The sequence below is a fragment of the Chiloscyllium plagiosum genome, unplaced genomic scaffold (assembly GCF_037043375.1).
Source record: "Chiloscyllium plagiosum isolate Xiang-an unplaced genomic scaffold, Cpla_swu_hap1 HiC_scaffold_31, whole genome shotgun sequence".
Taxonomy (NCBI): Eukaryota; Metazoa; Chordata; class Chondrichthyes; order Orectolobiformes; family Hemiscylliidae; genus Chiloscyllium; species Chiloscyllium plagiosum.
In genome coordinates this window covers 14476392-14548480 of record NW_028270169.1, presented here as the reverse complement: position 1 = coordinate 14548480, position 72089 = coordinate 14476392, and the positions used below count along the sequence as shown (strand labels likewise).

Genomic DNA, 72089 nt, shown 5'->3' with positions numbered 1-72089 from the left:
TTACCTTTCTGATGAAAAATAACCAACCCTGACCTATGCAAATATTGACCACATTCTTTTGGTAGAATGAGGAAAGAAATCACGGCACAACTGGAGATGTTGACAGATGATTACCGTGTGTAATGCTACTGTTTGTATACATATCACAAAGTCTACAGCACAAAATCTCCATGGCAACTGGGTTCAAAGTCGAAAAGTCCTGTCAGAAACACAAAACTCAATGAAGTGCTTCTATCATCAATTGTAATGCTCTTTCTCACATAATAAAGGATGGATCAACAGTAAGTTATCTCAATGTGCGAAACTTGGCATTATGTTCTGGTATCACTTTTCAGTCTAAGCAAAGCTGAGAATCTTAGACAACATCACTTTACATTGCTTAAGTGCTTTTGATGTGGTCAAACTCTTCCAAAGTGTTTCATAGACAAAATTTGACACTAAATCAAATTGTTACAGGTGACCAAGAGCTTGGACTAAGAGGTTTTAAGGCCGAGTGTAAAGGAGGAGCGAGGTAGCAGGAGGTTTGCGGAAGGTATCCCTGAATCTAGGGCCTGGAAGCTGAAGGGATAGCATCACCGGTCCAGTGAAGAAAATCAGGTTGCAGAAGGCGCCAGATTTGAGGGAGTGGTGGAATTGAAAGTCCAGTGGTGGGAATATATATTTATGTTTAAAGTCCATAGACCTGGGTTCAATTCCCGCCTCGGGCAACTGTCTGTGCGGTGTTTGCACATTCTCCCCGTGTCTGCGTGGGTTTCCTCCGGGTGCTCCGGTTTCCTCCCACAGTCCAAAGAAGTGCAGGTTAGGTGAATTGGCCATGCTAAATTGTCCATATTGTTAGGTGAAGGGGTAAATGTAGGGGAACGGGTCTGGGTGGGTTGCTCTTCAGAGGGTCGGTGTGGACTTGTTGGGCCGAAGGGCCTGTTTCCACACTGTAAATAGTCTAATCTAATCTAATCTAAAAATCTGGAAGGTATGGATCTGTGTCGACGTTTTCTGGATTAAAAAGTGTTAACCATATGGCTTATTGAAAATAGAGTCAACAGTTTAATGAGTGCTGCAATTTACCTGCTATTTACACTAAGTGAAGTGACTTTGCAGAAAAAAAACAAGGAAGTTTCTCATGGGATAAGAGTTGGTGTTTCTGGGCATTGGTTGTTGGAAAACCTGGCTTTGAAAAAATCTCAGGGGCCTGTATGCTACCCTTTCTGGATTTAACTACTGTACCTGTTTTACAGACCAAAGTGATCAGCTGTGTCAGGTCTCTCCCTCTCTGTCTCAGCAGATTTCTAAAATAATGAAGTTTCTAAATATCGGTATTTATGACTACCTTGTAAACACTGAAAGGTTGAAGTGTGGCTGCTTTCCAGAGATTTGGATTCAATTTCAATCTGAAACGAAGATCTTTGGATCAGTCAATGCTGTCAATAATTTAGTTTCGCTAATAAGAACTGACGGTTTGTGAGATATCATCACATTCTATCCTTTGTTTTCAGAGCCTTTGCCTTCAAGGACATTTTCCCTTTAACCCTTTTTACAAAGTGTCATCTCTGCAGAGACTACTGTCTTTATGTATTGTGTGCTCAGATTTAAGGGACTATAGTTCTAATTCTGGACTATACTTTAGATGTTAATAAATATTTGCTTTTTTTAAAAAAACAGAATCTGTTATAATAAACAGATTATCTTGTGTTAATCAAAGAAGCCTGGGAAAAAAAATCTCTATTCCAGATAGTGGTACAAAAGAGAATATATTGATTGTTCTGGTGATTGAATCAACACAGTTATCCTATTGCTGTGACTGGTGTAGCAGTGGGACTTGCTTATCAGTGCATTCCTCCCACCATATTCTTAACGTAACGGAAGTAAATTCCTTCTCAAGAAACCATGGAGAGAGCCACTCCACATTCTCCTGCATCCATCACAGTGGCTGGAGAAGGGAGCAGTTGAGTGAAGCAAGGTCTTTCTACTTCATTCCCACTTCTCTTTAGCACCAGGTGTATCCCTTTCCTCTCCCAACAACAACTAGTTACAGAACCTTCCTGGCCAACTGGTAACACCTGTAAATGATTGAACCCAAACCTAGTGCCCCCCACTGAAAGCAAACGAGTGTGTCTCATCTGTACAGACAGTGGCACCAGGGTATATAGATGGATGGAACTCTTCCACATGGTGTTAGTGCTGTAAAATGAAACAGGACTAAAGATCCCCCAGTGAGCCAATGGCTGACCACAAATAATAATGTGTTAAAGGCAGTGACTGGTATTTGCAAACACTAGCGTCAAACCAAGAGGTAGAGCCTTCCCGATGGAGGCCGGAACCATCAGAAACCTGGACACTTTTATTTTTCCTCCACCTTTTTCTCATAGGCTGTTTGGCCCATCATGTTTGTGCCAGTTCTTTGAAAGCGTTATCAAATTAGTCCCACCCTCCTGCACTTTATTCCCTTTTGAAAGTTGCTATTGAATCTGCTGTTACCATTCTTTCCAGGCAACGCATTTCAGATCAGAATAATTCAATGTGAACAAGTCAAAAACAACCTTTCACTTCACCTTTGCCTCTTTTGTCATTTACCATCAATCTGTGTCCTCTGGTAACTGGTCTCTCACCCCAAGGATGGTTCTTCCTCTGGTTTATGATAGAGTCTCAACCATGTGCAAACAGATTAAGGTCTCGTTCAACGTGGAATAACAAAGCAATGATCCGATTTCAAAGTCCGGTGTTCGGGCTGTCGACCCTCTGAGATTGGTCTTGAATCTCCAGGAATTAAAGATCAGTCTCCACGACATTCCCATTTGTAAACTTGGAGAAAATTCACGGGGATGTTACAGAAGATTGGGATGATGTTTTCCCTGGATTTAGCAAACAGTGTTAATTTAGCTGAGCTTCATGGAAGGTTTCTCTCCGTGAGCCTTGATGACAAGAACCCAGAGATTTCTGAAACGTGCCTCTTTACAAATGCCCCAGAGCCTTGATGATTGTACTTTCTCATTCGCTGTTTCTAAACCAGGCCCCATCACTATCCCCGCACACAGCGATTAGCTTCAGTGGTGTCCAAGTACAATGGCTTGGCTGCAGTGCCAACATCATGGTTCAAGGATGTGTAACGTTTGAAGCTATCTGTCCGAAGAGAGATGTCACTTGTGAGAGATGTCCGAAGCTTGGCCATTGTAATCTCTTTCATCCTCAGGATGTTTGAAGAGGCTGCTGATCTCTCACATGGCCATTATTATCCAAGTCCAAAAGCAACAATGATATTGGATCAGGATATTTTAAGAGTGCAAGTGATGACGTAGTTACAAAAGTGCAAGATTATTTACAATTACATATCACCCATATTGACGTTCTTCTCTAGCATCGCTCCAGTGTACTGTGTGGCCCTGACAAACCTGCCTGCTATTCCAGTGTCCGTGCATTTTGACAAAGGCCTCAATGGCTCAGACAATGGTTTCACCTTTTGCCCGGGCCTGAAAAGATGCCCGGTCTCTGCTAGTCATCTAGTGCCGGACACATGGGAGCACCAACCTCCCTCTGGGCAGGGGCTCACTGACTGCTGCTGATGCCTGCATCTGAATGGAGAATGATTTTGTTGCATGAGGTTGATTAAAAACTCGTGTGCATCAAGGATGAGTTAGTGACCCATGAACCTTCTTCCTGAATTGCTGTGCATTCTGTTTAACTTGGGACTGACCTGGGAGCTCTCTGTGCTGCCCCAGCTGGCTGTGTCCAGTAATGCAGCCTCCTTTACCACTCTGCCAGAGAAAGGAGAGTGGCCTCCTATCCACCCCCCCATCCATGAACACCTCCAGGTTCCTGTCCAAAATGTGTGCAAGTAATGTACCGCACTGGGCTTTTTTTTGGCAATAACTGTGCAAAACCACTGTGTGAGGGGCAGAGACAGGCTTGCAGCATGTGCCATGGAGTGCAACCAGTCTTTAAATATGTGCTGGAGGCGCGGAAACTACAGGGAGCTCATTTTGGCAATTACCTCCTTCTCTCCTGCTGCACAATTCCATGAAAAAGGCCACAAAGAGTCAGTTTGCATAATTGGTGTCTGTGGAGTTTTATCACTGCTGTTAATATATAGGAAGCGTGACGGCCGACTTGTACACAGCAAACTCCCACAAACAACAATGTGACATTGACCAAATTATTCGTCCTAGTGTTTTGGTTGAGGACTAAATGTTGACGGGAACACCAGAGGAGAACTCAGCTATTCTTCAATATGTGAATCTAATAGCGGCCCTGCTGGGTGGCAGTGTAGTGACAAGATCCCTGGATTTGTAATCTAGGCTAAAACTCTGGGGTCAAGGACTCTGAGACAACCAAAGAATCTAGAACATAAATCTAGTCATAGAGTCAGAGAGATGTACAGCACGGAAACAGACCTTTCAGTCCAACTAGTCCACACTGACCAGATATCCTACCTAATCTCGTCCCATTTGCCAGCACTAGGCCCATATCCCTCTAACCCCTTGCTATTCATATACTCATCCAGATGCCTTTTAAATGCTGTAATTGTACCAGGCTCCACCACTTATTCTGGCAGCTCATTCCATACACGCACCATCCTCTGCGTGAAAAAGTTGCCCCTTAGGTCGATTTTATATCTTTCCCCTCTCACCCGAAACTTATGCTTTCTAGTTCTAGACTCCCCCACTCCAGGGAAAAGACCTTGTCTATTTATCCTATCCATGTCCCTCATTAGTTATTAAACCTTTATAGGTCACTCCTCCGCCTCCAATGTTCCAGGGAAAACAGCCCCATTCTCCAACCCTGACAGCATCCTTGTAAATCTTTTCTGAACACTTTCAAGTTTCACAACCTCCTTCCTGGTAATGGAGACAGTAACAATTCCCATTTTGGACTCCTGGGAAGAGCCAAGTCGGCTTCTTTTTTAGCCCCGTTCTGTCCCTGTCCCAAATGAACTTAAAGGAGATCGGTGTGAGGAGAACTTTATTTTTCATTGAAATGAGCAGGGAAACATCCTCTGGATTTTAAACCAATTTCGACCCTGTCCCAAGAGCATTCGATGAGGACGGAGCAGAGGGGATTTATTTTTGCATTTGTTTATTTGTTTGTTTTCTTTGATTTTGCTCGAGTTTATTTTTAGTTTGGCCTTTGTGCTCCCTGCCCAAAAGTGGTTGGTAGAGACAGAGTTAAGGGAGAGCCACTTTTTATTTGTTTGTTTAGTTTTGTTTTTCCCCAGAGTAATAAAGTTTTTATTTTTGTTTAACAAAGTCAAGGCAGCTTTATTTTCTGTTCTGAAAGAGTATTGTGAGCTTTACTCTAGGTTTCCATGTATTACCAGTACTAGGCCCATATCCCTCTAACCCCTTGCTATTTATATACTCATCCAGATGCCTTTTAAATGCTGTAATTGTACCAGCCTCCACCACTTCCTCTAGCAGTTCATTCCATACACACACACACACTCTCTGCGTGAAACATTTGCCCCTTAGGTCCATTTTATATCTTGCCCCTCTCACCCTAAACCTATGCCCTCTAGTTCTGGACTCCCCCACCCCAGGGAAAAGACCTTGCCTATTTATCCAGTGCTATCCCTGTCCAAGGATTGTCTAATGGGGGCAGAATTGGGGGCGGAGGGTCTTGGTTTTCTCAGTTTACACCTTTTATTTAAAAGAGTGGAGACTACAACAATTACTGCATTGTCTTAAAAACCCCATCTGCAATCACTAATGCTCTGTAGGGAATGAAATCTGCCACTCCCTACCCAGTCTCGCCTATACATAACTCGAGAGCCACAGCAGGGAGGAGAAAGTGAGGACTGCAGATTAGTGTCGAGAGTGTGGTGCTGGAAAAGCACAGCAGGTCAGGCAGCATCTGAGGAGCAGGAGAAATGCTGATGAAGGGCTTAAACCCGAAACGTTTATTCTCCTGCTTCTCGAATGCTGCCTGACCTGCTGTGCTTTTCCAGCACCACACTCGACTCCAAAGCCACAGCAATGTGATTGATTTTTAACTACCTTCTGAAATGGCCAAGCAAACCCTTCAGTTCAAGGACAATGCATGATGGGAAACAAATGCTGCACTCACCAGTGATGGCCCTATCCCATGGCTATTTTAAAATGTACCACCCTTTAACATGATTCAGGCCTTTTCCCAGCACCAAGCTTTAAGCTACATTCCATTCCTGATGAACAACCCATGATATCTTTTCTTAAAATATTGTCAGAAATATCTTGAAAATGCTCCCTTTTATCTTGTCTAATTTCTCAGGAACTTATTTTGTGTGGTTTATCTGTGAGAAACTGATACTTGCCTCGTTTTGCTGAATCTGAAGGTCTTGCAGCGACACAATGATTCTTTATTTTGACCTTGAGCATAAGGTTAAGTTGTGCAGACTCAATTAAAACTCAGCACAAAGCATTGGAGCTCATTTAACATTTTGATGACTGTGCAGCTGTCAAGAGTTTCCATCACTGACTTTATTTTTTACTTTTGTTATTCTCAAGTCGTCCCTCAGACACTCTCAATCACCACCGCACCGCCTCTGCCAACCACCAATCACTTCCTCTATTTCACTGATGGCACAGTTCCCTGGATAGCAGCATCTCTCTGCTACCTTATGCTGTTGGTCATCCATCATCGGTGACCATACACAGGACATCAAAATGGCCCTGCTGCAGTGTCCAGTCCTGTTGTATTACAGCATGCACTCACATATTCCAGGAGGGGGGCACGAGATAGCAGTCAGGTTCAGGATCTTGTACCGAATTCCCTCTTCACCCAGCCATAGTCAGAATTTTGCACATCAAACTAGCCACAAAGTGTGGTTCGACCACTCCTCTTAAATTACCTCTCAATCTTTTTCACCTAATTCTGTCAGAATAACCTGCCAATAATTTACTCTCTCTGACACTGGTCTAGTTTCCCATCAAATGAATTGACATTGTTGGCTCCAGCCACCCCCTGTGACAGTGAGTTACCTTTTCTCACCACTCCCTGAATGAAGAGGTTCCTTCCCAGTTTCCTATTGGATTTATGGTGGCAATTCTATAATGAATGCCTCTATTTTCATTCTTCACCAACAGTAGAGACATTCACTCTTTGTTTGCCCTAGCACAACTTTTCATAATTTCAAAGACCCCCATTAGGTTACCCCACAGCCACCTCTTTTTCTGAGAAAAAAAAAGTCTTTTCTCACGCTTGCCTAAAAGGTAGGCTGCACATTTCTCATATCATTTTTGTAAATCATTTTGCAACATCTTCAGTGCCTCTGGTCAATATCTTTTGTCGAAGACGCCAACCAGAACTGTACATGGCTTTCACCAGTGAAATGCACCGTGGTTAATTTATGCACTAATCAACTCCAAGAGCTTAGGTCAACATTTGAGGACCTTACTTCTTTATCGTAACAATTTGAGTCATGGTGATTTTACATTGAGTCTGCATTGATTATTGGCAATGTAACTCATCTAGGTCAAGTAACCTTATTTCTTATCATTGAGTGGGGCAAAACAAAAGTGTCATGGTAAGATTTTAAAATGTTCATTTAGTAATGTTATTTTCAGTTTAAAGTACTTCACTGATTTGGCCAGGATCACCATGGGGAGCAGTGAGGTTGCTCCGAGTGGATTGCTAGCCTCGGAGGTGGAAAGGGGATTCTGGTCCTGACTGCTAGATGATCCGAGTTCCTCCTCCCTCAGACATGTGTCTTAACAGGTTGATCAAAAATATCCATACTGCTTTCTGCTTAAAATTCAAAGTCTGTTGATTGTTTTAAATTGGCTCTTTTGGTTGTGGCACCACTGGGGGCCATTGATGACATTGGTGGAACCATATCCCACGGTGGTATGGTTGCCAGGAATAGAGGGAAGGGTGTGCGTGTCTGTGCATATGTTTTTTTTAACGTGTGTTTTTGTGTGGGAGGGATGGTGGAGTGGGCAAATGGGATGGGTGGTGCAGAAAATCTAAAAATATTTGCTTTTTTTGAGTCATGGTGATAAGGCACAGAGAATTGCACATGTTTGTCAATACATTTGCAGCCTTGCATTCCTCATGCATGGATCAGAGCCCAGGTTCATATCCCACAAGAAATAAAAGCCTCGAATCGGGGACAGTGTACACTTTCCTACACACCATACTGCTGTGAGCATCGACTGAGCGTGGGACAGTATCAAATCCCATGAACTGGATGGAGAAAAAAGAGCAAAATGATTCAAAGAGCATCTTTTGTTTCAAGTGGCTGACTCTTATTCCCAAGTTGCCAGGAGAAAATGCATCTTTTGAAAAGAACTTACTGAAAATGAGGCAGGCACTGCCATCTCTTCAATATCCTTGTCTAATGCAGGCTAGACCAGGTCATTAGTTATGAAGGAACAAGCAAACAGCAACAAATGAAAAGGGGAAATGGCTTGAGAGCTGAAATCAGATCTCAACATCCTGGACCTACAGTTGACCATAGCACTAACGAGGTAAAATGTGTGAAAAACCCGGAGGCTGTTCGAACCAGAGAAAGCTTGAAATAAAATATAATCATGACCATGCAAATAAGGAACAGAAGCAGGCCACTCTGTCCCTCAAGTTAATTCTGCCATTTCTCTCCAATTCTTTAAAACCTTACCCCACTGAATTTGAATTTATTGACCTTACCTTAAAATATTTCAGTGACTGCTTCCACTGCCTTCTGAGGAGGAAAGTACCAAAGACTCTCAATCTTATGTCAGAAAATAATTCTCCCTATCTTAAATGGTTGACCCCATATTTTTAAACTGTGACCTCCCATCCTAGATCCTCCCACTAGAGGGAACATTCTCTGCAGATCTACCCTGTCAAAACCCCTCAGGATCTTTTATGTTTTAATCAAATCAACCCCTGATGACAAATGAGTGAAGCACATTAACTATAATATTGAAAGACATTTTCTGCTGTCATGTCAATTTTGAATGGCTATGTCATGTCATGTTTAGAAATGTAATGGATCAAGTATTTCTTTGGGGGAGAAATAAAGCCTGCAGCTGTCAATATTAAGAGTGGTATGGTGGACGAGAAATCCAGAGTTCCAGACTATTGTTCTGGGGACACAGGTTCAAACCCCACGATTGCAGTTATTAAAATTTGAATTCAATTTTTTAAAAACTGGCATTAAAACCTGATGGCGACCATGTACCAATCGTTAATTGTTGTAAAAACCCATCTGGTTCACTAATGCCCTTTAGAGAAGATATCTTGTGTTTTTACCTGTCTGTGCTAAATGTGACTCCAGACCCACAGCAATGTGGTTGACTTTAACTGCTCTCTGAAATGCAAGCCACTCAGATCAAAGGCAACAAATGCTGACCCAGCCAGTGACACTGATGTCCTACAAATATTTTAAAAATAAGCAGCACAGTGTAATACAACTCAAAGCTAAGGTATTTTAAAAGAGGTTTGTTCATTGTTCAGATTTTATTTTTCTGCTGTCAATAAAATTCTCTTTGACAACAGCCAATTATATCCTTTTGGGAAATGGGGTCTGCTGAATAATTGACAAAGTTCACAATTTCCAACCTTGCGCAATATGGTTTAGCAATGTCCGAAGCGTGCAATGAAAACTAGTACAACACAAACAGCAAAAGAAACATGTTGTTCAGTTTATCAAAAAAAAGGGACAAATTTTAAAAAAAAATTGTATGATGAGGTAACATTTCATGGAAGGCAATGTTCTGTAACAATCAAAGTGGATAATCAAAGTTGTGGATAATAGGTTGACAGAGAATGAGCTTCCCTTAACCATTGTGTTACTTGCACAGATTCTGATTGCTTTTACATCCCTTCTCTCCTCCACTCTTTCAGAAAACCCTTCACTAACGTGGTGAGATTGCAGTTTTCTGCACACAGCTTTTTGGTTTCCACCATAAGGACTATTGTGTAAGTGCGGTATGAGGATGAATCAAGCTGCTGTCTCTCCCCACCAGCAAATTGACTAAGTTTAGCACTTGGAGCCTTATCCTGTCCTTACCAGAAAATGAATGAGCGACTCCATCCCTGGATTAAAAACAGGAAGTGCTGGAGAACCTCAGTAGGTCTGGCAGCATCTGTGGACAGAGGGGAAATAGTTCAGGTCCCAAACAGCTTTTCTTCAAAATCCAAGAACTCTGTCCATACCACTGGCCACTGTCTGAAGCATGTTGGATTGTGTTCTATTGTACGTTCAGTTGAGCTAACAACCTCATATCTTCTTTGTTCCTAAGACTGCCTAGTTCATCTGTTGTTGAAGTGATCCCCTATGCCTTTGCTATGTCCAGATTCAACTATTCCAAAGGTCTCCTTGCTTACCTCCCACCTTATGCCTTCCATTAAGCTGAACTCATCCAAAATACTGCTGCGCGAATCCAAACTTTGAGTGTTTGAATCTGTGCTCACTGACCTAAATCACCTCTGTCTGGCAAATCCTCAATTAAAACATTTTCATCCTTATTTTCCACATCCTCCCAACACTCATCAAAATCTGACCTTTCATACATCCCTGATTCTCATCACACCTTCACTGAAGGCTGTGTCTCCAGCTGCTCAGGTCCTTAGCTCTTTAGTTCCCTCCCTCCACCTCTCCTGTAATTAAGGCAGCCCGCCACAAATTACTTCTTCAACCAGGTTTTTGATCACCTGTTCTCTAATGCTGCCTAATAGCTCTTGGTGTCAAATTTATTCTGAGAATGCTTCTGTTATAGAGATGTACAGCATGGAAACAGACCCTTCGGTCCGACCTGTCCATGCTGACCAGATATCCCAACCCAATCTAGTCCCACCTGCTAGCACCCGACCCATATCCCTCCAAACCCTTCCTATTCACATCCAAATGCCTTTTAAATGTTGCAATTGTACCAGCCTCCACCAGTTCTTCTGGCAGCTCATTCCATGCCCATACCACTGAGAAAACGTTGCCCCTTAGGTGTCCTTTGTTTCTTTCCCCTCTAGTCCTGGACTCCCCAACTCTAGGGAAAAGACTTTGCACATTTACCCTATCTATGACCCTCAATTTTGTAAACCTCTATAAGGTCACCCCTCAGCCTCCGACGCTCCAGGGAAAACAGCCCCAGCCTGTTCAGCCTCTCAATGTAGTTCAGATCCTCCAACCCTGGCAACAGCCTTGTAAATCTTTTCTGAACCCTTTCAAGTTTCACAACATCTTTCCGATAGGAAGACCAGAATTGCATGCAATATTCCAACAGTAGCCAATGTCCTGTACAGCTGCAACATGACCTCCCAACGTCTGTACTCAATACTCTAACAAATAAAGGAAAGCATACCAAACACCACCTTCACTATCCTATCTACCTGCAATTCTACTTTCAAGGAGCTATGAACCTGCACTCCAAGGTCTCTTTGTTCAGCAACACTCCCTTCAGCAACCTTACCATTAAGTGTATAAGTCCTGCTAAGATTTGCTTTCCCAAAATGCAGCACCTTGCATTTATCTGAATTAAACTCCATTGGCCACTTCTCAGCCCATTGGCCCATCTGGTTAAGATCCTATTGTAATCTGAGGTAACCCTCTTTGCTGTCCACTACACCTCCAATGTTGGTGTCATCTGCAAACTTATTAACTGTACCTCTTTTGCTCACATACAAATCATTTAGCACAGCAAATCCACCTAAACTACACATCTTTGGACTGTGGGAGAAAACCTACAGACATGGGGAAATTGTGCAAACTCCACAGTTGCCCGAGTCTGGAATTGTACCCAGCTTTCTCATGCTGAGCCACCATGCTGCCCGTGTTGCAGTTTTCATCTTCAAAGCATTCCAAAAGTTTTCAAAAATTACAGATATTAGCACATTGAGAAACTCCTGTCAACAGTGCTTCAAGATTTGAGACGACACACTGGATAAAATTAAGAACAAGATATATTGATACATGCCAAGTGCAGAGTAATAAAATCTGAGCACAAACTCTACACCCACCAGCATTTCAAATGGTTCAGTTCAACTAATTAAAATTGATCAGGGCACTAAGATCAAGTCATGTTGGGACATGTACTAGAAACTAGTTGGACAAGTTGTGGAGATTTGTTCACAATTCTGTTTGAGGTGTGTACCTGACAAATTACTTGTTTGACATTCAAGGGAGATGGATTGGTTCCTTGATTCGACCCAGGTTACCTAGCTCTAATTTTATTTGCATAACATATTCAAATGATCATGGCACAACTTGTGAAGAAATGAATTTCCACATAATATGCAAACTTTGAGCAATGGCACAAAACGTTTAATCATAACCTATTGAAATGCCTCCCACTTTACATCTATAGCTTGACTGGGCCCATTCTCAGGGACACATCACATTTGTAATTACAGCAACAGTTTTAACGTATTTAGATAAACCTGAAGTTTAGATGGATTGATTCTTTGATAATTAAAGTGGGCTTTGACTTCAGTTTGCTCAAAAGTAGAGCCTTGATGTACATGATCACTTATCCACAGTTTGCCATGAGTATGATGTTTTTCAGCTAAAATAGGATAAAGATAGGCCATCTCACATGGAATTAACTGTAAACTTGCAGGTACATTACACAACACAGCAACAATTGACATTTAATAAAACACCAAAGATAAAACTCAACTTCTCTTTAATAGATGAAGGAAATATAAATTCACATTTAAATGAAGTGCAGCTTTTGTCTGCATTTGTAAATGATAGCTTACAAAAACAAGTCTTTGGCAGTTGACATGACTTTTTCCTTTCAGTTGCAGACAATATTGAATACCAAACCTTTCAGCCATTTCCAAAAAATACATTTACAAAATAAAATTTATTTACAAGAACAAAAAAATTGGACCATCAAAACAGAATAGAAAGGAGCTATGGTACAAGCTGACATTTATATATAACGGTACAGGTTTACAGAATGTACAGTTTTTACAGAAGAAAATCTGTTATGAACTAACCAGGCTCCAAATAAAAGTTTTGCTGACAAAGACAGCAAAATACACCCGTTTGTCTACATCTAAACAATAAAGGCAACATACGACATAGGTTTTTTTTGAAGCTACGCAGCTCCAAATGGTCAGTTTGTGCGATAAGTTAGATATTCGACTATCTTTGGTGGGATAGGCAGGTTCTCAACAGACGTGGTAATCATTACTCTTCGCAGAGCCATGCGACAGAGATGCTGAAGACAAGGGACGTGCCTGGGAGTGGCCCAGAAGTGAACACTACCATCTTGTGTCCTTTGGAGAGAAAAATAAAGCAAATGTAGCATTAATGTTTGATCCAAGGTCAGCAACTAAAACATTAAAAAAGTGTGTGGCAGTGGCAGAGATATGACAGCAATCATCTTCTCACTTGCTTAAAAGTACCATCAACAAACAAACCTTATCTCCAAAAAGAAAAACCATATTCATAGTTACTGATATCCATTCTCACTAATTTGAAAATGAGATGAGTAATACAGGGAACACAGTTTTCCCAAATCTGAATTAAAAAGAAACTGGACAACTGCAAAACAATTAGGACTCCTTTACTTTTCCTTCGGAATTCAAAGCATCTGGAATAAATACTACAGAAGGTGGAGAAAAAACAAAATGCCGGAGAAACTCCATGTCTAGTAGCATCTATAGAGGACAACAGTTAACACTTAGAATCTAATATCTCTTCAGAATGCAAACCTCATTTGAAAATTGCAAATGAATACAGCATCACATTAAACCAACTCCAAGCATCATGAAAGGTCAGGTATTAATATACCTACCCAGTAGCAAGAACACTACCATCTGGAGAAAAGGCACAACATAGGCCATTACTTAAAGGAGCAACTTCTGCTGGGCAATCTTTACCAATCCTCCAGAATCTCACCATTCTGAAATAAACAACATTAGCCAGTTCACACAACTAATCTAGTATGAAATATGGAACAGCAGAAGGCTAATAAATACAGATCCACAAATTTCTCATCATTCCTAAATGGGCTACCACATATTGAGACCTTAGCAGTTCTGCAAAGTTTGCAAATTTTAGCAGAAATCATTTCACAATTAGAATAAATCCAAACCAAGATTACTCCAGACATTTCAGAAATAACTGGATGAGAAAATTAATCAAAGAGGAATGATGAGAATTTATCCAAGGAATAAAAAGTTAGTTTAATTTCATTAAATACATAGAGTCAATTTTCCAATTGGTAACACTGATAGAATTTGCTGCTTGAGGGCTTCAAAATAAAAGTTTTTTCAATTGCAGTTGGGATAGCCAAAAATAAACTATGGGCTATTTTCATCCGCATATCAGATTGTCTGTTTTGAAGCTTTTAAATCAGGTTTATAAAATTTAATAAAATCCAAATCTTGGGTGTAACTCATGTAAATTCCCTCTGGTTTAAAACAGAAAGAATATTCTTGTTCCAGGATTACTTCCATTCCAAATTTTAAACCAAAAAAAAAGGTACACTTAGCCCAGAACAGAAAAATCTTTCAAGCAGCTTTTGAGAATTAAACTACTTATGAATCCAACTCCAATATAAATAAGTTATTCTAAATGACTGGACTTTCAACAACCAAAATAAATATAGTGAGCATTTATCTTTGACAGGTATGTGGCACTACAGAAGGAGGTACAGCTGCCTGTTGTAATATATATTCTTGCTCCAGCACACAAAATACATGGAAACAGCCAATCCGAAGAGTCAAGCTCCTCCTTCTTGTGTTCACTGCTGCTGACTTCAACACTGCCACTCTGACATTAGCATTCCTCCAGAAGAGAAATTCTACCCACTTACTTGTCATCAGCAATACTAGCAATGTGCAAACCATCATGGCAAAAGGCAACAGATTTCACCCAGCGATCATTTGCTCCACCAGCAAATATTGGAGTTGGAGGTGGAAACAGGTGCCTGCAAAGATAAAAGTGAAAAGGTCCAATTCATGAAAACATCTTAACTTTCCCCCTTTACAAATTGAAAGGCATGCACTGCATTACATTTTTAGAATGTGAAACCTCTGAATGAAGTATTTAAACTAGTAGGTTTATTGGGCAATTGTTGGGAAAAATGTGAGACACTGCGAAGCTTGAGTTTTAAAATCATAAACCCAACTACATACTCTTTCCTCTCCTCTCCCCGACCCCAAAAACCTCAGGCTCCCAGGTGATAAAGCTGAAATGTTTTGATGGCAGCAACTCTAATTAGCATGTATAAACCTTCGTTTGTACCAAGAAAATTTACATCAACAAGATCCAGAACCTGAACACAATTTACATTCTTCTGAGAAAGAAATTTAATTGGTGGTTATTGTTAACAAAAACTGGTAATTCAGATAGGTACACAAGTGCTCAACTCTTCATGAACACCTTTTGTCAAGTCAATAATTTAATTTCTCACCACCTCTATGCGAATAGTGACCTACTACTTTGTAGTTTTGTGATATCCTATAAATTCCAAACGAAGTGCATTGAAGTAACACAGCACATCAAAAGTGTAAAAGCAAGCACCATCTAATGGTTTATTCTACAGTTCTGCAGGAGTTCACAGGGGCATTCCCCACCACTTTCTTCCATACAACAAATGCTAACTGACGAGTCAGCAATACTCAAAACCCATGAACGAATTTATAAAAACAAACATGTAGTGCAGTGCTGCAACACTGCGAACCAAGTTCAGAATTAGAGAACACAGAACTGTAGAACACAGGAACAAGTCCTTCAATCACCATGTCTGCACCAACCAAGATGCCATTCTAAACTAATTCCATCTGCCCACTTGTGGTCCATATCCTTGTATTCCCTGCTTGTTCACATGTCTGTCTAAATGACTCTTAAATGCTGCTATCACATTTGCTTCCACCACTCCCCTGGCAGGATATTCCAAGCACCCAACTACCCTCCAAAACCCCTGCAGCATATGATCACTTCAAGCTCGAGCCAAAACAATCCAACTTTGTCGAACCTCTCCTTATAGCTAATACACTCCGATTCAGGCAACATCCTGGCAAACCTTTTTTGCATCCTCTCCAAAGCCTTCACATTCTTTGCTATGTGGCAACCAAAACTGCAATACTTTTCCAAATGTGGCCTAAAGTTCTATATAGCTACAACATGACTTGCCAACTTTTGTACTTAATGCCCCAATTGAAGGGAAGCATGCTGCCCACTTTATCCACTTGTTTTGCCAATTTCAGGGAGCAATGGACTCCTATCCCATTGATCCATGGGTATCAATACTCCCAAGGCCATTGACTGTAAACTTTCCTTACGCATTTGACCTCCTAAAATGTATTACTTATCACTTGCCCGGATTAAACTCCACCTGCCATTCCTCTAAATTTCCAAATGATCTACACCTTGACTTATTGACAACCTTCCTCACTACCCATAACTCCAATTTTTGTGTCACCTGCAAACTTACTAATCAGACCACTTAAATTTTCATCCATATTACAAACAGGTCCTTTGAATCACCAAACACTGATCCTTGTAGAATACGACTGACCACAAACCTTCAATCAGAAAAATACCTCCTCTCCACAACTATCATCTGTTGATAACAATGTCAATTTCATATCAACTAATGAACTCATGTGAATCTATGTAGCTTAGCCTTCTGGACCAGCCTACCATTAAGTACTTTGTCAAATATTTTTAAGTCCATGTAAACTACATCCACAGCGTAACCCTCAATCACTTCTTACAATCTCAGATCTGAGACATGACTTACCCTGCACGAAGCCATGCTGACCACCTTAATAAGGCCATTCATTTCCAAATGTGTGTAAATCCTGCCCTTAAGAATCTTTTCCTATAATTTCCCTACCACTGATATAAGTATATAAACATTGTCAAGTAGAAGCCCATAAAGACCATACACCAATACGAATCAGCACCCCAAGAGAGGATGAGAAAAAAAAATTCAGACTGGCCAGTGTTATTATATAACAATATTATTGGTTGCATTACCTATTACTGACAAAAGTTGCTGCGGTCACTTACCCCAGTTCGAACAAAATACTGCCTGTATGTGGATCCCATACAATAACTCGTGTATCATATGAGGCTGTAGCCAACAATGCTCCATCAGGAGAGAATTCACATGATACCACATCATTAAGGTGACCTTCAAGTTTACGGATCATGGTGTAGCTTTCCATGTTCCACAGAAAAACCTGCAATGAGAAAATTGAGGTTTACAGCTCCAGTTTATGGTTAGTCTTCCCAAACAAGATCTAGTTAATTTATAATGTCAGGTTTAGTATAAATTTTCAAGCAATCAAGTATTTCAAATTATACAGTACTTCCAAATTGATATGCTCAGTGTCATTATTGCAACTAAAAATTTTTAAGCGATATTTACAAACATGCCAGCTATAACTATTTATTCTAAATAACATATCCAACATTTTACTTTCCACCATCCACAAAGGATGTTTAAATAATTTAAACAATTTTAAACAGTTTTAAAAATTACATCTTCCAATTGAAATTTAACACTTCAGAAACAAAAATGTAGAAAAATACAGTACAGGTAACTTAAGCATAACATTTTGTTACTCCAACGGAACCTCCATTCAGAGTTAAAGTTCACGTGTGTTTACAAAACGTTTTCATCAGGAGCGAGAGCCTATGAAACAGCAGATACTGCAAGAGAAAAGAACATGTTTGACGGCCTAAAGGAACAATCCTTTGGCAAACAGCACAAAACTGAGGCGACAATATTACATTTTGGGATATATTACAGTTATGAGAACACATTAACCAGATGATTCAATTACAGAGAAAAACTTCGTAAAATGTATACGATAGTCATATATGCAATATTTTTGATGGACATATAAACTGAACTTTTCCACAGACCTACTGGGTCATATACCCCTCCATTGGTCGAAGAGCACAGACCTCCCCTATTTCCATTCAAGGACAGTAACCCAGTCATAACTTGGACTCCTTTCCAACAGCATGTAACCAATCTAGCCTTGGCCTGGCACCTCCTTACAGCCATATGGAAATCATTCTAACACAAAAATAAAACATGCGCTTTCTCCACTCCTGTAAAAACATGGCAGCGCACAGAGTTACAGCAGCACCATATAAATCTGCGTATTTTTGTGTGTAAAGATCAGAAGGATTTTTGTTGCAATATCATTGTGAATTAGAGTTTTAAAGATGCAAATTAGTGATAGATACATATCTTAGCCTGCTGGACACATACTCCTCATTCCTGAAGCCTGACCTCTCTGCCCCCACCCCACTCTGACCTATCACTCTCACCTTGACCTCTTTCCACCTATCGCATTTCCAACACCCCTCCCCCAAGTCCCTCCTCCCTACCTTTTATCTTAGCCTGCTGGACACACTTTCCTCATTCCTGAAGAAGAGCTTATGCCCGAAACGTCGATTCTCCTGTTCCCTGGATGCTGCCTGACCTGCTGCGCTGTTCCAGCAACACATTTTCAGCATAGATACATGTGCCCCAAGTGATTTTTAAAATTATCCAAACTTCCACCCAAACAATACATACAAGACCAATTTAGTATACTAATAATCTTAACTGCCTTTTGGTCATTCCAAATAATCTGCTGAAAGTATTTAAAAGCTGAAATTGCCAAGATAATACACTAAAATAAATAATGCAGTGTTTTCTCAACATCTATGCAAGTTAATTACGTAGTCAAGCAAATGTTACAATTTCAATTTGATTTAAATAAGCTATTGCCTGTCCTTTCCCTTCTGTTACATACAATGTAAAATAGTCAACATTTTTCATGTCTTCAAAAATAAGGAGTTACTGATGCAGCAGTCACAGACTAAATGTGATTCCTTCCATTTTACAACTTTTGTTCTTGAAATCTGACTTAAGCAAGGAGAGTTTTTAAGGTACTGGGTACCCTCCAGTTCCATGCCGAAGTAACTGCTCAAGAGCTAATCTAGACACCATGTGTCAACAAGCTGGAGTGTATCGCAGAACAATTCTGTCCTCCTCCAAACTCACCACATGCACACATACTGAGAGAGCTGCAATCAAAAGCAAGATTCTTAACCAATGCTCCCCTACTCATCTCTCAGAAGGCAAAGCCAGCATAACTGGTCTAACACTGCCCTGACCGAAAACATAACAGCATAGACCAAGTATTATAAATTGAATTCTTGGAACATAACAACTACTCAGTAGACAATTTATCAACCCACCAGTGCAGTTCAGACTCAATGTGCTCACCAAAAGGATATAATGGATAGCAGAAAGTAGAACTGCAGACTTATTTCATCTACAAACTATAGCACATTAATGATCAACTCTACAGCACTGTGCATTTCTATATTTTCTGGAAATAGAAATAAAAGATCTACCATACACACTGAATATTTAAAACAGTATTTGTAGTAGGTAGTCCAGTGGTGCAGCAGACTGGTGCTCCAATGGGAATTCAACAACATAGGTTCACATTTGTGATTGCCCACGCAGCATTCCCGATCTTACCCGGGCTGTCTGGGGGGGGAAGAACCAAGCTGAAGTCAAGTCCCTCCCAAAGAGGAGGAAGAGGGAGGAAAAAAGCAAAAACCAAGGAAGTTATCCTGGGCTGCTCTCACACACCTTCTGGTAACATTGTCAGAGGCCAGGGAGCAGGTCGCCTGCCCACCCTCTGCCAGGAATGGTACATGCTGCGGGAGATCTAAAGAGGAAAAAAATACTTAGTAAAGTGGGGGAAAAGATTAAATGTTTCCGTTAAACTGTTCAGCAGTACGTCGCTATCCATAACTATTACGAACAAAAAGAAACTGGCCAATTCACATTTCTGGCTTTGAAAGATGACTACACTCCAAGGTAAGTCACAAGAGAGAATGTTTTGAAAATGATATGCCCTGCAAAAACTTACAATAGTCACTGAAAACAGCCTGGGTTTGCTGCTCATGTTCTTGCCAGTTAACAATTTCTCCCATTCTCTGTAAATTTATAGGAAAGTTGTAGCTGCCAAGAGCAGACATCAAGATCCCAGCCACGTAAATAAGAATCAAACTTGCCACAATCTGTCAAACTAGGAGGCATAAAATTTTGCTAAAAACAAAAAAGGGCATAAACCAGAACCTGTTTATGTCTTACTTTATGAATGTACCTTGCACTCAAGAGATGCTTCCTTTCTGCACAGCTACTACTATTGCCAATGTCCTTCTTTCTGCACCTTTTGTGCAGCATGACTGGACAGGCAAGACCTAAATTTGAAGTAGATCAGCTCAACTGCCATTACTCAAGGGCAAAGAAAACAAAGAAAAATTACAAATATAATAAATTGCAATTTATTAAATGGGGCTCTTCAGATAGCTGACTGAAGGAGTGCACTACTTACTGAGAAACTCAGCCATTACACCAAAAGTCCAGATTTCACTTGTAGTTTGGAAAGGGCCAACAAAAGTGACCTGTTTTTTTTTTAAGATAAGGGCCATGGAAAAGATGATAAAAATAAAAAACAGAACCAAAACAGCACATATAACACAGAAGAAAGCCATTCAGCTTTTCAAACAACAAAATTCTTAATCCTAGCAATGATGGCTTCTGAAAACAACTTAAGATGAGGAAAGCAAAGGCTAAATTTGTGGATGGCAAAAAGATAGGGAGAAGTATGCTGTGAAGAGGACATAGAAGGTTGCAAACAGATTGGTTGAATGAGTCAAGTCTGGCAGATGGAGCATAATGTGGGAAAATGTGAAGTTGCTTGTTTTGGCAGAGTATTTTAAAAAGTGTGAGGAGAGGAAGAGAGAGATGAGAATATGCAATACATGAAAAACAGATCAGTCAGGATCTTATTCAATGGTGCAGCAGGATTATATGCCTACAAATAAATGGACCACCAGGAACTAGGCTTGGTTAAAACATCCCTTTTGGCTAAAAGTCCACTGTCTGGGCACCCAACATGAAAATATAGTTAAACAGGCTACTTGAATAAGCATGCTTGCAAAAATATATTTAAACATGAATCTTTAAATATATTTGGTGGATGGAAGGAAATGATCAGTTTAAACATTAACTGACAAATTTCAAATGTTTGAGGTCGCTATATTCTTGGGTAATGTCAATGACAAAAAGTGCTTAGTGAAGTCATTTGATGACAATGTTGTAAACAAGTCCTTTCTAACAACTTGAAAAGATAATTTAAAATTTACAATTTGAGCTACTTCTAGCTATGAACTTAGATATACAAAGATGTGGTCCATTAGAATTGATACAAAAAACTTATAAAACTACATTCAACATTCCTTTAAAAGGTGCCAATTGCCAAAGATGCAGAATCAAAGTTTACATTTCAGGAAGTTATTTAAAATAAGCAGAGATCCAATTAATACTGCAGTGAGAAAGAGTTCAGAAGAGTTTACCTTTTACTATATATGAAAACAACTGAATACAATTACAGGTTTTAAGTCAATTTAATTTGGTTGGCTTTCTGCTTTTATTAACCAACTCTGAAAAATCCTGAAATATGAACTGATTTTCCACAGCTTTAAGATAGACTAACGTGCTGCCTGTATTATTCAGGGTTCAGTTTGACTATTGGATTTTGGAATCTGTTCAAAATTGAAGCATCTTTTGTTATAGATGCGATCATGTGATACTGAATAATACCACAAAAATGTTGAGAACAAAAATTTGCACAACTGCAAATATTACACTATCAAAAATATGCATTTATATAGCAGGTGGACATTCTTTGTAAGGCAGAAATCCAACATTTGGAAACAAAGAAATAATAAGTAAAGCAATTAAAATGCAATCTAAATCTGAAAAGGAGCATCCAATCATTCTGAACTTTCAAATGCTTTTAAATTGACTGTTTAAAAAATGAAGGAGAGATTAAATTAACTTGAGTATGTGCACACAAATGGTTTCTTTGGGTCATTAATAAGTTGTGCAAGCATTAGATGAAATGCACCTGATTTGATCTTCTCCTCCCTCCATGGCCTAGTTAGTGAATTTAATTCTAGAGCCTGAAGGGTCACAGGAGTTGAAACATTATCTGTTTTTTCTCCACATCTGTTGCCAAATCTGAGTTTCCCCAGCAATGTAGTTTTGATAATTTTACAATACAGTGTGCATAATCAGTAGCAGTTACAATTGTCATTTATTACACCACAAAAATTAATACAACTTGGAAGTGATCTAAGCAATGAAGCTCTTAAGAGAATTCAACTGTAAGACCATGAGTATAGTAGAAATAGATTGCTTGGCTCATTGAATTAGCTCCACCATTTGATCACGGCTGATGTGTTTCTCAAATCCATCCCACTGCCTTCGCCCCTTAACCCTTGATATGCTTACTAATCAAGAACCTCTCTGACTTAAAGACACTCAATGACATCACCTCCATAGCCTTCTGCAGCAAGGAGATCTATGGATTTACCGTCCCCTGGCTAAAGAAATTCGTCATCTCAGTTCTAGAGTCGTGTCTTCACTGTGAAGCTGCGCCCTCAGGTCTTAGTCTCACCAACTAGGACAAATATCTTCACATCCACTCTATCTTGAATTCTGAAAGTTTTAAATGAGATCCCTCCTCATCCTTCTAAACTTCTTCACGTACAGCAAAGCCATAATTTCAACCGCTCCTTATATGACAAGTCCTTCATCCCCAGGATCAGTCTTGTAAAACTCCTCTGGAATCCCTGCAACATTAGCACATCATTTCTTACGTGTGGGGCCCAAAACTGCTCTTAATATTCCAAATGCAGTCTGACCAGAGCCTTTCAGCCTCAGCAGTACATCTCTGCTCTAGCATTCTAGCCCTCTTGAAATGAAAGCTAATACTGCATTTGCCTTCCTAACTGCCAATTCAACCTGCACGTTTGTCTCGCCTACCTCAAGAGAATCCTAAAGTGAGATTCAAGCCCCTTTGTACTTTAGAATTCCTAAGCCTTTCCTCGGTTTAGAAAGGGTCAACATTTATACGCTTCCTACCGAAGTGCAAAATCTCACTTCCCGACATTGTAGTCCATGTGTAACTTCAATGCCCATTCTCCCAACTGTTCAATCCTTCTGCAACCTCCCGGTTTCTTCAACACTTCCTGTCCTTCCATCTACCTTTGCCAAGTGCAAACTGAGCAGCAAGACTCTCCATTCCTTTTTCCACATTGTTAACATGATTAGTTGCAGTGCCAACATTCAGCCTTACACAGCTACACTAGTCACCTGCTACCATCCTTAAAAAGACCCCTTTACTCCCACACTCTGCGTTTCAACAGGCAGCCAATCCTCTTAACCTTATTTAGCAGCCTCATGGAGGCTTATGGAAACCCAAACAAATAATGTTCACTTACTCATTACCCAAAACAAGTTTAATAGATTGGACAGATGTAACATCCACTTGATGAAGCCATGCCCTGTTTTATCATGCAGTGGAATCTCATACTCTGGAATCATACTCTGGAATCTCATCCTTAATAATGGACTCTCAAATCTTACTGACTGAAGTCAGGCTAACTGACCCATAGTTTCCTGTCTTCTGCCACCCACCCTTCTTAAACAGTTACAGTCATTTTCCAGTCATCAGAGACTCTCCCTGACTTCACTGATTATTGACATATCACCAGTGCCTCAGGACTTTGGGGTGTAATCCATCTAGTCCAGTTGATTTTTCCTGCAGACCTTTCAGCTTCCCCAGCACCTTGTGCTTAGTGACAGCCAGTACACTCATCTCAGCCCCTGACTCTAAGTTCTACTGTGCTGATTAAAATGTACCTCCACCATTTTTTGTTCCCCATTACTACTTCTCCAGCCTCGTTTTCCAGCAGTCCAATGCCCATTTTTACCTTTTATATATCTAAAGAAAACACTTGCAATCTTCTTTTGCATTGCTAAGTGCCTTACTCTCATTTCAATATCCTTCCCCTTACTCGTTCTCTGGTGGATTTTCAAAGCTTCCTAATACTCTGGCTTCCCACTAATCTTCACCATATAGTATGTTTCTTTTGTTTTTAATATGTTCCTGGCTTCACTTTGTCCTCCTCTTAGTACACTTTCTTTCTTGGGCTGAATGTCTGACTGACAAGCTAACTTGCTCAAACACATCTTCAATAAGCACTGGGAGAATCAAGATGTGATGTGCAAACATGGCTTGTGTTGCGGTTAGAGATAAAGTAATTTACCAGTTTCAAAAATATGCCTCTCTTCATCTTATCTGACAGAGGCCTCAAAACAGGTTAGTCTATCCTCTTATTTAGAGAAAAAAACCAATAAGTTATGAGACATATATTGAGGAAAGGAGAAAATCCACCACAGGAGGTATTGCATTATGCCTTAGCAACAAGCAATGTAGGAAATAAAAATAAGCCTCAAGACGTCTTTCACAGCAAATTAATGGCAATTATTTCAACAGCAAGAAAAGGTAGTGTTTACAGGTACTGGAACAAAATTACAACTAATAGTTGAATACTGGTTCAGCACCAGGAAGTAGCAAATTCTTATTCAAATCAGTGCATACATGAAGTCACATCCAATAGTCAAACCGGAAAGATATTTTCAAACATATTCTGCATGCATGCTCTGTAGCAAGATGCCAGAAATTCATCTATACAAGCAACTTTCAGTAACTACTCAGTTATAGGCATTATATGCTTACAATATGATTAATTGTACAGCCAGAGGACTAGACTAGCATAACATTAATGCCACCACTAAAGCTTGAACTTAACATTCCCGAAGTTAGGAGTTTAGAATTTTTTTTCCACATTGCAACACTATTATGCAATAACTTGCACAAATATTTTGATGACACCGAGCAAATTCTACCTCAAATTGATTTATAGAGTCTAAAGCATGCTATTTCATAAGGACCACGATCAATGCATCAAACAACACTTCTTTTCCCCCCCAAAAAAAGGAACTTGCACACGTACCGCTTTCCCAGCTCCAACAGAGCAGAGAATATTTGAATTTGGAGAGAAGGCACAGCAATACACCCAGTTGTGATGTCCTCTCAGTACAGTCACCATATTGCCTGTTTAAGAGATAATTGAACCCAAAGTTTCAGATGGTCCAGGTCAAGTAAAAAGTATAAATCAAAGCAAATGTTCCATGTGGAGAAAAGTCAAACTTACTCCTTAGAAGAGCAGATCAATCTTGCAATCTAATTTGTCTATGTAACCCAAAGCAGGAAAGAAGCTTTTATGGTAAAAAATGTACCTTGCAGCTCCAAAACTCAAAATTATGCCAAATTCCATACTGAATCAAACTTTAAAGATATGAACTGAACAGCCTCCGAACCACTGGCTAGTTCATTCATTATAGCATCTCTGCAGCTCCTGCCCCTGGAAAATTTTTTTGTTAAAATTTCAAGTATGGCATCACTGGCTAGCCAACATCTATTGACTGCCTCCAGTTGCTCTTGAGATTAGATTAGATTACATTACATTACATTACAGTGTGGAAACAGGCCCTTTGGCCCAACAAGTCCACACCGACCCGCCGAAGCGCAACCCACCCATAACCCTACATTTACCCCTTACCTAACACTACGGGCAATTTAGCTTGGCCAATTCACCTAACCTGCACATTTTTGGACTGTGGGAGGAAACCGGAGCACCCGGAGGGTAACCCACGCAGACACGGGGAGAATGTGCAAACTCCACAGTCAGTCGCCTGAGGCGGGAATTGAACCCGGGTCTCCGGCGCTGACAGGCAGCAGTGCTAACCACTGTGCCACCGTGCCGCCCACAAATGGTGAGCTGCCTCTTGGACAACTGATGTCCTGTAAGCAGACACACAATGTCAATTACGCAGGGAACGCCAGGATTTTGATGCAGCAAATAAAGGAATGGTGATCTATTTCCAAGTCAGGATGGCAAGAGGTTTGAGGGAGACTTGCAGATGGTGGTACTCCCATGTATTTGCTGCCCTCATCCTTCAAGATTGAAGAATTGGTCTGTGGGTTTGGAAGGTGTTGCCGATGGATGAATTACTGCGATGCTTGGTGATAGTACAACTGCTGAAAATGTGTTGCTGGAAAAGCGCAGCAGGTCAGGCAGCATCCAAGGAACAGGAGAATCGACGTTTCGGGCATAAGCCCTTCTTCAGGAATGAGGAAAGTGTGTCCAGCAGGCTTAGATAAGAGGTAGGGAGGAGGGACTTGGGGGAGGGGCCCCTACCTTTTATCTTAGCCTGCTGGACACACTTTCCTCATTCCTGAAGAAGGGCTTATGCCCGAAACGTCGATTCTCCTGTTCCTTGGATGCTGCCTGACCTGCTGCGCTTTTCCAGCAACACATTTTCAGCTCTGATCTCCAGCATCTGCAGCCCTCACTTTCTCCTCAAAGATAGTACAACTGCTTCTACTGAGTGTCAGTGGAGGAGGGAGTGGATTTTAACAAAGACTAAGGTCAATCTGGAGTCAACAAGTCAGAGCTAGCAAGCATACACAACAACCACTTACTTCCCAAACTCTGATCACATGGCAGTTTGATACCTTGGGTTGATAACCCAGAATTTGAGAACCTTCTAAGCCAGAGGAGCAAAAGATACATGCTCTGATTGAAACATTTCACTGCTGTTAAGATATAACTTGCATAATCAATTTAAAGTTTCTTAAATATTTTGCTAGTTCAGGTTAGCCAGCAACTAATGGTAAAATGTATTACTAAAAAGTTTCAGATCAAGCCATTCAAAGGTTTGAGTCCATTCCACCAATCTAACTCTTTTTTAGTACCTCAACTCCATTTCCAATACCCTTATGATCAGAAATTCAGGACTCCACCACTGCCTCAGGCAGCACATTCCATACATGCACCAGCCACTGCATGAAAACATTGCTCCTGAGGTCCCTTTTAAATCTTTCTCCCCCCACTTTAAACCAATGCCCTCCAGTTTTGGACTCCCCTACCCTGGGCAAAGGACCTTGTCTATTTACCATAACCATTCCCATCATGATTTTACAAACCTCTATTAAGTCACCCCTTAAGCCGTTAACGCTACAAGGAAAATAGCCCCAGCCTATTCCACCTCTCACTATAGCACAAATCCTCCAACCCTGCAACATCCTTGTAAATCTTTTCTGAACCCTTTCAAGTTTCACAACATCCTTCCTATAGGAGGGTGACCAGAATTGAACTCAATATTTCAAAGATGGCTGAACCAATGCCCCAAACAGCCACAGCATGATCTCCCAACTCCAATGCTCAATGCACTAACCATTAACGGTAAAAGTACCCAGTCTACCTGTAACTCCACTTTCAAGTAATTATGAACCCAAGATCTCTTTGCTTGGCAACACTCCCTTGGACCTTACCGTTAAGTGTGAAAGTCCTTCCCTGATCTGCCTTACCAAAATGCAACACCTCACATTTATCTAAACCAAACTCCATCAGCCCATCTGATCAAGTTCCGACTGTATTCTGGAGTAAACTGCTTCACTGTCCAATACACTTTTCAATTTTTGTCATCTGTCAAACTCAGATTATAAAGATGCTCCCTTGCTGTGGAGTCCCTGCCTTAGCGGAAAATGTTGGTGCATTTTTCCTACCGAATGCCTTCCAATATTTTCAAAACCAACTAGCTTACCCATTCAAGTTACTGAAGCAGCAGATTGTATTCTAACCCCTTTGATTTAAAGGCCAACATGCCATTAGGCTTAACATTACTCAATTTGCATGACCAAAACTAGTTGCTATTAAAGAAAAGCCCTCAAAATTGATGTAGGCGCAGTGTTAAAAACATACCATCATCTTTCAAATCCCAGACTCTCAGAGTTTTATCTCTCGATGCAGACACTAAGATAAGGCTGCCATCAGGTGCAAAGGTCAAATCCCGAACAACTTCATTGTGATCCATCAAATTAAGAAGGAATCTACCTGCAAGATGAGGAGTTGCTGATGCATTAAAAAGGTCAAGTTAAAGGCAATGATTAGTTTCAGAGCTCAATGTGATTGGCAAAATAGGCCCTCAGTTTATTGGCTATCAAACTGTTGGAGTACTATGTTTTTAATAGTTCTTTTAACATTAAACTTCTAGGAGGTTCTTAAAAGGAATTCAGAAGTTATCCCAAATCATTAAAGTCATGTAAGTGAGATTGCAAACATCAGCACGTTTGCAATTAAGAAACAGAAATGCACAATTGCATGAATGGGTCTGTGACAGCCAAGTGCATTGAGAGAGTTTGGATCCAAGACAAACAGATAAAACGTGCCCTATGATAGGTCAACTTTAAACATGCAAATTGGTAAAGAATAGGATCGTTGAAAAAATTCTGCTCTTTTTAGGCAGGATTTCCATTTCAAGCTGAATTTCCAGCAGTTTCAGAATTAGGAGCGTACAATGCACAGCAGTATTCCACTACCTGGCCACCTGAAATTAACAGGTGTGTAACTGACAGTTGCATTCTCCTTAGAAATCAAAGGATTATTACCTTTGACTTTTCCTTTGCCTGTGCCGCACCATGTAATGTACAAACAGCTGTTAATAGTTCTATAGAGAGGTACGTTTTGTTTGTTAAAAATTAGTGCTTCACGTAATTGGTGCTCTCCTTCATTAGGGACACAAATGCATTACTACAACATGTTAAAAAGTTACTTATGCAGAGTTACAACTGAACCAGATAAGAGGGGGACAAAAAAAAACAAGTGTCAGACTGAAAATTTGCTGATGTTTCCTCACATGTTAAGTCAACACATGCTCTAAACTTGAAATACAATCTGTGAATTTCACCTGGTTAGGCATTTAATAATTAGCCCCAGCAGCAGACAGTCAAGGCCACATTTACAGAATGAGCCGATACTTTGCAGCTACCAAGTCTGTTTGGATTCTCCAATACAAGTAGTGAGGTCAGTATTCGAGATGGAAACGAGTAAATTACATCATCTGGAAGGAGTACTGGGTTTTGGACATTGAAGTGGTAATATGACAGGTCTTACACCTGAAAGAATTCCACATCAATCAAAAACACAAGACACCCTACACAACATGATCAAGTAACCAAATGAATCAAATCACCACTGAGATTAAAGTTTTCCCAATTGTCAGGGTATAAAAGGCATTCAAATCATCTCAGCCTAAAAGCACCAAAATTGATGCAACAGACATAATCCAAGTGGCATCATTAAGAAGGGATAAGAATCTACGAGTTAAAAACAAACAGAATCAAAGGTTAAATAGTAGATGAGTAATCACTGTTTAGGGACAAATGGACAAGGCTGCTCAATCCCAAAAAATAAAAATTACACTAAAACAGCCTTTAATAAACAGATACTTAAGATTTCAATTAAATGGGATACTCAAATGGCCTGCATTCATTATTTTTTGTTTCTAAATTGTAATCTGTGGGCATTATGAAGTGACAATGACATGTACGCTTTATTATAATTACACTATTCCAATCTGTATTGCTAACTTGATGAAGTGTCTAATCATCAGTTAAGAGAATCTTGTTACCTGTGTACACATCCCAAATTTTGATACGCCCGTTGCTCAGGCCAGTCGCCAGCAGTAACTGGTCTTGGCCAAATTTGAATCGATGCCATTCAATGTTCACACAGCGACTCTGTTTTTCAGGTACAGAAGAGCCAAAAGCAAGGGCCCACACAATATCACCACAGTCTATAGTGTGCTCTTCTGGGTGATTCTTCTGACTGTAGCCATTTTGTTTCCTGAGAATTTTATTGACTGCATTATCATGCTCATTATCATACAATCTTCTGGAAAGAATAAGGTTTAAAATTAATTACAAGAACTAATATTCCAGAAAGATAATACAATGCGACAAATTATTCAAACAGCAAAAATGTCTCTGGGTAAACAAACCAAGGTCTCACAATTACAGTACATGATCTGTATCACAGTAAGTTTGTCAACTGGGCAACAGCATACTAAGTTAAAAAATTGTGTTTACCAGATTTAAAATGTTAATCATTTTCTAAACAAAAATAAATTAGCATATTCACATCACAGGTTGTTTTTAAAAGGTTTCCGATGACAGTTACACTAATGGTTTACTAAATAAATTTGCCTGTATGAACAGATTGTGGGCCTTCTAGCTTCTTAATGAATACAAACAGCTGCATCAGCACCAATATAAATCAAACATATTACTGTTGTCACGTCAGTTGTCAACTTATTGACAAGCACATTACGACAAAAACTGATAATCTAACTGCCATCAATGTCTGACCAGAAAACAAAACAGCACTTTGTGAAACCAACAAAGATCTTTGTTGCACAAGATCTGGTGCAGTAACACTGAGTCCAAGACAATAGAGTAAAACAGTAAATACAATGAGAACTAAGTTCAATAAGAAACAAACAAATTGCTAGAAAAACTCCGCAGGTCTCACAGCTTATGTGCAGGCTTCTGAAGAAGGGTCACCAGACCCAAAACGTTAACATGGCTTTCTTTCCACGGATGCCGCCGGACCTGCAGTGTTTCTCCAGCAACTTCAATTTTCAGTATTCACCGATGACCAAGGAATGAACTGACTCAGTGCCATAATTTTATCACTAGCTGACTACCTTGAATTAGAATGACATCAATTCAAATCTGCAGTGCTCTTTCCTTCCAACTAATACTTATTTGTAAGGGTGCCTGATCATGCTTGGTAATACAATTTAGCAAGGTAGGTATTATTTATTAAAATAATAACATTGTTCCTAATTAGGTTTAGGTAACAAGATTGACATTTGACTCTGCATGTTCAAATTGAAAGGCAAACCTGTCCTTAAAGTAATGGAAGGAATCACAAAGGAAGACTTCCTCTTGATGGAGGAGTTCATGTCCTAAAACCTCATGCAGTTTACAATGAATGACAATGTCGAGTGTGTGGTGCTGGAAAAGCACAGCAGGTCAGGCAGCATCTGAGGAGCAGGAAAATCAACATTTCGGGCAAAAGCCCTTCATCAAGAATTAATAACAATGTCTCAACTCTAAATTATAGAACTTGTTTTGAAACTGAACTTTAAGGTATTGTCTAGTGAAAGAGTACTTACTTATTTTCACACAGAGACCAAGGAACCAACTTTACTACACGATGTCCTTTCGACCAAGCAAAATATGAGCCATCAGGTGCAAAAGCCACAGTCCAGGTTTCACGGCCAGACTTTTGCTCAAACGGGGCAACTGGTGCCCAAAGGTCAGCAATAAGCCGGGCCTGTGCTGTAAATAAAAACAAGGCAACATTCAACTTCGAGAAGACAACACCAGTTAAGAAGTACAGTTTTATTTAGCACAACTTCGAAACTACCAAGGAGAAGCCACAGGTAGGACTTTAATCAGGGCAAGGCAGATCAGAAAAAGAACAAAGATGTGTTCAGATTAATCAGTGAATCATCAATGACATGCTGCAAGGTACACCTGCTGGACATGCAAAACTGCCCCCGCACTGCCTAGACTAACATGAACAATGACGACTTGGAAGAAGTGTGGAAATGCAGCAGAAAGGGAGGATACTAAACAAGTATTATGCATAAGCATTTACTGTGAATAAGCATATGGAAGTTAGAGAGAATGGGGAAGAACAGAGGAACCATGATTAGCTGAAGGACACGGGCGGGCAGTATTAAATCCAGATAATGTGGATTAGCTAAGTAGTGGGACCTTGTGATCTTGCCAGATAATCCAATATTTGGACAATCGACTGCTGGATAAACGAGGTTCATTGGTAAATAGCAACACCTTCAAAATGTCCATATTACAGAGGTGGTAATGCCAGATGTCTTAAAATGCATAAAGGTCAATAAATCCCTAGGACTTGATTAGGTGTCCTAGAACTCTGTGGGAAGTTAGTGAAATGGTTGCTTGGCCCTTTGCGGAGATATTTGTATCATCGCTCACCACAGGTAAAGTGCCGGTAGACTGGAGGTTGGCTGACGTGGTGCCACTATTTAAGAAAGGAGATCAGGAAAAGCCAGGGAACTATAAACCGGTAAGCTTGATGTCAGTGGTGGGCAAGTTGCTGGAGGCAATCCTGAGGAAAGGCAAGACTGATTAGGAATAGTCAACATGGCTTTGTACATGGGAAAATGTGTCACTAATTTGATTGAGATTTTTTAAATAACAAAGAGGATTGAAGAAGGCAGAGTAGCGGAGGGGAGGTGGAACTCAGTAAGGCATTTGACAAGGTTCTTTATGGTAAACTGGTTAACAGTTAGATCATATGGAATACAGAAAGAACTAACCAAATGGATACAGAACGACTCAAACGTAAAAGACAGAGTGGTGGTGCAGGGTTGCTTTTCAGACTTCGACTAGGGGTATGCACAAAGGATTAGTGTTGGGTCCAATGATTTGGATGTGAACAAAGCAGGTATGGTTAGCAAGTTTGCAATGACACCAAAATCGGAGGTGCAGTGGACAGTGAAGGTTACCTCAGTACAACGGGATCTTGATCAGATGAGCCAATAGGTAGAAGAGTGGCAAATGGAGTGTCATTTGGATAAATGAGAGGTGCTACATTTTGGAAAATCAAATCAGGACAGGACTTATACACTAAATGGTAAGGTCCTAGGGTGTGCTGCTGAACAAAGATCTTGGAGCACAGGTTCATATCTCCTTGAAAGTAAAGTCGCAGGTAGATAGGGTAGTGAAAGTGGTGTTTGGTATGCTTGCCTTTTTTGGTCAGTACATTGAGCATAGGAATTAGGAGGTCATGTTGCAGCTGTACTGGACATCAGTTGGGCCACTACTGGAATACTATGCACAATTCTCGTCTCCAGATTTAAAAGGAGCCTAAAGGACAACTTTTTCAGAATGTGATGAGTGTATGGAATGAGCTGCCAGAGGAAGTGATAGAGGCAGGTACAATTACAACACGTAAAAGGCATCTGGATGGGTACATGAATAGGAAGGGTTTAGAGGGATATGGGCCAAATACTGGCAAGTGGGACTAGACTAATTTAGGATATCTGGTTGGCATGGACGAGTTAGGCCGAAGGCTCTGTTTCCATGCTATATAACTTTATGATTCTGTGACTAAGTCTTGGGCAGAAAGTGGCAACTCCGGTTCATACTTCAACACAGCAAAACTAATAAGACAAAAAAAATTCAGCAACTGGAATGAAAGTCTGGTCAATGCTTGCAAGGACCTTGAATTGGCACTGAAAATGAAACATTTACCAATAAAATATTAAACGTTATCATACCTAAAGCCAAGCCATTTAGCCCAAGCCGTTCATGCACTATTCGAGCCTCATCTTTTCTCACTTAAAATCACCTAATGTATTCACCTCTCCCTGAAAACACTCAGCCAGTGATCTCTGATGTTTACACTATGCACTACAACTACTGCAGTAGTTCCAGAATCTTACTATTTTCCTGGACATCTTCAAAATTGCACGATGGATATAGATTTTTTGACAACTAAACAGATAACAATTACTTCTATATGTTAACTAGTTTTTGGAGACCAGTATAGTGCAACAATTTCTAAAGTCAACAGATAATTGGCTTGGGCATCCCATCATTTGACAAAAAAACTGTAAAGTTAAGGTACATAGAACAAAGAAAATTTACAGCCCAGGAACAGGCCCTCCAAGCCTGACCCGATCCAAATCTACTGTCTAAACTGTCACCCGATTCCTAAGCATCTGTATCCCTCTGCTCCCCACCTACTCACTCATCTGTCCAGACGCATCCTAAATGAAGCTACCATGCCTGCCGCTACCATCTCTGCTGGCAACGTGTTAAAGACACCTTGTGTGGAGTACTTGCCGCGTGTATCCCCCTTAAACTTTTCACCTCTCACCTTAAAAGCATGACCTCGCATTATTGAATCCTTCGCACTGGGAAAAAGCTTATCTCTATCCACCCTGTCTATACTCTTCATGATTTTGTAAACATCAATCAGGTACCCCCATAATCTTTTTTCTAATGAAAACAAACCTAATCTACTCAACCTCTCTTCATAGCTAGCACCTTCCATGCCAGGCAACATCCTCTCTAAAGTGTCCACATCCTTTTGGTAATGTGGTGATGAGAACTGTACACAGTATTCTAAATGCAGCTGAACCAATATCTTGTACAATTTTAACATGACTTGCCAGCTCTTATACTTAATACTCCGTCCAATAAAGGCAAGCATACTATATGCCTTCTTGACCACTCTATCCATCTGTGCAGCAACCTTCAGGTTACAATGGACCTGCACACCCAGATCTCTCTGCCCATCAACTTTTCCCAAGGCTCTTCCATTCATTGTATAATTTGCTCTAGAATTAGACTTGCCTAAATGCATCACTTCACATTTGTCTGGATTGAACTCCATCTGTTACTTCTCCGCCCAACTCACCAGTCTATCTATATTCTACTGTATTCTTTGATAGTCCCTTATGCTTTCTGCTACTCCACCAATCTTTGTGTCATCTGCAAACTTGCTGATCACACCAACAGTGCCCTCTTCCAGATCATTTATATATATTACAAACAACAATGGTCCCAGCACTGACCCCTGTGGAACACCACTGGTCACCTTTCTCCATTTCTCTCGCACAATAATAAACTGCATCAAATGGTAAACCACTTGTTCTGAAGAGCTGTATTTGAAACAAAACATGAACTCTTTCACTTTGCTCAGATTTTTACCAGAATTCTTATACATGTCCAGCACTTTTTTCCCCCCTCAACATTTCCAGCATCCATGGAAGAATGCTTTTAAGTAAATGCATCATGGGATCATTACTTCAATTTGAAGTTGGCCAAGGGTACACCAATTTCTTATTCTAATCCAAATACATATTAAACATTGGCCAGAATGACAAATCGTGCTACTAACATATCAGAAAGTAAGCCAACCAGCTGTATACTTCATCTATTAACATACGTCATTTGTAACACCAATGCACGATACCACAATGCAACAAGCCATTGTACTGATACAACCAAACCACACTCCCTTTCATGATCAAGGCCACCTCACAGCATTTATGTAGAAACCATGAAGATCTCTGGCTGGCCCCAGCTGAAACTTCATAACAACAATGAACTTTAAACCTAATGCAATCACTATGTTCGGCACGAATAATACAGGATACAAATTTTCACATTCCACATGAACACTACCAGTACAATATCTTACTTTTGATGTGAAATAGAGGAATATATACAGAAATACCTTCAAACAACAATTGTTTGCTGCTTGTGCAGATTGCTGCCAACCACAGAACTTATTTTATAAGTGAAGGTGCTACCGCACCACAATATACTCTAAACCATTATTAGCATACAGTCTTAAATTGTTAAAAGTAGCCTGAGAGAAAATAACACCTTCTGGAGGCTTCGCTGTGTTCACAATAAATTGGGACCACATTGCAACTGTTGGCAACAGCAAAATTCTTCGCAGATTCTGTCCAAGTAGCCAACTCTGTTCATGAGGAGTCTATCTCCAAGCTGATCAAGCAAAAGAGTTTTATGCTAATGACAGCAACAACTGTGGGAGCATGGTTGGCACTGCAGGGTATAAACACAAGGACATTTTCTAGTCATGGACTTTTGGTAGAAGGTGGATTTAGTGAACGCCAAAAGCAAGATACATTTTTAAAGACTTATGATCGTATATGATTTCTACTACAGAGGAAATCAAATTGGACATTCAGAGATTCAACCAAACCAAATTTCATGAAATGAAAATATGCTCTTAATAGAAAAGGGGTCTGGGGCAGGCACAAAGACTTGGAATGCTAAGTCAAAGCATGATTCAGTGCATGACCAAAGATTAATCAAAAGAGTGGTATTAAAAGCAAGCAAGGTGGCAGAGTCTGGGTGGGAATTAACACAAGAGCCTAGGAAAAAACAAAACTGTCAAAGAGATTGCTCCTTGAGAACTTTTGTTTGCAAATGGAAGAGGGAGAGAGAGAGGACAGCAGATAAATAGTTAAGAAATGTTCAGTGAAAATTCAATAAATGTCAAGGGTTAGTTTCAGATTGACCACAGACAAGTATCTTGCATTAATTAAATCGAGTGATTCAACAATGAAGTCTCAATACCACGTCAGCATAACAGCGAACAATATCCTTCCAAATATATGTTTTAAAAATCTCACTCCAGGTTAGATTTCAATAATAAACCACTAGTAATATTTTGTACTAAGTTGCTTCACTATCAAGAGTTTATTTTTTTAAAATTGTATCTTCAAGAGCAGAAAATGATAAGAAATATTAATCCAAAATGCTTCTAAGTACAGACAACAGCATGGTGAAATTCAACACTACAGCTTTTAAACTTGGAGAGAATTTTTGAACTATACACTACAGAGAGAAGACTTGAAAGAGAGGAACGGCACAAAAAAGTAACAGGGGCATTAACTAATGTCAAAGAACAATTAGTCGGGGGAGGGGGTGGTAATTTTTGACAGCCAAATAGCATTTCACTTTCAAACCAAGATCCAAACTGCACAAAAGCAGGGATAAGGAATTCACGTTTGTCAGCGGGGAAGCATTCCACCAAGTGAAGGCGTTTCCTGGCACCTTGGTGCAATTAAAAAGATTCGAGTAAAACCTTCGCCCCACCTTCCCCCCAACCAATAAAAAGTAAACTTGCACCCACACCCCCCCGCCGCTCCCTCCCACCAAAATAAAACGTGGCTGTGCAGCCCCGCAGCACGGGGGGTGTACCCCTCCCTTCCCCAGGCTCGGATCCAGTTCCAACCAGCGCTGGGCGGTCACCCCTCGCCCATTATCCAACGACGACCCACCCCCGAACTTACCTATTTCATTCTCGTTGACAAATTCTGGGAAGCTGGCCATCTAAGGCTGACACGATACGATCTCTGGAAATCAGCGATGCCGAGAGTTTTCCTTTTCCCTCCCCCTCAAAACCCCTTCAACAGAGCGGCTACGTGGGGAAAAAAAAATTCGAAATGCTGGCGGTACCGGGGCAGTTGGCCGGGTTTAAAATTAAAAATAAAACCCGCCTGGATTTTTTTTTTCTTCCCAAATGGGAACTTAGAATGAATTCGAGCTGGAAAACCGTTCTTGCCGCTGCGGCTTGATTAAAAAAAAAAGTCTGACGGTACGTCTGCTGTTCGGAGGAGGGCGAGCACTGAATAAAGCGAGCCCCTTGGTCGAGCCACTCATATACCTTCGGGTGTCTCAAAATGGCCGTCGGCCGGCCAGCTCTGGCACCGCCTGGACAACGTCATGACGTCAGGACTGCTCCGCCCCGCCCAGCGGAGCCACGCCCCTCAGGTGAGTACGTGCGTTTGAGCACGATCTGCAGCTGGTGGGGAAAAGAAGGAGAAGTAGTGGAGTTAAGTCAAAGGAGGTGAAAATGAGGGTCAAGGGAATTGGTACAGCGTGGAGTGCAGTTCAGTTCAGTTCTTGAACCTTGTTCTTTTTTCCTGAAGAAGGGCTTATGCCGAAACGTCGATTCTCCTGTTCCCTGGATGCTGCCTGACCTGCTGCGCTTTTCCAGCAACACATTTCCAGCTCTGATCTCCAGCATCTGCAGACCTCACTTTCTCCTCTTTTTCTGTATAGTTGTGCAAGTATGCAGAGCAATATTTACAGCATTTAAATATGCAGAGCAACTTTTACAGCATTTAAATATGTTCACAGTGGTGCAGCTGCTTGAAAGTTTGAGAAGCTGTCTGGTCCTGATGAAGGGCTTTTGCCCGAAACGTCGATTTTGCTGCTCCTCGGATGCTGCCTGAACTGCTGTGCTCTTCCAGCACCACTAATCCAAAATCTGGTCACTAGAAAGGTCGATATAACTCAATGCTAGAGAGAGTTTAGTGTTGCAGTGTAATATTTACAAAAAAACAGGCTATTTGCAAAGGCTGTGACATTTTACATTCGTGTATGTAGAAGGAAATTGATTCTATGTTAATGCTCTTCCTTGGAGGTATTCGGCACTGAGAATCTGCCTTCCACATGACAGAAGGGGGTTGTTTAGCCAGTAGTACATGTTGAGACTTTAAAGAACTTTGCTCTTCTCCAGCTGTCATACTGGAAGGATCAAGGACTAGAGGATATCAATTAGGAAGCACTGGTGACTTAGAGTGAGAGCGATGTACAGCATGGAAACAGACCCTTCGGCCCAACCCAAAATAGTCCCACCTACTAGCACCTGGCCCATATCCCTCCAAACCCTTCCTATTCATATACCCATCCAAATGCCTCCTAAATGTTGCAATTGTACTAGCCTCCACCACATCCTTTGGCAGCTCACTCCATACACATAGCACCCTCTGTGTGAAAAAGTTGCCCTGTTGGTCTCTTTTATATCTTCCCTCTCGCCCTAAACCTATGCTCTCTCGTTTTGGACTCCCTGACCCCAGGGAAAAGACTTTACCTATTTACCCTGTCCATGCCCCTTATAATTTTGTAAACCTCTATAAAGTCACCCCTATTATCTTTTGTACATCTAACTCTTTTAACACATACTGTTCCCACTACCACTGTTTCTGGTAGGGAATTCTGCCTCCCCGCCCCAGTTTTTGAAAGACTTATTGACATTTCCACTTCTTAAAGAATTGTTGTAAACTATGGCCTCTAATTTCCAATGTGCAATTTTTAGTATTCCATTATCAGCTAGAACATTTCTCCTAACTTGCTTCTTGAAATTCTTTGCATTATGAGAAACACGCTATGGTGAGGTTTTGTTGTGTTTCTTACTCTTCCACTCCCAAATGGCAATGACTCATGTCCATGGAATGTCTCCAGAATAGTTTGTTAGTTGTTTATGACCAGTGCAGACTTGAGGCAAAGGTCCTTCTTCTATGTTTATGACTCTCACGTTTGTCCCCAGGGACAGGTGTCAATCACACTAACAGTATTTCATTTGTAAATCACCTATAATACCCCAACTTTGTTGTGGGGGAGGAAATGTAGGAATGATAAGCTAGGGCCATGGGAATGGGACCAATATATAGCTCTTTCAAAGAGCAGATTCAATCATGATGGATCAGATAATTCAAAGCATTCCTGGTTAAACATGCCACTGACTCCTGTCAAGATTAGAGTGGTGCTGGAAAAGCACAGCAGATCAGGCAACATCCGAGGACCAGGAAAATCCATGTTTCAGGATAAAGGGCTTTTGCCCGAAACGTCGATTTTTCCTACTCTTTGGATGCTGCCTGTCCTGCTGTGCTTTTCCAGCATCACTCTAATCTCCAACATCTGCAGTACCCACTTCTGCCTATACCACTGACTCATGGCAGTCCCTAGCCAAACAGAAAAAGCAGCAAACTCATGCTGTACGTCTCTATGATTAAATGTCTCCATTGTGAATATGCAGAGGTGAGTTGGAACATTGGAGAGAGCACACAAATATTTACATAACTGATCAGTGTCTGAACTTTCAAGCACCAATTGCTCACAGATGGCAGAGTTTTGATGGTCGTGCGTTAGACTTAGTATCCAACTCAGAAGTCATCGAACTGGAATGAAAGCAAATCATCCGCGATACTTAGGGCCGATGGGGCAAATGGCTTCCTTTTATGCTGTATAATTTTGTGACTGATTGCAAAAAGCGATACAGACAAACAAGATGCCAGTTCAAAGGAGGAGAAATTGCATGACGTGACAGAGCTTGGTCAAAGAGGAAAAATTTGAGGGAGTGTGGGGAAATTACACATTAACACACTAGGCAATAGAAGGCATGACTGCCAGTGGTCGGTTTGAAAAGAAGGAGGTTACAAGACAGTATATGAAGGTGAAGGAGCTACAAGGTTCAAATCCCTCTAAAATAGTTGGAGTTCATCTCCTTGAAGAGGAGGAGGCTTGGAGGATATTTTGATAGAGGTTTTCAAAATTGTGAGCGGGCTGTGTAGAGTAGATGAGGAGAGGCGAATCCCACTGTAAGAGAAAGAACACACTAAGAGGGCATAGATTTCAAGCCATGTGACAAGGGTGAAATAAAGAAAAGCTTTTTCATTTAAGGAATGGAATCCACTGCCTGTAAATGTGGTGGAGACATGCTCAATTGAAATATTCCAGAGGATATTGCATGATTAGGAGAAAGTGAGGATTGCAGATGCTAGAGGTCAGAGTCAAGAGTATGGTGCTGGAAAAGCACAGCAGGTCAGGCAGCATCTGAGAAGCAGGAGAATCAATGTTTCAAGCATCAGTCCTCCATCAGGAATGAAGCATGTGGGTCAGGGCTGAGAGATAAATGAGAGGGGGTAGGGGTTGGGGGGACTAACTGGGAAAGCGATAGGTGGATGAAGGTGAGGGAGAAGGTGATAGGTCAGAGGGGGCAGTGATGGACAGGTCTGGAGGGCGGTGCTGAGTTGGAGGCTTGGAACTGGGATAATGTGGGAGGAGGGGAAATGAGGAAGCTGTTGAAATCCACATTTATTCTGTGTGGTTGCAGCGTTCCAAGGCAGAATATGAGGCCTTCATCCTCCAGGCGTCGGGTGTTCACTGCTTGGCGGTGGAGGAGGCCCAAGACCTGATGGAGGGGGAATTGAAGTGTTCAGCCATTGGGCGGTGGGGTTGGTAGATACATCAAACAGGGTATCTGCTAACTGGACCTTAGGTCATACAGGGCATCCGCTAACTGAACCTCAGAGAACATCTCTGGGACACCTGCACCCACCAACCCCCCTGCCCGTGGCTGAACACTTCAAAGGAGTGGGAGAGGGAGTTTCCTTATTTCCCTTCCTCCCATATTATCCCAGTCCCAAGCCTCCAACTTGGCACAGCCCTCCGGATCTGTCCATCACGGACCTCACTGACCTACCAGCTTCTCCTTCACCTTCATCCACCTATCGCTTTCCCAATCACCTATCGCTTTCCCAATTACCTCTCCCCAACCCCACCCCCCCTCCTATTTATCATTCAGCCCTGACTCACAAGCCTCATTCGATGAAGGGCTTATGCCCGAAACGTCTATTCTCCTGCTCCTTGGATGCTGCCTGATCTGCTATGCTTTTCCAGCAACACTCGACATTGAATGATTGTTTGGATAGAAATTGTGTGTGGAGATAAGGGACGGAGATTGGCACGAGGTAATAGAATAGGTGCAGGCACAGTGGACTAAATGGTCCATGAGTATTTTAAGTTGCAGTGAAGGACTGAAAACACAAGGGGAAAATGTAAAGGAGATGGGAAGAGTACAATAAACATTAACAAATAATTTTCCTTCCATCTGATGAAATATAGTGAATATTTCTACTAGAGTATAGAAGGCTATTAGGCAATTCATCTGAGATTTCAAATTCTGAATGGCTTTAGAAGAAGTTAGGATAGAATGTTACCTCTGGTTGGGATTGACTGGACAGATGTAAATAAAGTTAATACAACCGCAAAAAGGAAAAGATTGGGAAAATTTTCTTTTGCTAATATGGATGTAATATATTGCCTCAAAGGAAGAATAACTTATTTCTGTAGCACCATTCATGAATTCAGTACATCCAAAATATTTTAGAACCAGCGAACTACCTGTGGGCTATGAACTATTCAAACCTGTGAACCCTACCATTTGGAAGAACAAGGGTTCCCGATGCATGCAAATACCACCACCCTTCAAGTTTCCCTCCGAGTCACACACATCCAAACATGGAACTATATCACTGTTTTCTCACTGACTCAATTAAAATCTCTTCTTGTCAGCAATATGGTGCACCTACACTCCATGGACTGCAGTGGTTCAATAATGCAGTTTACCCACACCTTCTCGGGCAAATGGATACAGGCAATAAAAGCTGGCCGAGCCAGCGACAACCACATTGTGTGCATGTGAAACAAAACAAACACTTGTAGGAATTAGGGCATCAACTTAGAGCAAGCTCCCACAAAGAGCAATGTCTTAATAATAAGATAAGAATCTCGCAACACCAGGTTATTGTCCAACAGGTTAATTTGGAAGTACTAGCTTTGAGAGTGCTGCTCCTTCATCAGCGCTCTGAAAGCTAGTACTTCCAAATAAACCTGTTGGACCATAACCTGGTGTTGCGAGATTTTTAACTTTGTCCACCCCAGTCCAACACCAGCACCTCCACAACATTAATAATAAGATGGTATGCTTTTTGTGATGACTGAAGGATAAATATCATCCAGGTATAACTTACCTGTGTTTTGTTGGAATAGTGCCATGAGATCCTTTACTTATATCTGAAGCATAGACAGAGCCTTAAATGACAGCATCACCAAACATGTGATTTTTAAAAAATTAATTCGCCCGTGGGAGGTGCTGGCTGAAACAGTACTTATTGCCTATTCCTTAATTGGTCTTGAGAATGTGGTGGTGTCCCCCTGCAATAGGGTAAATAGGCAAGGTCTTTTCCCTGGGGTGGGAGAGTCCAAAACTAGAGGGTATAGATTTAAAGTGAGAGGGAAAGATGTAAAAGGAACCTAAGGGGCAACTTTTTCATGCAGAGATTAGTGTATTTATGGAAAGAGCTGCTAGAGGAAATGGTAGAGGGGGATATGGGCCAAATGCTGCCAAATGGGACTAGATTTATATAGGCTATCTGGTTGGCATGCACAAATTGGACCAAAGGGTCTGTTTCTGTGCTGTATATCTCTGACTCTATCCATGGCCATCACATGCTTTGGATAACATTTGTGATGTGTTTGGAGAACACTGCCTTTATAAAGAGGGAACAGTTAAAGCCTTGTGAATGCAGACATTTGGAGGAACAATGACATTCATTTTAGAAATGAAAACAGAAAATATTGGAAATACTGTCAGGGAACATCTGGAGAGAGAGTAAAAATAGAGTTTATACTTTGGATTTACTGAACAGCGCTGAGACGTTAACTCTGTTGCTCTGTCCACAGGTGCATGCCTGGCCTGCTAAATATTTCCAACAATTTCTGTTTTTGTTTTAAATTTCCAATATCTGCACTATGTTGCTTTGGCATGTGTTTTAGACTGTTGTCACAAAGAATAGTACAGAAATGTTGGAGAAAATGTGTTTTGTTCTGTCCTATTGAAATATCTAGTGTGGAACTTTCTTTTCAAAATAAGATGCATTAGATTCAACAAGAAATTAATTAATTTTAAAGAAGGAAATGTTTATAGATTTCAACTGTGCACAATGCATTTTGAAATGATCAAAATCTAGATTCCAAATTGAAATTCAGTGTTAATTGAGGACAAGCTATCTCTGTTTCAATGAATGAGGAATTAATCAACCCCAATTGAAACTCCTGTAAGTTTATGCAGCAGATGCAGCTATGTTGAGTCAGACAGAACTGGGACATTATACACATAACTGTTCTGTGGGTGTGGGCATTTGCCTAGTGGCAATGAAATGACTGATCTAAATATAAGGGTAATTATAAGGATCAGATACCTCCCAGAAAAATAAGTCTTTCAAGCCTGTTGCTTCCAAATCTTTCCACAATATTGTTTGGTTTTATTTAAATTAATTTGTTGTGAATTTACTTTTTAAAAATTGACCAAGGGTTATTAATTCTCTTCTCTTAGCTCTCCAGTTTGCTGAGTTAAAGAAAAGTGTTCCCAAGAACCCACTGCCTGTGGGTGTGGCCGTTTGCCCAGTGACAGTGAAATGACTGATCTAAACGCAAGGGAAATTATAAGGATCAAATATCTTCCAGATAGCTATAAGTTTTTCAAGCAACTTGTTGGATTGCTTCTAATGTTTTGCACAATAATGTTTGATTTAGGTTTTGTTGTGAATCTGAAAGAGATTGATTGAGGGTTAGTAATTCTCTATGACTTAACTTGACCATTTGCTGTTGCCAATATATAAGAGGGACATACACCTAAATTCAGTGTGGAAACATAGTTTAAATGTTTTTTTAAATCACTCAAAGGCTGCGAGTGTTGCTGGCAAGTCCAACATTTATGATCCATCTCTAACTTCTCTTGAGAAGGTGGTACTGAGCTGTCAAGTTAAAAAAAAAATCCATTATAGTATTGAAAATTGCAGGTTACATTCTCTTGTCTATGTTGAATTGACTAATGTGGATACACCATCTCTGCAGAGTAAAGTCAATCAGGATGTATTGGGCTTGGTTGCAATGTCCCTTCCTCACCAGAGAAAATAGCCACTTTGGGAACATACAAGAGGACAAAGGTAGACAGGATAGAGAAAAAGGCATTTGGTACGCTTGCCTTTATTGGTAAGTGCATTGAGTATCAGAATTAGGAGGTAATTTGCAGCTGTACAAGGCATTGGTTAGGCTTCTTTTGGAATACTGCATTTGATTCGGTCCGAAGAAAAAATGCTGGGAATCACAGCAGGTTTGATGAAAAGTCATCTAGACTCGAAACGTTAGCTTGCTCTCTCCACGGATGCTGCCTGACTGTTGTGATTCTCAGCATTTTTATTTTTCAGTACAGATTACAGCATCCGCAGTAATTTGCTCCTTCAATTCTGGTCTCCTTGGTATTGGAAAAATGTGAAACTTGAAAGGGTTCAGAAAGGATATACAGGGATGTTACCAGGGTTGGAGGGTTTGAGCTATAGGGAGAGGCTGAATAGGCTATGGGTATTTTCTCTGGAGTGAATGGTGACCAGTGTGAATAGTCAAGGTCTTTTCCCCAGGGTAGCAGAGTCCAAAACTAGAGGGCATAGGCCTAAGGTATGAAAGGAAAGATTTAAAAGGGACCTAAGGGGCACCTTTTTCACACAGAGGGTGGTGCGTGTATGGAATGAGCTGCCAGAGGAAGTGGTGGAGACATATGGATGGGTACATGAATAGGAAGGGTTTAGATGAAAATGGGCCAACTGTTGGCAAATAGGAGTAGATTAATTTAGACTATCTGGTTGGCATGGACGAGTTGAACTGAAAGGCAAGTTTCCGTTCTGTACACCTCTGACTCTATGACTCTAAGGTCGTGGAAGAGAAGGGGAGAAAAGAGGAAAAATTGGGCCAGAATAGAGCATAAATTGCAGATGATGCATATAATAGTGGCAAGTTGTTCCTGTAGTTATGTGAATGGGATATAGTTAATCTTGAACTGATTTTATGACTTGTTGATTTAGGTTTAACTTAGCAGCATGTCTTTAAACTCTGTTGATCAGCTGCTGTTCTCAAATACAACAGACAGAAAACCATACAATACCAAGGCGGATTTTATCTTAGTTTGTATAGCCTTGTCTAGAGTACACATTACCTCAAGGTGTTAAAAAAACAAAGAAATCCTAGAACAGTAATAGACTGAAGGTTCTTTCTTCCCCTGATACAAACCCACAGTGATCAGACTCATGGGGCTTAATAACTGTACTCTTGTTCATAGGTGCCTATTCTTTGAGTCAGGCCAAACAAGCCACTCCCAATTTTAGTAAAAAGGAGAAATTCATCACATTGTGGGTAACTGTAGCCTGGAAATTAAAGTAGCAAGTTTATGCTCTTGTTTCAAAACTTCTTATTCAGACAAACTGGTTTAAACTGGCTTAACTTGCCCTTAAGTGATTTACATTATGTCACAAGCTGCCCTCCTCCCTATTATTGACTGAAGGCATCAATTTCTAGTGTGGGGAAAATACGCCTGTCCTGAGCTCCAACTACTGAGCCTGGTCAGGAAACAACACAAGTTAATACTTTCTGTCTGTAGCCCTTTCAAGCAAAGGTTGAGTGCTGTGACAGCATGTCTGGTGGTCGCTGACCAAAATACCATTATAATGTGTTGACAAACTATTTGACAAGAAGGGGACTCATACTGGTGTGATTTACCTGCATGTGAGGGACAGAAATGAGCCAGCTGTGATGACTCCTGCAAATTAGAAGCTCAATGATACACATGAAAGTGGCCACTTCAGCTTGGGTCCAAAAGAATTTGTATCCCAGCGTGGAGAGTAAAGGAGAGGAAAAGATTGAAAATGAACCACTAATCTAAAAGAAAGAAAGTTTACATGAGCAAAACCAATGTAGTGTACAAAATCCCATACAAGGACTGCACAAAATGCTACATAGAACAAACAGGAAGACAGCTAACGATCCGTATCCATGAACACCAACTGCCACGAAACGACACGACCAGCTATCCTGAGTAGCCACACACGCAGATGACAAGCAACAAGAGTTCGACTGAGACAACACTACTGTTATAGGACAAGCCAAACAGAGAACAGCCAGGGAATTCCTAGAGGTATGGCACTCATCCACAGATTCTATCAACAAACACATCGACCTGGACCCAGTATACCGGCACTGCAGCGGAGTGCTGGAACTGACAACCGGAAGCGGCAGAGACAAACCACTATAAATGCCGGAGGAAACATCACAGAAGCACTTCACAGGAGGCTCTCAAGCACTGAGGATGTCACCTGGACAGGGGACGAAATATCTGCAACACAAATTCCCAGCTCGGCGAACAGAACCACAGCAACGAGCACCCGAGCTACAAATCTTCTCTCAAACTTTAAAAGAAAGTGTAGCGTGCATTTCTTCTGAGGAGCTTTGAAAGTTGAAGGAATTGTGCAAATACATCCATCACAATAGGGACCTCTTTTAACATCTTGTTTGAGAAATGGCACCTTCAACAATGCAACAGTTTATTTATTTATCATCGCGTGTATCTTGTTACAAAATACAGTGGAAAGTGTTGTATGGTGTCACTACTCTCCAGCGCCATCTTAAAACACAGAAAAATAAACCAAAATATTGAATATAAAAACAGAAAAATGAAGAAATAAAGAAGGTGTCCAGCTTTATGCTCCTTTTTGTTCAATGCTCTGCCATGGGCCTGGTAGCCAGGCATGAGCCCCCTTTGCCACGCTGCTGCCATCTGAATGAAAGTTGCCTTTCTTCCGTGCCATCTCGCCTCACCGACACCATCTTGATTACAAAACCGGAGTTAAAAGCAGAAAGCAATGAACAAACCCAAAAGGAATGAGAAGCATCCAGCCAACTCTTACAGTTTTATTTAAGTCTTGTCTCCATGCAGGCATCCAGGCCAAGCCACAGCCTGGAGTGTGAGGAGGAGCTGAGTGCTTGCTACCACTGATGCTTCCACCTCTGATGTCCTCCTGCTGCCACTGCTACTCCTCATCACTGCATTAAAGCATTAGTTCAGATTATCTGCAAGGGAATAAGCCTCAAAGCCACACTTTTCTTTGTGGTTAGCTTGTGACTCAGCCAGTAGCCCCTTTGCTTCTTAGTTCAAGTCCCATGTTAGAGCTTAATCTATGCAAACGATTCCATGAAACTACTTCGAAGAAATGCAGGGGAATTTTCGATTCTCCTGACTAATGTTTATCCCACAATCACCATTACAAAAACAGGTTCGCATTGCTTTTTGTATGTAAATTTTAAAAATAATTAATGGGAAAAGAGCATCATTGGCTGGGCATGCACTTACTGCCCATGGTTAGTTGGTGGCAATTAGCTGCTTTCCTGAATTGTGGCCATCTATTTCGTATGTAATCACAACTGTGATTATGATAGTGCTAGAATTGGCTTTTGTCACCTAGCCAAACGTTCTGTTCCACTCCTTTTCCAGGAAAGGGCTCCTGGGTCACTATTGGATGAGATCAACATTTGACTTGGTTATGAAACTCATTCTCCATGGTTTGATGCCCAACGCTAGAGATGTTTCACAGTTCACTCAAGGAGTAGCTATGGCAAGATAGACTTTTACATTTGTTGTACTCTGCAGCAATGGATAATGCTGGTCAAAGCTCCAATAGATTCTTTCCACCACATGGCTGACTAGGCATCTCTCCCCTCTTTCTGGCTGTTACTCGCATGTATCGGATAGATTTGCAACTTGACACAAATCTGGCTGCTTTCTGAACACAAGAGAAAGTGACGGCTGCAGATGCTGGAGCAATCAGTCGAAAAGTGCGGCACTGGAAAAGCACAGCAGGTCAGGCAGCATCTGAGGAGCAGGAGAGTCGACATTTCGGGCATAAGCCCTTCAACAGGAATGTGGTAGGGGAAGAAGGCTGAGAGGTAAATAAGAGGGTGGTGGGAAGGTAGCTGGGAAGGCAATAGGTAGATGCAGATAGATGATAGTGATAGGGGGAAGAGGAGGGTGTTATGGATAGGTTGGAACAAAGATGGACAGGTAGGACAGTTCAAGAGGGCAGTGCCTAGTTGGTTGACTTGATACAGTGTATGAAACAAACCTAGATTGTTGTTAAGTCTTTAATCACTTATAGTGAGTTGCAGGTTTTGAATCATTAATATGTAAATCCCAAAACTTCTTTCAAGTCAAATTCCCAAGATAGCTTCAGGTTTTATAAGCTCAGACAATGCATTTCAATGAATACATGATTCAGTACATCACAACTTTTGCATGACACTTTGATCTCTTACAATAAATTTGTCCTATGATCCTTCCCCTCGCACTACCTGACGAAGGAACAGCCCTCCGAAAGCTTGTACTTCCAAATAAACGTATTGGACTATAACCTGGTGTTATGTGGTTTTTAACTTTTTCCACCCAGTCCAACACTGGCTCCTCCACATCTGAGCAATGAAGGCAAATGTGCTAAACACTTTCTTAACCACCCTGTCTACCTGTCATGCAAATTTCAAACCATTATTTACCCCCAGGATCTCTTGGTTCTATAACACTCCTCAGGGACCTACCATTAATTGTATAAGTCCTTCCCTTTGTTTTACCAAAATACAGTACCTCGCAGAATCAGAGAACCTCTACAATGTGGAATCAGGCCATTAAGCCCACCCAGATCCAAACCGCTACCTTATCCCTGTAACCCTGCATTTCCCATGGCTGACCCATTTAACCCGTGCATTCATGGACACTATAGGCAAATTAGCATGGCCAATCCACCTAACCTGCACATCTTTGGACTGTGGGAGGAAACTGAAGCACCTGGAGAAAACCCACACACGGAGGAGAATGTCATCTAAAAATCTAGGTTTAAGTAGTTAGAAAAAAAGCCGTGACTGTTTAAAGCTTGAAACTGAAATTTAAAAATCATTGTGGAAGTTTTTTAAAATTAATTTACGGTTGTCCCCATCCATTCTTAATTATCCCTACGAAGATGGTGGTGAGCCGCTTTCTTGAACTGCTGCAATCCTTTGGGTGTAAATGCCCTCACTGTTTTAGGAGGAGAGCTTTGACCCAGGGAATGGTTATGTGTTTCCAAGTCAGATGGTCTGTGACTTGGATGGGAACTTGCAGGTAGTGATATGCCCGTTCTTCCACTACCCTTATCTTTCCAGACACTAGAGGTTACAGATTTGTCAGAGAAACCTTGGTGTGTCATTGCTTTGTGTGTTCTAGATGGGACACATTGCGTTGGTAGTGAAAGAAGTGATTGTTGGTCTTAACTGGAGTATTAATCTAGCAGGATGCTTAAGTATCATTGGAGCTACATCCTTCCAGGCAAGTGAAGAGAATTCCATCACACTCCTGATTTATAGATGGTGGGTAGCATTGGGGAGAGAGGAGATGCGTTATTCAGTGCAGAATTTATTGTCATGTGTACCGAGGCACAGTGAAAAGCTTTGTCTTGTGAGCAATCCAGGCAGAGTTAAGTAGCATAAGTAAATAATAGGTAAACAATGGCAAAAACAAAAACACAGGTACAGGCAAATGTTAAGGGTTTGAGAGTCTATTCAGTATTCTAACAATAGTAGGGTAAAAACTGTTACGAAACATTGGTGCGTGTGTTCAGGCTTCTATACATTCTCCACCTACCAGTGCAGAATGAGCCTGGGAAGTGCGCACGGTGCACACCGGCAGATCTGATGAAAATCAGACTACGTTGCTGAACCCTAAGCATTTCATTGCCACTTTTTCATTAAAGTAAATAATTATTATTAACTATTGATTGGAACCTTTTGCTCAAATGTGTTAGGTTATCTTATATGTAGGCAGCCCCTGAGCTGCAAATAGGCTCTTTTCTGGAGTCTGTTCACAGGTAAGGGGGAGGCAATGGTCTACTGGTATTGTCACTGGGCTGTTAAGCCAGAGTTCTGGGGACCTGGGTTCAAATTCCCCCCATGGCACGTAGTGGAACTCGAATTCAATTTAATAAATCTCTGAAATTAAGAGTCTATTGATGACCATGAATCCATTGCTGATTGTCAGCAAAAACCCCTTTAGGGAAGGAAACTGCCATCTTACCTGGTCTGGTCTATCTGTGAGCATTATGGATGACTTAACTGCCCTCTCTTGGCAATCTGGGATGGACAATAAATGCTGTCCTAGCCAATTACACCTTCATTCTGTGAATGAATTAAAGGAAAGTCAATTTGTAAGCAAGTTAGAAAATGACACAGGACAATATAAAGGAACCATCTGTATGGACAGGAAATATCATATGTCAGATCATTAAAATTACACCCCTGTATGAGATTGTGTTCATAAGTGCAAGCGTTCATATGTTGGATGTTGGTAAATCGGAAACCCCCTATAATGAGCCCAGTGTCTTAAAACTGGAAGCTTGTACACTCCAGTTTATAATCCAACTTGATTGAGTGAAAATGGGCTTAAAAAAATCTAAGTGATCTCCTTCCCCACCACCTCAGCCTCAAAGTTTTTCAAATGAGAGAGAGTTCCAAATTTCCACTGTCCTGTTCAAGGAAATGTTTCTTGCTGTCAGTCCTGAATTATTTATATTATGCTCTATTGTTCTGGGCTTCTCCACCCAGGGGAAATAATTTCTGTTTGATGGATTCTTTCATTAGTTTAAACTCCTCAATGAAATTAACTCTTAATCTCTAAACTCTGGGAAATACAAGCAAGTTTAATCTATACAACCTTTCCTCATGTGTTAATCCTTTTAACCCTGGTATTAACATAGAACAGCTTTCCAATGTTCCTAACCAAGCTAGTTAGTCCTTCCTGATTTACTAAAACCAGCATAGCTTGAGAATTGAACCTCAGTCTGTAGAATTCAGGACTACACTGGACACTTCTGCTCTTGTCTACAAGGCCATTGGAGAACCCTCACCTTTTGTAGGGTTAATGAGGGATTCTGTAATGGCTCAGTTGTTCAGTGGAAATTTCTATTAGGCAAAAAAAAGAGTAGGCTGCAAGACTTCTTTCTAATCTCTGTATCTGTTATGACACTGCTGTGCATTTACTCTTGTTGTTGCTTTGTTTGTAACTCTTTCGCTGCTTCCCTCTCCAATGGTGGAAGTCAAGCAAGGCTTTAGTCCAAATGAGCAGACCACTCCCATGCATTTTATGATAATCTGGGCATCAAAGGGGCATTAATGAATGGATTAGTGGTTATGATACCACAGATAAACTTGAAGAATTCAAAGAGTCTGCAACTGGAAAGACCCAGTAAAACATGACTCTTCTGGAGCTGTTAATCTTGACAAGAGCATTGAGAAACCTTGAAGTCTTTGTGCCAAGAGGACAATTGGCTTGTGCATGGCACAAGAGCAACATTCAAGCAGCTGAAATTATGACAATAATTGTGAATCTCTTGTTATTTCTTTGAACAAGCTTTTGATCTTCCTTCCCCTCATAGTATTTTCTCCTTTGGTTCGGTGTCTGTTTAGAAATGTATATTCTTCCTCTGTGAAACCATGACCACAAGTATTCTAAGTTATACAGGATCCTGAGTTTTGCAAATGGAGACATTATAGACAACAAAAGCAAGGAAGGTATACCGAAAGTTTAGAAAACATTAGTTTGACCTGCACTGAAGTGTTGTGCCCTATTGTGGCCTCTGCACTTTGAGAGATTTAGAGTCTTTAAAGAGGTTAAGTGTTTACGAGAATGAAGACTGAGGGACTTTGGTTGCCTGGGCAGATTCGAAGAGCTTGGCTGCTGTCCTTGGAGAAGAGAAGGTTGAGTGGAGATTTGATTGAGATGTTAAACATTCTGAGGGCTGTGGACAGAGTAAATAGGGAGCAACTGTCCACACAGCGAGAGCGGCTGAGAGCACATTAAAGTACCAAAAGTGACAGGAGGCAAAATGTTGTTTTACATCGTGAATACCTAAAAAATGAAATACATTCCCCAAGAAGAGGCTTTGATCATGACCTTCAAACAGGGAACTGGATGAGCATCTAAAGAAAAACGTGATTGCAGAGCTAGGGGGAAAGAGTCAGGGAATTGAACAAGCTAAATTGCACTGGCAGAGTTGACATGGATATGATGCTCTAAATGCTGTAATCATTTGATGATTCATTTTATATCAGTTCAAATTGTTGTCATTGCCATTGTTTCTAGACAGATCTCAGATTTCATAATAGAGATACACTCAGCAGAGTTTGCACAATGTCCTGTGAGTCACAAGAGGATGAAGATAACAATGGAAATAATTAGGCTATGTAATTTAAATTAAACTGATTTGATATAATCTTTAAAAGATAGGATGCTAACAAAGGATTCAGTGGGATCTGCGTTGCTGGTAAATGTGATACAATTTCTCCATGATCAGCCAGATCATTCACTGAATCAGTTTTCATGCATATTAGTTACACATTTGCATTGCTGGAATTCGAATGGAAAGGACAGGATATCGGTAATCATACAGCAGTTAAAATCTCCTTCTGTCTTTGTGCAATATGACTTCTGCTGCATTCTTCAGAATGATATCCCTGTGTGAAAGTTCCATGTAGAGATATTCCATGACCCTCCTTGATGGAGGTCTCATTGCTGACTGTTTGCATTTCTATGGACATGGTATTTCTCTTTAATTCCCAGATGGTTTATTGGAAGCATGACCATTGGATCCAGACACAGCAGAAATTACTGTCACTCCAACAAGCTCTTGGAGAAATAGAGGAGGATCAGATACACCAGCAAGCCCAGGAGCAGCAGAAACCTGCAGTGGCTGCTGAACCACCTCCACAGGAAGAGGTCACAGCTGGAGGCCCCCCTCAGGATGTGCAGGAGACCCAGAGTTTGTCATCCATGATGCCTTTTCCTCCAGATGAACGAGGCGCAGTGTAATCCCCCAGGACACCGTCACTGAGCTATGCCAATTGCTGATGTGGAACCTTCCACATGGAGGAGTGGGTGGCCATCCCATTGCTGTGGTTGTCAAGGTTGTAACTGGCTGCTTCCAAGGATCCACTGGGGACCTGTGTGGGACCTTACAACCCTCAATCCAGAAACTCATCAAGGCTGTTCCTGATGCAGTTTGTGCCAGATCACAATATTTTATCTCATTTGTCCATGCCAAGGTCCTTGCTGCAGACTGGACAGGAGGCTTTGCCAACACAGCTGGCATTCCCCAGGTACAGGACACTATAGACAGGACACACATGAGAGTTCCTTATCAGAGTGTAACTGACTTCATCAACAGAGTCATAGAAACACAGAGTCATGTAGCATGGAAATAGACCCTTCAGTTCAACTTAGCCGTGCCAACCAGACATCCCAATCTGACCCAGCATTTGGCCCATATCCGTCTAAACCCTTTCTATTCGTATACCTATCCAGATGCCTTTTAAATGTTGTGATTGTACCCACATCCACCACTTCCTTTGGCAGCTCATTCCATGCATGTACCACCCTCTGCATGAAAATGTTGCCCCTTTGTTGAAGTATATTTTGTTCCACAAGTTCAGGTGACAAAAGTTTCAGTGCAACAGTAGGTGTTTATTATTGGACAGCCGGTGAGAGATTCTCCACGTCCCCAAAAATAGTCGTGCGTCTACTTGTGGTGACCCTTCTCCATAAATCTCTGCTCTACACACAAAGGCAGTACTTTTTACAGGAATAATAAAAAAGGTCTATAAGTCACATGGTTGATTGTCATTTACATGGTTTAAGATGGGCAATTATAAGTTTACAAGGCCCAGTGAATGTCGATGTCCTGTGATAATGAGTGAATGGATTACAGGGACTGGTTATCGTATTCTTCATGATCATGTGTTGATGGGAAGAGATTAAAACAGAAGCATTTTACCTGTTCTCATTGGGGCATTCACATACCTATGCTAATACGGAGGTGAAGTAAGAAAATGGGAGGAGGAGGAGGCAGTTTAACAGGGTTGTAGCTAAGGCTATCAGTCATAGAACATAGAACATAGAAGAATACAGCGCAGTACAGGCCCTTCAGCCCTCGATGTTGCGCCGATCCAAGCCCACCTAACCTACACTAGCCCACTATCCTCCATATGCCTATCCAATGCCCACTTAAATGCCCATAATGAGGGAGAGTCCACCACTGCTACTGGCAGGGCATTCCATGAACTCACGACTCGCTGAGTAAAGAACCTACCCCTAATTTCTGTCCTATACCTACCCCCCCTTAATTTAAAGCTATGCCCCCTTGTTAAAGCTGACTCCATACGTGGAAAAAGATTCTCACTGTCGACCCTATCTAAACCCCTAATCATCTTGTACTCCTCTATCAAGTCACCTCTAAACCTTCTTTTCTCCAATGAAAACAACCCCAAGTGCCTCAGCCTTTCCTGATACGATCTTTCTACCATACCAGGCAACACATCCTGGTAAACCTCCTCTGCACCCGTTCCAGTGCCTCCACATCCTTCCTATAATATAGCGACCAAAACTGCACACAATAGTCCAGATGCGGCCGCACCAGAGTCTTATACAACTGCAACATGACCTCAGTACTCCGGAACTCAATTCCTCTACCAATAAAAGCCATATGCTTTCTTCACCGCACTATTTACCTGGGTGGCAACTTTCAAAGATCTGTGTACATGGACACCAAGATCCCTCTGCTCATCCACACTACCAAGTATCCGACCATTAGCCCAGTACCCCATCTTTTTATTACTCTTACCAAAGTGAATCACCTCACACTTAGCTACATTGAACTCCATTTGCCACCTTTCTGCCCAGTTCTGCAGCTTATCTATATCCTGCTGTAACCTGCCATATCCTTCCTTACTGTCTACAACTCCTCCAACTTTCGTATCATCCGCAAACTTGCTCACCCAAACTTCTAACCCCTCTTCCAGGTCATTTATAAAAATGACAAACAGCAATGGTCCCAAAACAGATCCTTGCAGAACACCGCTAGTGACGGCACTCCAAGATGAACCTTTGCCATCAACTACTACCCTCTGTCTTCTTCCAGCCAGCCAACTCCTAATCCAAACCTCCAACTCACCCTCAATGCCATACCTCCGTATTTTTTGCAGTAGTCTACCATGGGGAACCTTATCAAACGCCTTACTAAAATCCATATACACTACATCTACCGCTTTCCCCTCGTCCACCTCCTTAGTCACCTTCTCAAAGAATTCAATAAGGTTTGTGAGGCACGACCTGCCCTTCACAAAACCATGCTGACTATCCTTGATCACATTATTCCTATCCAGATGTTCATAAATCCTATCCCTTACAATTCTCTCTAAGATTTTGCCCACAACAGAAGTGAGACTCACCGGCCTATAGTTACTAGGGTTATCCCTACTCCCCTTCTTGAACAAGGGAACCACATTTGCTAGCCTCCAATCTTCTGGCACTACTCCTGTAGACAACGAGGACATAAAAATCAAGGCCAATGGCTCTGCAATCTCCTCCCTTGCTTCCCAGAGAATCCTAGGATAAATGCCATCAGGCCCACGGGACTTATCTATTTTCACCCTTTCCAGAATTTCCAACACCTCTTCTCTACATACCTCAAAGCCATCCATTCTACTTAATTGTGACTCAGTACTCACATTGACAACAATGTCCTGTTCCTGATTGAATACTGACGAAAAGTATTCATTCAGTGTCTCCCCAATCTCTTCAGCCTCCACACGCAACTTCCTACTACTATCCTTGACTGGACCTATTCCTAACCTAGTCATTCTTTTATTCCTGACATACCTATAGAATCACCTCACACATGTCTGGGGAAGACAAAAATCTTTGCCGGAGGTTACAGAGGAATCCAGATGTTTGGCTCCAATGGATTCCTTCTCTAAGATTCAGTCAGCCTCCTCCCTACTGAGATGTTCTGGCTATTCTGTAAGAGGACAGATGTGCATTTGATACTGCAGTGAGCCTCTTTGGTCCTGGAATGTTTAACATTTGAGTACTCAGTATACCAGGAAGAGAAGTAAAACATGGAACTTTATGGTTTCCTAACTTCCTCACCTGAGGTCCCTTTTTAATTCTTTTCCTCTCACCTTAAAACTATCCCCTCTAGTTCTGGACTCCCCCACCCTTGGAAAAATACCTTGGCTATTCACCCTATCCATGCCCCTCATGATTTTACAAACCTCTATAAGGTCACCCCTCAGTCTCCAATGCTCCAGGGAATAAAGCCCCAGCCTCTCCCTATATCTCAAACCCTCGAATCCTGGCAACATCCTTGTAAATCTTTTCTGCACCATCTCAAGTTTAACAACATCTTTCTCTTAGAAGGGCAACCAGAATTGTGTGCTGTACTCTAAAACTGGCCATACTAATGTCCTGTTTAGCTGCAACATGACATCTCAACTCCTACGCTCAATGTATTGACCAACGAGGGCAAGAATACTAAAAACTTTCTTCACCACCATGTCTACCTGCGATGCCACTGTCAAGATGTTATGCACTTGCAACCCTAGGTCTTTGTTTGTCAACTCTCCCCCTAGGGCCTACCATTAACTGTATAAGCCCTGCTCTGGTTGGCCTTACCAACATGCAGTACTTCATGTTTACCTAAAATAAACTCCATCTGCCACTCCTTGGCCCATCTGATCAAAGTCCCATTAAAAAAGGCTTTTGTTCATCAGTGTGGGACATCTTCTGAGTGAAACAGCATTTTACTTATACTTATATCAATCCAATCTACTCTGTGTTCACTGCTCTCAATGCTGTCTCCATCATATTGGTGAGAGCAAGAAGACACTGTGTGACTGCTTTGCAGAACATCTCTGCTCTATCCATAGGAATGACACTGACCCAGTTTGTTATCATTTCAACAAAGAGCCATGCTCCCATGCTAACACTTCCATCCTTCGCCTGCTACACAGCATTCCTTATAATTTTCCTTCCGGCTGCAAGGATCTCCAAGATTCAGGGCTTTCAAGGACCAGAAGTCAATGCCGCATTTGATATGCTGATGCCAGTTGCTGTGCATGGAACATTGGAATGGCTGTGAATTGTCGAGGGATTGTTGCTGCGACAGTGTTCCAATGAAGCTCAATGGAAGCTAAAGGAACAACCCATGCTTAAACATTTTACAGCCTCCTCTGACTCAATATTGAGTTCCACACTTTCAGAGTATGACCTCTGTACTCCATTAATTTACAAGCCCCACCTTCCACCAGCCATGTTTTCTTAGATTATTTTTGGCTTTGCACTCAGCAGAACGAATCTACAAAACAACATTTAGGCGTATTTTGCATCTCTGTCTCTCCTTTAGCACCATTATCACTGTCTTTGTTTCAGCGATCAGAGCAAAATACATGTTTCCCCTCCCCCACTGACAACAGCATTAAAATCATCATTTTAAGCCCCATTCAATTGTGAAGAACAGTTATATTGGACTCGAAACACAAACTGTGTTTCTCTTCCACAGATGCTGCCAGTCCTGCCGGGTTTCTCCAGTACTTTGTGTTTTTATTTGAGTGGCTTGCATGGTCACCTCAAAAGTCACCTTTGCTGATTTAGCACAGGGGGTATCACATATAGATTAGCTTGGATAATTAGGACCTAGTTGACCAAATGAGTTCTTGCAACAACCTGGCAGCTTTCTGGTGACCTTTGCTAATTATAGTTCTTAATTTCCAGCTTTTGTTTCAAAACTGTTCTCAAACTGACAGGATGGAACTTGATGTCAAGATCAAAGGTCATTTATCCTTGATGAACTGGATCTCCTAAAATTGCCTCTGAAATAACTCAAGTTACAATCTTTACATAATAAAGGCAAAACATGGTGGCAAATACTGGAAATCTGAAACAGAAACATAAAATACTAGAAATTGCTGGGCCAAAGCCTGAACTCCTCCCTCATGGCATTGTGAGTAGCCCGACACCAAATGAACCACAACAGTGCAAAAAGGCAGCTAAGGATAATTAGAGATGGGAAATAAATGTTGGCCCAGTTTATGATGCCCATATCCTCTGAGTAACTTTAAGTAAATACTCAACAGGTCTGGCACTGGTCTGTGGAGGGAGAAGCAGATTTAGCGTTTTGACTTGAGTATGACTTTTTCTCAGAACAGAAGAAGTGTTTGAAGAAGAGTTAACTCAAACGTTTCTTCTGTTCTGAGAAAGACTGAACTGAAAAACTAACTCTGCTTCTCTGTCCATAGATACTGCCAGACCTGATGAATATTTCCAGCACTTTCCAGCTAAATACTTGGAAGGTGAACCTCCCTGACAGAGTTGGCATTTATCGCCTGTTCCTTAATTACCTTCAGAAGGAGGCAGTGGGGCATCTTTTTGAACCATATGTACCAATAGTTCCCTTTCTATACCATTTAGGAAGCTGTTTAGGAGTCAACTGCTTTTGTATCAGACTAGTCACATTTATGCCAAACTAGGTAGGTAATGTCTTTTCTTCCCTAATGGACATTAATGAATTAATTGGGTTTTGAATGGTAATCCCACAAGTTCATCAACACCTGCACTAACTTTGGAAATTTTTATCAGATCTTCAATTAAACGTATTGCTCAATGATGCCTGGTGTGATAAACTCAGGTTTAGTTTTACCTAGTTTTACTGAGACATACTACTATGAAGGCCACCTTGGGTTCTCACACCAAACACCTGACAATTAATCCAAAGCTGTATTCCAGACAACTCAGTTTGGCAGGGAACCAGTGTTTTATATGTATATGGTCAACAGTCTAATGAACTAAGTTGAACAAAAGAAATAGGTTAAGTTATATTGTCCAAAAAGAGCATGATTTTGTAAGATCATTTGCAACAAATGAAGGACACAAGTAGAGCAATGTATTCACAACAAACACAACAGAATGGAAGATATAACAAGTATACATTATTACCATCAAGTGCTTAAAGGTCAGCTACTGTATGATTAGTTCAAATGTACAGGATGGATTGTCTGAACCACATTGGTGTGCTACAACAGACATTGGAAACATAAAATCATAAGAAAAATATGGAGGGACCATAAGATGTGGGAGCAGTAGTAAACCATTCAGCCCAACGAGTCTGCATCACTCTCCAATGAAATCATGGCTGATCCTGTAATCCTCAACTCCACTTTCTTCTCTTTTCCCATAACTCTTGCCTACATATTAAAAAAGCTCCTTGGATGCTGCCTGAACTGCTGTGCTCTTCCAGCACCACTAATCCAGAATCTGGTTTCCAGCATCTGCAGTCATTGTTTTTACCTACATGTTAAAAGTCTATCTCGCTCAGATGTGAATGCACTGAAACTCCCAGCCTCTACCACCCTCTTCAATAAAGGTCAACTACTCTCTGACTGAAGACATTCCTCCACATCACTGTCTTAAATGTGCGACCCCTTATTCTGAAATTATGCCCTCTGATTTGAGACTCTCTCACAAGAAAAAACAACCTTTCTGTGTCTATCCTATCAATTCACTTGAGGATTTGTATGTTTCAATAAGGTGGCCTATCATTTCTCTATATTCCAACAAGTAAATGTCCCACCTATTCATCCTCTTCTCATACGACAGACCCTCCACACCTGGGATCAGCCGAGTGAACCTTCTCTGGACTGCCTGCAAAACCAGTCCATTTCATTCCTGCTGTGGCTGAAACCGACTACCTGCAAGGATGGTGCAGATAAAAGTAATCAATGACTACAGAAGGACATTAGATCAGCATTTGAGCAAAATAAACTTCCAAGGCTACAGAGATGAAACAGGAAAGTCAAACTTATTGGATTACAGAAAGCACAGAGTTATAGAATCATACAGATGTACAGCAATGGGAAACAGACCCTTCAGTCCAACCCGTCCATACCGACCAGTTGTCCCAACCCAATCTAGTTCCACCTGCCAGCACGCAGCCCATATCCCTCCAAACCCTTCCTATTCATATACCCATCCAGATGCCTTTTAAATGTAGCAATTATACTAGCCTACACCACTTCCTCTGGCAGCTCATTCCATACACGTACCACCCTCTGAGTGAAAACGTTGCCCCTTAGGTCTCTTTGATATCTTTCCCCTTTCACCCTAAACCTATGCCCTTTAGTTCTGGACTCCCCCACCCCAGGGAAAAGACTTTGTCTATTTACCCTATCAATGCCCCTCATGATTTTATAAACCTCTATAAGGTCACCCCGCAGCCTCCGACGCTTCAGGGAAAACAGCCCCAGCCTGTTCAGCCTCTCCCTATAGCTCAAATCCTCCAACCCTGGCAACATCCTTGTAAATCTTTTCTGAACCCTTTCAAGTTTCACAACATCTTTCCGCTGGGAAAGAGACCAGAATTTCACACCATATTCCAACAGTTGCCTAACCAATGTCCTGTACAGCCGCAACATGACTTCCCAACTCCCATACTCAATACTCTGACCAATAAAGGAAAGCATACGAAACACCTTCAATATCCTATCTACCTGCGACTCCACTTTCAAGGAGCTTTGAACCTGCACTCCAAGGTCTCTTTGTTCAGCAACACTCCCTAGGACCTTACTATTAAGTGTATAAGTCCTGCTGATATTTGCTTTCCCAAAATGCAGCACCTCACATTTATCGAAATTAAACTGAATGGCCCTCCTTCTGTGCTGTTAGAACTCTGTGCCTCAAGAAGCTCAACTGCACTTTTCCACATTAAATCCAAATCCCTTGATTCCCTCATCACTGAATCCTGAGCAGCGGGCCACCTCTTTTGATTCAGTAAAGTCCCAATTCTTCACGCCCTGTATGTGCTCAGTATTGTTCATGGCCTGTGTATGTCATTTCCCTCCAGTTCTATCCAAGTTGCCAGTTCTAGTGGACAGTATTCTCAGAGGTTCCATCAGATGACATCCTGCCTCAAACCCTCATCCCATCCCACTGACTCTGCCATCATTAATACCCAATATGCCCATTCTCACAGCACCTTCCAACATTCAATCACAAAGCGACTTTTTGTTACACCTTGTGTTGGATGCTTCCTGACTGTCATTCCACCAACTTTTAATGAAAATGAAAGTCCCATTCCAGTAGTTGAACACAATGAATTCTGACATTCCCGTACAGCACTGAGGAAATATTGCACTGTTGAACATTGTGCCTTTCAGATGACGTATTAAACAGGAGACTGCCTGCCTGCTTGGATTGGTGCAAAAGAAACTCTGAACTCTTTTGAGGAAGAGCCCTGGAGCCGTGGTGTCCTGACCAATACTTATTCATCAGTCAACATTACAGGAGAAAAGATTGTTTCGTCATTATTGCATTGCTGCTTGTGGGAGTTTGCTGTGAATTACTTGCAGTGTTTCCTGTGTGAGCTTTCAAGGGCTTTTAACTATTCAGTGGTTGTAGAAAGTGTTACAATAAATGCAAATCTATTTTTTTGCAGCCTCCTGAATTAATCTTTAATCAATTAATTAACTAATTAATCTTTAGTTCCTGAAGATCAAGCCTGGAAGTTTGGCAAGCAGAGATGCATTTTCTATCACAGTTGGTTGGAGCTCAAGACCCCTCTTCACTGTTACATTTACGTTGTACTGTTACGTTGTACGCTTTAACTGAATGGTCATCTGAGTAGCTGCTGTAACCCTCTTTCAGTCAGTGCTGCACTTGATAGTTTCTATACACACCTCACCAACATTTTCCATTTTATCCTCCATAAACTTGCGATTATCCAAACCAATTGGACCTCAACTACCCATGTCATTACTCGCAACAGGTCCCATTCAACTATCATTCCTGTGCACACTGATGTGCACTGGCTACCTGTCAAGCAATACCTCCATTTTAAAATTCCCATCCTTATATTAAATCCCACCATGGCGTAACCATACCCTCTTTCTGTGTAATCTCCTCCAGCCCTACAACCCTTCAAGGTATTTGTGTTTGTCTGATTCTGGCTTCTTGAGAAGCTTCAATTATAATTGCTCCACCATTCATGATTGTACCTTAGATGCCAGGCCCTAAGATCTAGAATTCCTTTCCCACAATCTCAGCCTCTCTTCCTCACTTTCCACTTCAAAGACAAATCTTAAAGCCTACCTCTTTAATTAAGGTTTGGCTATCAGCACTAACATTCCTTGTGCGGCTCAGCATTTTATATTCAGTGATAACAATTCTGTGAAGTGCTTTGGAATATTATAAACATGACATAAATAGAAATAAATACTGCTATTGACCATTGACCAGAAACTCAACTGTACTCATCATGTAAACGCAATGGCTACAAGAGCAGGTTAGAGGCTAGGAATGCTGCAGTGAGTAACTCCCCAAAGCCTGTCCACCATCTACAAAACTCAAATCAGGAATGTGATGGAATACTCCTCATTTGCCTGGATGGGTACAGCTCCAACAATATCCAGAAGTTTGACACCAAACAGGACAAAACAGCCCGCTTAATTAGCATCACATCCATGAACATCCATTCCCTCCACACCAATGTTCAAAGCAGTAGTGTGTACTATTTCCAGAGGCACTGCAAAAATTCATCCAAGACTCTGTGACAGCGCTTTCCAAACTCATGAATGCTTCCATCTGGAAGGACAAAGACTGCAGACATATGGAAATACCACCGCCCGCAAGTTGTCCTCAACCACTCGCCATCCTGACTTGAAAATATATCACTATTCCTTCACTATCACTGGGTCAAAGTCCTGGAATTCCCTCCCTGAGGGCATTGTGGGTCAACCTACATGTGTACTGTTTTAGTTGAAGAAGATGGCTCACCACCACCTTCTCAAGGGTGGCCAGGGATGGGCAATAAATGCTGGCCAATCAGAAACATCCATGTCCTACAAGTGAATAAAGAAAATTCTGCCAGAGCAATTTGCCAACATTTATTGTGTACTTGAGAAGGAACTGCCAAAGGCTACTGCAATTGTTCTTCTTGTTCATTGCTTACAATGTGTCCAGTATATCTTGAAAAATGTTGAATTTAAATACCCTGGTATGTCAGAGGTGGAGAAATACTGCATGAGAACTATTAACCTGAATTTTCTGGCCTGAGTGTGTGCCTACTTTGGTCATAAAAATGGCTGCTGATAGTAAAAATAAACGAAAGAACTGCAGATGCTGGCTAATGACCCTCTGGATGGGAATACTGGTGGCTGGTAAGATCCACATCTAGAGGATCATTTGCCTCCATTTCTGCCACCAGTTGTGACATGCCACCACTAGACACATATTGCTCTCTCCTCCCTTGTCAGCCTTTTGCAAGGGTCAAGGGATATGGACTGGGTGCTGTCATGTCCTTACACAAACCCCCACACGTTAGGCCTTGTTATCACATGGTCTACTATTGTACACAACCCACTGTTAGCTGCTAATAGTGCTTATTAGCAGTCATTCATTCTTCTTGACTAATCGTTACCTACTTCTTTGCCATTCTTCTCTCCACTTATTACTCCTTACCCCTTCCCGCCACCCTATCTTCTGCATAAAAAACTTTTTCCTAGCTAGTATCACCTTTGAAGAAGGGTCACTGGACCTGAAATGTTATCTCTGATTTCTCTACTCAGGTGCTGCCACACCTGCTGAGCCTTTCCAGCGATTTCTGTTTTTGTTGGTTGCTGATATTGCCCATGAAACTTTGAGTGGAAGGGAGTATCATTTAAACAACTGGGCCTTTAAGGAAAGAAGAGTTCCTCCAGCCCCTGTGTAAAGTGACATCACTTATAAAGAACATGAAAATTATTCAGTGACCTGTCAGCACCCTCTGAAATAGATACCTAAGCATGGTGCTCTATTGCTCCTGTCTAACTAGCTGTTGTCTCCCAGTACAGTCAATGTCTTGAGAAAAATATAGAAGATTAAATGAGGAATGAAAGAGGAACAATCTAAAAATGTAAGTGATTCACCACAAGATTATTCTAGAGGCTGATACCAACATATGGTATTGTCAGACAAAACTGCACACAATAGCTACCTGATCAAGCAATTCAGGCAGCATCCGAGGACAGGCAAAATCGACGTTTCGGGCAAAAGCCCGGCTTTTGCCCGAAACGTCCATTTTGCCTGTCCTCGGATGCTGCCTGAATTGCTGTGCTCTTCCAGCACCACTGATCCAAAATCTGGTTTCCAGCATCTGCAGTCATTGTTTTTACCTAGCTACCTGATCAAGGCAGTTTCTATTGTAATAGAAATCTAGAATCCCTACAGTGTGGAAACAGGCCCTTCAGCCCAACAAATCCACAACCCTCCGAAGAGTAACCCACTCAGACCCATTCCCCAACTCTTGTATGTTTACCTCTGACTAATGTACCTAACCTACACATCCCTGAACACAATGAGCAATTTAGCATAGCCAATTCACCTAACCTGCACACCTTTGGATTGTGGGAGAAAACTGGAGCACCCAGAAGAAACCCACGCAGACATGGGGAGAATGTGCAAACTCCACACAGACAGTTGCACGGGGCTGGAATTGAACTCAGGTCCCTGATGCTGTGAGGCAGCAGTGCTAACACTGAGGCACCATGCTGCCACAAATCATAGACATTTGAAAAAAATCTTTAACAGTACACTGTGATTGCTCTTTGAAAATGATTAATATTGAAGCTGATAAATTGGTGCATCCACACACTGACAGCATGATCAGATAGCCCTGGCATTTTGGGCACACAAGCAGTGCTGTTGGCAATTTTACAGGTCTCAATACAGGAGCAAATTACTGCAGATGCTGGAATCTGAACTGAAAACAAAAAGTGCTGGGGATCACATGAGTCAGGCACATCCATGGAGAGAGAGCAAGCTAACATTTTGAGTCCAGATGACGGCCTGATGAAGGTCATCTAAACTTGAAACGTTAGCTTGTTCTCTCTCTCCATGCATGCTGCCTGACCCACCTTGATCTCCAGCATTTGTTGTTTTCGGTTACAGGTGTCAATGTCTGTAGGTTTTGACATTGCTTGTAAGTAAACATCTGTCTGTACACAACAGTCTGGAAAAAAATTGGCAGCAGATTCAGTCTTCCCAACTACTTTCCCAAACAGCCAATGAACTTGGTGTACATCTCACATCCAGAAAGGAAGCCATTCAGCTAATTGTATTTGTACCAGCTTTACAATTGAGCAATTTACTTAGTGCCATGCTCCTGCCTTCTCTCCGTATGTTCTTCCTTTTCAGAAAGCAAGATGTCTCTGGATGGCTCTTGTTACAACACAGGGTAACCCCCCCCCCCCCCCTCCCCGCCCCCGCTAATTTAAATCAACGACATAGAAAAGATTTACCCTGTGCAGTAATCTGTTAAAATTTGAGAGGCAAGGAACTATTCCCAAAAGTCACTATTTAAAGGAAAAACTAACAACTTTTTTTAAGTCTAACAGAGAATAATTAATTAGCAACTATTTACAACTCCTTTCTCTAACCTATCTTTTACCTTCCCCTCTGCAATACTAATCTAATAAAACCCCCAATTAAGATTTACCAAAAAATTCAAATTTCAAAAACAGCCAGCTGTTGAATCTTCTGTTTGTATCTTCCTCTGTCTTCTTCTTAGGGATTTCTGTTTTACAGGTCATTGATAGATAAAGGAACTTTTAAGAGAGCTATTCTGTGGGCGGTCTGCAGTTGCTGGTAGCCTGGCAATTCTCCTGCAACTGTTCAATGTTTCCCGTTCTGATACCCCAAGTGTTGGGTCATTTCGTTGATGTTAATATTGTCAAAATACTAAATTCAAACTTGACTGGAGTTTGGTATATTTGGGGCATAATTTAAACTGATTGGCCAAATTTGAATTTAAGACATAGGAGTGGAAGTAAGGCCATTCGGTCCACCGGTTCAACTCCGCCATTTAATCATGGCTGATGGGCATTTCAACTCCACTTACCCGCACTCTCCCCGTAGCCCTTACTTCCTTGCAAAATCAAGAACTTATCAATCTCTGCCTTGAAGACATTTAATGTCCCGGCCTCCTCTGCGCTCTGTGGCAATGAATTCCACAGGCCCACCACTCTCTGGCTGAAGAAATGTCTTCTTATTTCCATTTTAAATTGACCCTCTCTAATCTTAAGGATGTGGCCATGCATCCTAATCTCCCTACCTAACGGAAACAAATCCCCAGCATCCATTCTTTCTAAGCCATGCATTATCTTGTAAGTTTCTATTAGATCTCCCATCAATCTTCTAAACTCTACTGAATACAATCCCAGGATCCTGAGCCATTCATTGTATGTTAGGTCTCCCATTCCAGGGATCATCCATGTGAATCTCCACTGCCAGTATGTCCTTCCTGAGGTGCGGGACCCAAAATTGGACACTGTATTCTAAATGGGGCCTAACTAGAGCTTTATAAAGTCTCAGAAGCACATTGCTGCTTTTATATTCCAACTCTGTTGAGATAAATGAAAACATTACATTCGTTTTCTTAATCACAGACTCACCCTGCAAGTTAGCCTTTGGAGAATCCTGGACTAGCACTCCCAGATCCCTTTGTACCTCGGCTTTATGAATTCTCTCACCGTTTAGAAAATAGTCTATGCTTGTATTCTTTTTTCTAAAGCGGAAGACCTCTCATTTGCTCACGTTGAATTTCATCAGCCATTTTCTGGACCACTCTCCTAAAGCGTCTAAATCTTTCTGCAGCCTCCCACCTCCTCAGTACTACCTGCCTGTCCGCCAAACTTCGTATCATTGGCTAATTTCGCCAGAATGCCCCCAGTCCCTTCATCCGGATCATTAATATATAAAATGAACAGCTGCAGCCCCAACACCGAGCCCTGTAGACATCACATGTTACCGGCTACCATTCTGAAAAAGAAGCTTTTATCCCAACTCTCTGCCTTCTGTCAGACAACCAATGATCAATCCATGCCAGTAGCGCACCTCGAAAACCATGGCACCTCACTTTACTCAGCAGCCTCCCATGAGGCACCTTACCAAAAGGCCTTTTGGATGCCAAGATAGATAATATCCACTGGGTTTCCCTGGTCTAACCTATTTGTTACCTCTTCAAAGAATTCTAACAGGTTTGTCAGGCATGACTTCCCCTTATTAAATCCATGCTGACTTGTTCTAATCTGACCCTGCACCTCCAAGAATTTAGATATCTCATCCTTAATAACGGATTCTAGAATTTTATGAACAACCAATGTTAGGCTAATTGGCCTATAATCTTCCATTTATTGTCTTGATCCTTTCTTGAACAAGGGGGTTACAACAGTGATTTTCCAGTCATCTGAGACTTTCCCTGACTCCAGTGACTTTTGAAAGATCACAACCAATGCCTCCACTATTTCCTCAGCCCGTCCCTCAGAACTGTAGATTATAGCTCATCCGGGCCAGGAGATTTAAGAATTTTTAGACCTTTTAGCTTTTCTAGCACTTTCTCAGCCCCCGGCTCACCTTAATTGTTGGGATATTTTTCATGTCTTCCGCTATGAAGACTGATGCAGAGTACTTATTAAGTTCTTCAGCTGTTTCCTTATCTCCCAACACTAGTCTTCCAGATTCAATTTGAAGCGGCCCAATGTCTACTTTTGCCTCTTGTTTGTTTCTTATGTATTGAAAGAAACTTTTACTATCATTTCTCATATTACTGGCTAGATTACCTTCATATTTGATCCTCTCCTTCCTTATTTCTCTCTTTCTTATCCTCTGTTTGTTTTTGTAGCCTCCCCAATCTTCTGATTTCCCAGTGCTCTTGGCCACTTTGTAGGCTCTCTCTTTCTCTTTATATATTTCCTGACTTCCTTTGTCAGCCATGGCTGTCTAAACCCCACACCCCCTCCCCTTCCCCTGGATAATCTTTCTTTTCTTTGGGATGCACCTCTGTACTGTGTCCTCAAATACATCCAGAAACTCCTGCCATTGTTGCTCTACTGTCTTCCCCGCTAGGCTCTGCTTCCGATCGATTTTCTTCAGTTCCTCTCTCATGCCCCTGTAATTACCTTTATTTAACACTAATACCATTACATCCGATTTTGCCTTCTCTCTTTCAAACTGTAGTCTGAATTTTACCAAATTATGATCGCTGCCTTCGAAGTGTTCCCTTACTTTAAGATCTTTTATAAAGTCTGGCTCATTACATAGCACTAAAGATACGGTACCCCTTGCACCTTCATACCAATCTCCAATTTCTCTCTGCACTCAGATATATGCAAACTTCTGGATTTTCATTACTAACAATTGAGTGAATACGATCTACATATCATTTAATTATAGTTTGCTCTTTTTGACCAATTTTACTTCCTTGAAGCTTTCTAACACCAACAACTTGCATTATAATACATTCCACACGCAGTAACAGACTCTTCCCAGTATATTACATCTGTGACAATCCACTTTAGCTATTTGCCTGATTGATTGATTTATTGTCACATGTACCGAAGTACAGTGAAAAGCTTTGTTTATGAGCAGTACAGACAGATCATAGTAAGCAAGGATGTACAGAACAAGTGATTTAGATAGAGGCATACAGGTAACATTGCACAGGGCGTAAAAGAGAGATCAACATTAGCAGATCAGCATTATTTGAGGCTAGAGAGTCTATTCAACTGTCTAATAACAGCCAGGAGGAAGATGATCCTGAACCTGTTAGTGCATGTGCTCAGGCTTCTGTATCTACTGCCTGATGGAAGAGGTTGTAGGAGATCATGAGCGAGAAGAGGTCCTCACTTTACAATGTTTGATATTGACATTATATATTATTTACTGGGTAAAGGGCATGTTGCATGTTATATATGTAATTTCACTGGCGTTTTAGACAGTGAAAAAAGGATAGATTCTTGTCATAGAGTCATAGAGATGTACAGCATGGAAACAGACCCTTCGGTCCAATCCGTCCATGCCAACCAGATATCCCAACCTAATCTAGTCCCACCTGCCAGCACCCCGCCCATATCCCTCCAAACCCTTCCTATTCATATACCCATCCAGATGCCTCTTAAATGTTGCAATTGTACCAGCCTCCACCACATCCTCTGGCAGCTCATTCCATACACGTACCACCCTCTCCATGAAAAAGTTGCCCCTTCGGTCTCTTTTATATCTTTCCCCTCTCACCCTAAACCTATGACCTCTAGTTCTAGACTCCCCAACCCCAGGGAAAAGACTTTGCCTATTTATCCTATCCATGCCCCTCATAATTTTGTAAACCTCTATAAGGTCACCCCTCAGCCTCCGACGCTCCAGGGAAAACAGCCCCAGCCTGTTCAGACTTTCCCTGTAGCTCAGATCCTCCAACTCTGGCAACATCCTTGTAAATCTTTTCTGAATCCTTTCAAGTTTCACAACATCTTTCCGATAGGAAGGAGACCAGAATTGCATGCAAGATTCCAACAGTGGCCTAACCAATGTCCTGTACAGCCACAACATGACCTCCCAACTCCTGTACTCAATACTCTGACCAATAAAGGAAAGCATACCATACGCCTTCTTCACTATCCTATCTACCTGCGACTCCATTTTCAAGGAGCTATGAACCTGCACTCCAAGGTCTCTTTGTTCAGCAACACTCCCTAGGACCTTACCATTAAGTGTATAAGTCTTGCTAAGATTTGCTTTCCCAAAATGCAGCACCTTGCATTTATCTGAATTAAACTCTATCTGCCACTTCTCAGCCCATTGGTCCATCTGGTCCAGATCCTGTTGTAATCTGAGGTAACCCTCTTCACTGTCCACTACACCTCCAATTTTGGTGTCATCTGCAAACTTACTACCTGTACCTCTTATGCTCCCATCCAAATCATTTATGTAAATGACAAAAAGCAGAGGGCCCAGCACAAATCCTTGTGGCACTCCACTGGTCACAGGCCTCCAGTCTGAAAAACAACCCTCCACCGCCACCCTGTCTTCTACCTTTGAGCCAGTTCTGTATCCAAATGGCTAGTTCTCCCTGTATTCCATGCGATCTAACTTTGCTAATCAGTTTCCCATGGGGAACCTTGTCGAATGCCTTACTGAAGTCCATATAGATCACATCTACCGCTCTGCCCTCATCAATCTTCTTTGTTACTTCATCAAAAAACTCAATCAAGTTAGTGAGATATGATTTCCCACGCACAAAGCCATGTTGACTATCCCGAATTAGTCCTTGCCTTTCCAAATACATGTACATCCTGTCCCTCAGGATTCCCTCCAACAACTTGCCCACCACTGAGATCAGGCTCACTGGTCTATAGTTCCCTGGGTTGTCCTTAGCACCCTTCTTAAGCAGTGGCACCACGTTTGCCAACCTCCAGTCTTCCAGCACCTCACCTGTGACTATTGATGATACAAATATCTCAGCAAGAGGCCCAGCAATCACTTCTCTAGCTTCCCACAGCGTTCTCAGGTACACCTGATCAGGTCCTGGGGATTTATCCACCTTTAACTGTTTCAAGACATCCAGCACTTCCTCCTCTGTAATCTGGACATTTTGAAAGATGTCACCATCTATTTCCCTACAGTCTATATCTTCCATATCCTTTTCCACAGTAAATACTGATGCAAAATATTCATTTAGTCTCTCCCCCATTTTCTGTGGCTCCACACAAAGGCCGCCTTGCTGATCTTTGAAGGGTGAAAATGTGTTGCTGGAAAAGCGCAGCAGGTCGGGCAGCATCCAAGGAGCAGGAGAACCGACGTTTCGGGCATGAGCCCTTCTTCAGGATCATGCCTTAAACGTCGATTCTCCTGCTCCTTGGATGCTGCCTGACCTGCTGCGCTTTTCCAGCAACACATTTTCAGCTCTGATCTCCAGCATCTGCAGTCCTCACTTTCTCCTCGATGATCTTTGAGGGGCCCTATTCTCTCCCCAGTTAACCTTTTGTCCGTAATATATTTGTAAAACCCCTTTGGATTCTCCTTAATTCTATTTGCCAAAGCTATCTCATGTCCCCGTTTTGCCCTCCTGATTTCCCTCTTAAGTATACTCCTACTTTCTTTATACTCTTCTAAGGATTCACTCGATCTATCCTGTCTGTACCTGACATATGCTTCCTTCTTTTTCTTAACCAAACCCTCAATTTCTTTAGTCATCCAGCATTTCCTATAGTTACCAGCCTTCCCTTTCACCCGGACAGGAATATACTTTCTCTGGATTCTTATCTCATTTCTGAAGGCTTCCCATTTTCCAGCCGTCCCTTTACTTGCGAACATCTGCCTCCAATCAGCTTTTGAAAGTTCTTGCCTAAAACCATCAAAATTGGCCTTTCTCCAATTTAGAACTTCAACTTTTAGATCTGGTCTATCCTTTTCCATCACTATTTTAAAACGAATAGAATTATGGTCACTGGCCCCAAAGTGCTACCCCACTGACACCTCAGTCACCTGCCCTGCCTTATTTCCCAAGAGTAGGTCAAGTTTTGCACTTTCTCTAGTAGGTACATCCACGTACTGAATCAGAAAATTGTCTTGTACGCACTTAAGAAATTCCTCTCCATCTGAACCTTTAACACTATGGCAGTCCCAGTCGATGTTTGGAAAGTTACAATCCCCTACCATAACCACCCTATTATTCTTACAGATAACTGAGATCTCCTTACAAGTTTGTTTCTCAATTTCCCTCTGACTATTGGGGGGTCTATAATACAATCCCAATAAGGTGATCATCCCTTTCTTATTTCTCAGTTCCTCCCAAATAACTTCCCTGGATGTATTTCCGGGAATATCCTCCCTTAGCACAGCTGTAATGCTATCCCTTATCAAAAATGCCACTCCCCCTCCTCTTTTGCCTCCCTTTCTATCCTTCCTGTAGCATTTGTATCCTGGAACATTCAGCTGCCAGTCCTGCCCATCCCTGAGCCATGTTTCCGTAATTGCTATGATGTGTCATGTAAAGACACAAAATGGTCCACTTATGTGAATTAGGTCTAATTTGCATTTGCATCTCATAAGAAAGCCTGGATATGCATGAGATAGTCTGTTCACATTTTTGACTTGAGCAATGCAGTTTGTTTTATTATTTAGTGATGTATTTTATTCAGTTCTCAAACACACGGTTGCCAGGAATTCACACACTGTGACCAAACGTTTGGATTGTCACTCTTGTTCTTGTATCCTGTACGATGCAAAATGTCCCACAAATTACAATGGAAGGTAAACTTGAGTTTATTCATTTTTGCACCTCCTAATCCAATATTGACAATTTCAGTCTGAACAGACTTCTTTTTGAACCTACAAATAAACAAATAAAAATCCATTACCTATCAACTTTCCCCAGGGAGCCCAATTATGCCTCTGTAACAGAAACAAAACTTCCAAGGGAAAGTAATGATGTTAAATCAAAATGTCATTTCTGAGACTGATGAGAACACAATCCAGACAACCCCAGTACCCAATGATTGTAGAATTAGGGCCTCAAGACTAACAGAATCAAAGAACAGAAATAAGACCAATGTGTCAGCCCTGGTTCTATTACCTAGTGCCAATCTCCTGCCTTTCTCTACTTCCCTGCACCATTTCAATCCAAGCAATCACCCAATTC

At 41.4% G+C, this 72089-nt stretch overlaps 1 protein-coding gene and 1 long non-coding RNA gene across 5 annotated transcripts; one reads left to right on the top strand and one right to left on the bottom strand.

Annotated features, from left to right (window-relative positions):
* Nucleotides 1-12552: 12552 nt before the first annotated feature.
* Nucleotides 12553-36899, bottom strand: wsb1 (WD repeat and SOCS box containing 1). 4 transcript variants are annotated; one of them, XM_087977270.1, is made up of 9 exons: nt 36579-36899; nt 30870-31035; nt 29322-29581; nt 27614-27745; nt 24800-24900; nt 16919-17091; nt 14715-14828; nt 13692-13799; nt 12553-13170 (listed from the first exon to the last, which is right to left on the bottom strand). In XM_087977270.1, exons 1-9 carry the CDS (start codon nt 36616-36618, stop codon nt 13008-13010), a joined length of 1257 nt encoding a protein of 418 aa, XP_087833396.1. In that variant the 5' UTR covers nt 36619-36899; the 3' UTR covers nt 12553-13007. The 4 variants fall into 4 exon arrangements, with proteins under 4 accessions (XP_087833396.1, XP_043574193.1, XP_087833395.1 ...); XM_043718258.2 differs by having other exon boundaries at nt 29322-29584; nt 36579-36895; XM_087977269.1 differs by lacking the exon at nt 36579-36899 and adding an exon at nt 35140-35621.
* Nucleotides 36900-36929: 30 nt separating this feature from the next.
* LOC148141862 (uncharacterized) lies at nt 36930-53417 on the top strand. The gene is made up of 2 exons (XR_015752326.1): nt 36930-37059; nt 52376-53417. It is a non-coding gene; the product is annotated as an uncharacterized LOC148141862 (long non-coding RNA).
* The last annotated feature ends 18672 nt before the right edge of the window (nt 53418-72089 follow it).

Excerpts from the sequence above, each read along its gene's own strand:
- wsb1 (XM_087977268.1), bottom strand. The coding sequence starts at position 35,182 with ATGTGGTCCCAATTTATTGTGAACACAGCGAAGCCTCCAGAAG. Across the intron at positions 14,829-16,918 it reads AGTATTTTGTTCGAACTGGG|GCACCTGTTTCCACCTCCAA; the intron begins GTAAGTGACCGC and ends TTATCTTTGCAG. Across the intron at positions 13,171-13,691 it reads GGTAGTGTTCTTGCTACTGG|GACACAAGATGGTAGTGTTC; the intron begins GTAGGTATATTA and ends TTCTCTCCAAAG.